Raw genomic sequence first — 72,089 nt, forward strand, 5'->3', positions numbered from 1 at the left:
TTACTCCACCTGCCCGACTGCAACTGAGAGTGTCGATGGAGAAGAAAACAAAAATTGCTTGGGAAGCTTAGCAGCTCTGCCAGCGTCTATGGATAGAGAACAGACTGAGCAGTTCGGCAGTGATCCATCATTTAACCCGAAACATTAGCTCTGATTTTGCTCCATAGGTGCTGCCAGACAAGCTGAAGTTTCCAGCAATTTCTGCTTTTGTTTCTCATTTCTCCGTTTGTCAGTGTTGTTTGAGAAATTACTGCCATGCACCGTTCTTGTCATCGATTCGATCAGCATCGCAGTTGGGCAGTGATCTGCATGTGTGGTTTGACAGAAAATATACTGCTCTGTAGAAGTCCAAAGTGAGAAATCAATATTTGGAGATGACATAAACCGCCCCTCGTCTTTGTACTTATTGTCTGTAAATATTTTCTTCTAAAAAAAAAGACAAACTGACTGTTACAATACAAACGTTATTCTTGCTCGAATAACAGAAATGGTGGCACAGATATTGGCTGTCATTTTTTCAACTGTTTTCCATGTGTTAAAATTGAACCAGCAGGATACAGTGGAACACCTCTTTTCTGATTTAAAAAAATGAGGATATAGAGAATGTCGCATTGACGTACAACTACAAGGAAAGTGGGTCTAATGCTTCTGCACACTGGTACAGTCAAAGCCCCAAGCTGTCCCCGCAGTTCATTTTTCCGATGACTGGGAATGCAATGTTATTACCGATTGATTCAGATGGGCAATGCCATTACTGATTGATTTCCTTCCATAAATGTGAAGGTAAGCGAATAATAACAGGATTGTCTGCAGCAGAATACAAAGTCAAGTCGCAGTAGCCTTGTCTTAAAGTCAATTGTCTGTCCAGCAATTCCCTGATGAAGTGATCTCGGAACCGTCTCCAGATGAAAAGAATTAGCTGCAAAACAGGATGAATTCTTAACAAATTCAGCATACAATTATAATAATACATAAATAAAGTGCCTTTGTGCAAATGTGGAATAAGCAGTATATCTATCTACCTATCTGTCTATCTATCTATCTATCTGTCTATCTATCTATCTGTCTATCTATCTATCTATCTATCTATCTATCTATCTATCTATCTATCTATCTATCTATCTATCTATCTATCTATCTATCTATCTATCTATCTATCTATCTATCTATCTATCTATCTATCTATCTATCTATCTATCTATCTATCTATCTATCTATCTATCTATCTATCTATCTATCTATCTATCTATCTAGCTATCTATCTATCTATCTATCTATCTATCTATCTATCTATCTATCTATCTATCTATCTATCTATTTATCTGTCTATCAAAAAAAGGTGTCCTCCGCTTCTGTCCATGAATATGCTTTTAATATTGCACGTGCCGAATGTCTGATTTAACATAACTGTCTACAATTTATCATCGTCCTAAGATTCTGTCAATTAATGAGGAATGAATTTATGAATTGTGAAATCACTAGTTTTTGTAAATTTCATGTTTTGGGGAATGTTTAACCGAAATCAGACAGAAATCACAATGCAAGAAACTGATGGCCATGTCCACTGTTTCTCTCACTATGTCTGCGTTGCACAGTAATACACTGCAGCGGTCTGCGACCACGTTGTCTCTAAAAGAAAAGGATTTGAACAACATTTATGATCGGTCCCTGAAGCCAGAATGTCACTTAAGAATCAAACACATTGCTGTGGGCCGGGAATCACATTTCATCCTGACGAGGTGAGAACAGCAGTTACCCTAAACACGGAAACATTTTGTATTTGTAGCACAAGAACAAGTGAAAATACTTCAGCCTCCCAATATCCACCTGAATCCGAACAGCAAGCATATGAAAATGCACTGCTGTAACTTGACAACATACGCTGGCAGAAACCTAGAGTGGAACATCAATTATCCCCGGATACATATTTACTGACGATACATGGAGGACGTTTACAAGTCTCCAGAATGGCAGGACAGAATCTATTTTAACTTGAACAAAGGAAATAAACTGTTCACTTGAGGTATCCTGAGGCTGGTCAACCGAAAGCACCATGTATTTTGAGCTCTGAAGCCCTCACACTGATTCAGAGATACAGCAGACCAAGTGCAAACATCGAGCTTGTGAATCACGGAAATGTACACCAGATGGTGTTCTCACAACGATGACCTGAAGCAACAATTCCATATTCATACTGAACAGCAGTTGTGCAAACGTAGAATGAATGGAATAAAACAGACCCTGGTTTGGTCATCATCATGTGGAGAGAAATGTGTTAACAACATTGCAATTGCATTAAGCAGAATATGGTGCAAACTTTTGTGAAACGCCAAACTGAATTTCATTGCACCTTCCATGTTTTGCAGGATTCAGAGTGGTTAGATACACATGTATTTCGAAGTGCAGGGACTGACCAGGAAGAGTCAGCATGCGTGTTGTATGGGAGTCAGGCCTCTGATAATGTTCCGCATGGTAGGCTGTTCTGGAAAGTTAGATCGCATGAATGGGAGAGAGTTGCAAGATTGAGTACACAATTGGCTTCATGGTAGGAAGCAGAGCGTAATATTGGAAGGATTGCGGCCCTGTCACATGTGTCCATCATCGGAAGGTGCTGGACCCATTGCTGTTTGTTATCTATAGCAATGTTTTGCATGAAAATTCAGAAGGGATGATGACTTGGTTTCCATAGGACACTAAAGGATGAGTTAGGTCAGATAGTGAGTAAAGTTATCAGAAATTACAGTACGACTTTCACCAGCTGGACAAGTGTTTAGAGAAATTGGAAGTGGAGTTTATCATAGATAAGTGTGAGGTCCTGCAATTTGGAAAGTCAAATTAGAGTAAACTATTCATGGTGAATAAGGGCCTGGTCGAGTGTAGCGAAACAAAAGCATCTTTTGGTTCAGGTGCACAGTTTTCTGCAAGTGGAGACTGTTTAATTTAAATGTGTTTCTCGTTTAAAATCTAATTAATGTAGTGATAGAGGGACTACAACAAAGTTGTTCACATGTACTTCATTGAGATCTTTGAAAAGGTTCCTGCGTTAAAAGCTTGCCCAAAAGAAGAACCTCAATGCAGCTTTTGACAAAGACCTAACAATACTTTGTAGATAGGAGGAAAAAGGTCATGATGGAACGTTATTTTTGTGATTGGAAGCCTGTGACCAGTGACATGCCACAAGTGTCGATGCTGCAACCCGCAATGTGCTTGAACGACTTATATGTGAACGCAGAAGATTTAATTCGTACGTTTGCAAAATTCATGGAGAGTGATGATGTTCTGGACGATGGTGCACAGCCAAAGTTTGACATGGATCAGCTAGAAAACTGGGGAGAATAATGGTGAGTGGAGTTTATTCTAGTTAGGTGAAACATTATGCTTTTTGAGAACACTAATAAAAGAAGAATGCACAAAATGTTTGCCAGAAAGCAATGAGGAGCAAAGGTCTGTAGGCCTACAAGTCCACAGATCCCTGAAGATGTCAGCAAGTGTCGCCCTTGGGTTGGAGATAACCCAGTACTATTTTCGCTCGACCTTTAATCCAGAGGCATAGGCCAGGCTTTGGGGACTCGTGTTCGAATTCTGCCATGGAAGATGTTGGAACTTGAGCTGATTGTTGGAAAAGCGCAACTGTTTTGGCAATGAGCGTAATAGAATGAATCTGTCACCCACACCTGGTTGAGCCGACATGTGACTACAGTTGAACAGCAATGTGATTGAATCTTAACTCCTTAAATGCTAACCTAGACAGTGGTGTCCTCATTCCTTGAATGAATTGATACCACTCGGGATAAATCCTTCTGCTAAATTGAACCAGATAACCAGAAAAGCTCATCTTCACTCATAATCTGTGAAAGTATGAGTGACAAAAAATTACTATTTAAATAAAAAAAAGTTTTACCACGAGAAAAACAATAAGATTAAAGAACCACTATCTATACTGCACGCCTCCTTTACCTAAAGGAGCTATCTCCCTCCCACTCTGCAACAATATACTGATCTGGTAACACCCACCCCCGAATATGTTTAAAAAAATCAAATTTCGGAGCAAGCCAGCTACCGCTTTTCCCTTGGTAGCTTCTTGTCTTCTTTTCTCCGGTCTTCTTCTTCACAGATATCATGTGAAACGATATCTTCCAAGACACCTTCACTGCGGGCAATTTAACTTTCAGAGAGAGAGAGTCTGCAGACAGTGTTATGTTCTTTGCCGCTCTGTAACTGTTCAATATACCCGAGTTCTATACCCCAAACCATCGGATAAACTCATTGGTTTGATGTCGTTAAAACATTAAAAATCAAATTCGATTAGATATTGGTATCTTGGGGCATAATTTATACTGACTGGTCAAATTCAAAGTAGTTGTGTAACATAGCAACTCTGCTCCTGCTATTTGTTTCATTTCCAAATGTTACATTTTTAAACTTTGCAGCACACTCTGTTTGTTAAGTTCTTGCCAGCTTTCAACCTCTCTTCAAGGAACAGTACACGCCTACAACTTCTTAACAGAATGGAAAAAATGTCGGGAGGGTGATGAACAAGGCGAATGGTCTGTTTGACTTCATTAGCTGGTTCGTTGAATGCAGTAGTAAGAAAAATTTGTTGCAAACTCTTAAGACATTACTTATGCCAGAGATGCAACACCACGTATCATTTTGTTCGTCACTCAATGGGAAAACCTCCGTTGCACTGGAGACAATACAAAGTAGGACGTTGACTGTAACGAAAAGCCTCGGGTTGGATATGTTTCTCTTTGAACAAACACAACTTGGTTTGGGAGAATCTGATTGAGATGTGTCCAACAATCAGCGGAAGAGATAGAAAATCTCGAGAGATTTTATTTTCCACAGGGACACGTGTCGAAGTCCGGAAAGCATGTGTTTAAGATGAGCACGAAGAAGTGCAGAGGCAATCTGAGAAAAATAATATGATGTGGAGGTGGACGAAATATGGAATATACTTTCTAGGATGATTGTGGAGTTGGAAACTCATACAACCTTTACCAACCATCTAGATGAACACGTAAAATACCAGGGCACAGTGGTGTAAGGTACACTTGCAGAGAAGTAGAATTGTCGTAGGTGGTGTCCTCAAGCTATCGATTGGCACTGTGAATAAATGAGTGGTAAATGTAAAAATAATAATAACGATACTGCTTTCTTTGTATTCTCTCACTGCAAATCCAGAATCTGAAGATTGTAGATGATCACATCTATACTGACAGGCACGGAAAAGGGCAGCTCATTGGAGTTAGAACACAAACAGGATATGAAACATAAAGTACAGTCGAGGACAGAGTTATAAACGTTTTTTAATTTAGAATGTTCTTCAGATCTGTTTGCTCAATAATAGCACATTCCATCTTCATATGATGACTGGCATATTGACATTTGTGCAAAGAAAAATACGGAATCTTTCGAATTAAAATGATCTAGATGTCAGAACACGGGCGTTATTACTACCAGTGCTCAGGAACTTGGACACACTGAATTCCAGGGAAATTAGGGATGAACAATAAATGCTAAGAAAACCAGCGATATTCATGTCGCATAAAATAATAATTTTTAACTACCGGCATGCGTTTCAAAGCAGTGCACGGGTGAAAAATGGGAGAAAAGCGTCCTGTGTGATCGCTGGTCTTAAACCATTTCGAAATTCTACCAATCAAGTCCAGCCAACAATGTGCCGATCAGCCTCATTTCATTCTGGGAGCACAAGACAATGAGATGATGCATGAAGGAAGACTATTTAGGGTATAAAGTCGAACCAGTGACTTCAACAGTTCGACACTCCTTGCAACTGCTTGGGGTTTCCGTTATGCAGTGAGCATTTCTGATAGCTAGTTTTGTCTAATCACTTTCTATTATTTTCCTCACCTCCCGGTATGATATGAAACTGGATTTGAAATATAGTTCGGTCTGATCCTTTCCGACTCGAACATGTTTGTTTTCTCAGCTATTACAAGGGGGCATAGCTTTAAATTAAGGGGTGGAGGGTTGATATAGGACTGATGTTAGGGGTAGGTTCTTCACTCAGCGAGTCGTAAGTTCATGGAATGCCCTGCCAGTAGCGGTGGCGGACTCTCCCTCTTTATGGGTATTTAAGCGGGCATTGGATTGGTATATGGAGGATAGTGGGTGAGTGTAGGTTAGGTGGGCTTTGATCGGGGCAACATCGAGGGCCGAAGGGCCTGTACTGCGCTGTATTCTTCTATGTTCTATGTTCTAAATCTGAGTGAAATGAATTCTCACCAGATGTTTCGACAGAAGGAGAAGCGGTGATTTGAAGTTGTTCCTATGACACCGCCCGGACTGAATAATATTTATTCTGGCACCAAAAACATCTATATTCAAAGCCTAGACCTATTCTGTGGAGACATTCCAGTGGCTCGAATATAAAGCGGATTTTGATTGGTACGTGTTAAGAGCTCCAACAGTAAATAATTTCACAAGTTAAACTGTCGCGGGTCTGAAGCTGACTCACTCTACAGTGAGTTACTGAGCTCTCAGACAAAACCATTTGTGTCTTAGATGCTATTGTGCTGCGTTTCTTCTAAAAGTTAAATTAGAATTGATCATGTCTGCATATCGTACATCGGGTCCTCTCTGATTCATCACTGCATTCTCGCGTTTTTCTGCTCATAAAGCATTGCCCTCTGCCTCCACCTATGTCACAATGGGCAACACCTCAATTACTCTTACGATAGACCATCAACATCTCTTAAGTAAATTAAACATTGCTTTAGTCAATTTTAAAAGAAAAAAGTGTTTCAATTTATTTCATACCAATCGCCACCACAGTTTATAATATGCCTGCAATTACGGAGGGCAACGAATGTTCTTTTTGCTGGTGAAATAAAAATAAACAAGTGGATAAAACATACAGGAACCATGATACCACAAGTTCTGCCTGTTTACGTTGCATCTTTAAAGTCTCAGTATTGTTACGTTGTACCTCTGGATAATTGTACATGATTGATCGTGAATATTCATAATTTCCAGTTTCGAATCATTTAAGAAATTGACGCAGCAGGTATTTTAGCCCATTCTTTAATTCGTCTCTGAATTTATTTTGGGTTCCAGCATAAATAAACGGATTGATGCATGAACACAAAAATAAAAACATAAATCCACACTCCTCAAGGATAAATGACGATTTGCTGAAAAATGAACCTGAAAAATAGGTCACTTTCACAATTCGGACATAGAGGATCGTCGTAAAAGATAACGAATACAACAAAAGGAAACTGCCTGTAATGGCAAAGAGTAAAGTGATGGACTTTCTCCGCTTCTCCATCTCTGGGTCACTCTGATCCTCTCTGTGACTGCCTGACCTGAGTCTCCTTCGGGTTCCATTGGCCAGAAGAATATATCTAATCATCAAAGCATTGAGCAGTAAAATCAGAAAGAATGGGAGAAGAGGGTTGAAAATGCTACGAAGTAAATCATATGCAGTCCAAACAGGTGACTCATAAAATATCAATTTTATGTTGCAGAACCAGGATACATTGTTAATTGTGTACACGGGCTCATATATAAAATACAAAAACGCATTTTTTATGCAACACAGCGTAGACACGATTCCTATGACCCATGCTGCGACCATTCTGGTGCAATATTTTAATTTCAGCTTCTGACAAGAAATCAGCACAAATCGATCAAAGGTGAAAGCGACAGTAAACCAAGCAGAGCTGTCTACAGTGGTGGAATTTAAGACAGCACGAAGACTACAAACTGGAGTAATGGACAGAAAACTGTATGGAAAGTAAATCCCAGGAATACGGTTTAATATTACACAGGTTACCAGGACCAGGAGGTCTGCCACCGCCATGTACACTAGGTAAAGTATCATACACCCAGATAAACCACATTGCCTTCGAGGCAAGATCGCAATCACAACCAAATTAGCTGCAACAGAAACAGAAATAGACCATTTGTGTTTCATAAAATGGACAAATGGATAATTTACTTTTCAGTTTCCAGTAAAATTAACCACTTTATTGAATGCTCTTGAATCATATAACTCTATGGCCCTTACAGCTTGCAGGAAATCCAAAAGTAACTGTATTTTAAGTTAACATCCAGCTAAAACATGTTTTTGTTAATGACATAAAATTGCAAAATATCTTGTTGGATTTTCAACGGAGAATCATGTCTACAGTGACATTTCCTGACAAAGTTGATCATTCAGTCAACATTCACTTGATCCCTTAGGTGTACGAGAGAACGATAACAGCAAAATATAGCAGAAAATGTTACAGTGGGGAAATAGTAAAACCATTATTACTGAGTGTGAAAGCTGGCAGGGACGCAGGATACGCTTCGTTCAGGATCAAATACGGTTCCTTCTCACGAGATTCGGTGAAAACACTGTTATGCATGTCAGCAATTGCTTTGTTAAGACATATGCTGAAACAGATGTAGTGAGGCGCCCATTTGTATTTCTCTGACTTTGGGAACGGATCACTGAGTTCTCCAGCTGGTTATCACAAGGACTTTTTGTGTGCAGTCTTGCCAAGCCAGGAATCAATCTGCTAAATGTTTCCTTCTCTGAAATGCTTCCAAATCTTTTCCAACTGTAAAACTCACTGCGTGGGCCACTACGTCAGATGTGGTCTCATTATGGCCCTGCAACTCAAGAATACCTAAACGATACTCGAATTCAATTTATCTTGAAATTAACAGTGATTTGAATCTACGATCCCAGTAACTTGATGTGTCTGCACATTTGCATTCAGTGATGTATTTCTAAGACTAATAGGCTGGTTATTTTCGTGCTTTGTAACTTTCATAACATAGAGTGGGACTGCAATATTGTTAAGGGTTTAGACTGAGGCGAATGTGTAAACTGTTTTCAAGACAATGTTCTGATTCAGTGTATGATTATACCTACTAGAGAGGGTACAAAGCTTGACCTACTCTTGGGAAATAAGGTAGGGCAGATGACTGAGGTGTCAGTGGGGGAAGAAATGAGGGCGAGCGACTATAATTCTATTAGTTTTAAATTAGTGATGCAAAAAGACAGACCGGATCTAAAAGTTGAGTTTCAAGATTGGAGTAAGGCCAATTTTGACGGTATGAGGCAAAAACTTTCGAAAGCTAACTCGGGGCAGATGCTCACTGATATAGGGACGCCTAAAAAATGGAAAACCTTCAAAAATGAGATAACGAGGATCCAGAAGAGGACTATTCCTCTTACGGTGAAAGGAAAGGCTGCTACGTATAGAGAATGCTGGGTGACAAAAGAAGTAAAGGGTTGGTTAAGTAAAAGAAGGAAGTGTATGTCATGTACAGGCAGGACAGATCGAGCGAATCCTGAGATGATACAGGCAGTAGAAGTATACATAAGACAGAAATCAGGAGAGCAACAAGGGGACATGAGATTGCTTTTGCAAATACAGTTCAGGAGAATCCAAAGGGGTTTCACATATACATTAAGGACAAAAGCGTAAGAGGGAGAGAATACTGTCCCTCAAAGATCAGGAAGGTGGCAATTGTGTGGAGCCGCAGGAGATGGAGAGACACTAAACGAGTATTTTGCACCGGCAATTACAGTGGGGAAAGACACGGTGGATATAGAATGCAGTAAAATAGATGGTGACGGCTTCAAGAATGTCCATATTGCAAAGAAGGAAATGCTGGCTGTCTTTAACGCGTAAAAGTGGATAAATCTCCAGGACCTTATCAGGTGGACCCTAGAACTCGGTGGGAAGTTAGGGAAGTGATTGATGGGCCTCTTGCTGAGATATTTGTATCATCAATAGTGACAAATGAGGTGCCAGAAGATTGGAGGTTGTCTTACGTGGTAACACTCCTTAATAAAGGTGGTAAGGCCAAACCAAGGAACAGTGGACCAGTGAGCTTGACATCGGTGCTGGGCAAGTTACTGGAGGGATTCCTGATGCCCATAATGGACATGTATTTGTAAAGACAAGGACTGATCTGCGATAGTTAACATTGCGTTGTGTGTGGAAACTCATGTCAAATAAACTTGATTGAGCTTTTTTTGAAGAAAGAACGAAGTGGATTGATGAGGTCAGAGTGTTAGTTGTGACCTATATGGACTTCGGTAAAGTTTTTGTCAAGGTTCCCCATGGGACACTGGTGAGCAAGATTAGATGTCATCGAATACAACGTAGAATTACCGATTTGATTGCCGTCCAGGCTCAAAGGTCGAAGACAGACGGTTGTGGTGGAGGGTTGTTTTTCACACTGTCGGCCTGTGACCAGTGGAGTGCCACAAGGATCGGTAATGGGTCCACTACCTTTCATTATTTATAAAAATGATTTGAATGTGAAAATGATAGGTATAGTTAGGAAGATTCCAGATCACACCAAAAGTGAAGGTGCAGTGGACGGCGAAAACAGTTACTTCAGATTACAATGGCATCTTGTTGAGATGGGCCAATGGGCTGAGAAGTGGCAGATGGAGTTTTATTTAGGTACGTGTGAAGTGCTGCTTTTTGGGAAATCAAATCTTATCAGGACTTCAACATTTCATAGTAAGGTTCTAGGAAGTTTGCTGAAAAAACATACCTTGGAGTGCAAGTTCAGAGCTCCTTGAAAGTGAGTCGCAGGTAGATGAGATAGTGAAGAAGGCGTTTATTATGCTTTCTTTTATTGGTCAGGAGTATAGGAGTTGGGAAGTCTTGTTGCAGCTATTCGCTATATTGGTTGTGCTACTGATGGGATACTGTGTGTAATTCTGTTCTTCTTATCGGAAAGATGTTGTGAAACTTGCAAGGTTTCAGAAAGATTTACAAGGATGTTGCCAGGTTTGGAGGATTTGAGCCATCGGGAGAAGTGAAATAGGCGAGGTCTGTTTTCCCTGGATCATCGGAGGCTGAGGTGCAACATTATACAGGTTTATAAAATCATGAGGGGCATGGATAGTTTAAATAGACAAAGACTTTTCCCTGGGATGGGAGAGTCCAGACAAGACGGCATAGGTTTAGGGTGACAGGAGAAAGATAAAGAAGAGACCTGAGGGGCAACTTTTTCACGCAGAGTGTGGTATACCTATGGATTGAGCTGCCAGTGGAAGTGGTAATGTCCTGTACAATTGCTATGTTTAAAAGTCATCTAGATGGGTATATGAATAGGAAAGATTTAGAGCGATATAGGGAGGTGCTGGCAGGTGGGACTAGATTCGGTTTGGATATTTGGTGGGCATGGACTCGTTGGACTCAATGGTCTGTCTCCGTACTGTATGTCTCTGTGACTCTACAAGTAAAATAGCTTCCGCAAATGCTTATCATTTGGACATTTTGCTTGGTTTTTACTGTTTCGTCCAAAGTACGCAATTTCACATTTATCTCACATTACACTCTGATTATCAGTTTTCTCTGCTCACTTGACATTTTTTTAAGAACCAGCTTACATACTCTTGAAACATATGTTCAAATCTATTTCTGCGACGTATCATGTTTGATAATGATACCTTCTTATCGTTATCCATGGTATTCATAAACATTGTAAAATTTCAATGAATCAGCACTAAAATTTGGGCTACGCTAAAGTTTGCATTGTACCAATAAAATACCATTTTGCCGACTCTTGGTTTCCTGTTAGCAAGTTTATTTATCTACGCAAATGTGAGAATTCTTAAACTGTGTCAATTATTCTTCACATTAACCATTGATATGATACCTTGCCAAATACATTTTGGAAATCTGCGTATTTAAAATGTTCCACACGTTATGTTACGATTTCTTTTAAAAAGTCCAATAAAGTTTAATGACGATTTGTTTTGACAAAGTACATTTATAATGCTTGGTTACTTTTATGTCAATAGTCCTGTTGCAATGAATTCGTACGAAAACGGTTTGAGAGATTTTAAACTAACTGGCGGGTAGTTTCCTGTTTTGTGAAACATCCAATACCCAACCCTCCACTTCCTGAATAAGGGCCTTAATTTCGCAATTTATGACTATACTGAAACCTGGAAAAAAAGAATAAATCCTGGATACTTAGAACCAACTAAACCATTACTTCTGCTATAAATGCAACAGAATATCTTATATTTCTGCGCCATTAACAAGCATATTTTAAGCTAAAATCTAACGCTTTTACATTGCAGTAACGTTGTGGTAATTGGAGGTTTAAAGCGTTGCTAATAATATAGCAAAACTGCATTCAACCGATATAGTGATAACATTCATCCCTCACAGAGGCAGTGAATGAAAAAAAATAAAACGATGTTTGCATCTTGAGATGATAATGATAAATCGGGAATGTATTAAAGCGGTGAAGTGGAACTTGGCTCATAAAGGCACACAAACATTGAAGAGATCAATTAAGCAGGTCCTTCAAAGAAACGATGTGGATAAAGTCCTAGAGTACAACTTTGAATGAGAGAGAATGAAATATTCAGATAGAGCGAAATAACCTCAGCCATTGACACAAATTATAAAACGTTAAATTACCAGGCAGAAAGATTAATGGAGAGAATGACTGCATTAAAATACTGAACGTTTATCAAATAAGCAGAATAATGTGTACCATTGAAGTGATAGACGTCACGAGTTAAACGCAGTATCAATATCTATCAATGGGATTTGTTAGCGGCAAAATGAAGAACTGATGCAGTTGAATTGTGATACATGAAGACACAGCTGAAGTTCGATACGTTACCTGGCACTCCAATTATTGCAATGATAGGGTAGTAGATGGCAAACACCAGATCTTCTGGTATTCCGTGCATTTCTACCGAAAACTCCAGTGCATTATGCACTTCACCGCAAAAAAGGATCATTGTTGTAGAGGCTGGTAAGTCCCCAGGGAGAAAAACAGATGTTACACTATTTACGTTAATTACCAATTACTGAAACAAAACAGGTCAGTGCAGCTGCTGTTTGACTGAAGTTTCTGATAAAACGGAATCGATTGTTTACCATGGGCTAAGTCTTTAATCCACAAGGAAATTGTCGGAGAATGTAGAGGTGTCCAAATTGCGTTCCACCACATGAAAGAAAGACAGTTACTTGGATTTTGGGTCAAAGTGAACATCTGTATTACTGAACAGTCTGACAAAAATAAATTGTCATGGAGGACATAACCATCTTCTCACTCAGGATATTTTTTTTTTGTTTTATCATTCGCCATGCTCGAAATGATTTTGAAAACCTGTAACGCAACTGGTTACAACAAAATTATCGATAAATCCCTCAAAGTAGTCACATTCGAGATGCACGAACTCAAGTCATCACTGACACATCATGACGTTTGTACTATTATAACCCAACCCTCAGATTTAGGCTGTTACACTCAGTACAAATATGCCTGATTCAGGACAGTCGTACTTGTGCATAAATTTGGTTTAGCGCCTTGATAGATTGCACAAAAACTGACATACTATCTATGTGCAAATTCAGGTCAGTGTAGTTTATCTGCAAAAAATCAGATCAAGTGCCTATGTGATCTGACGCATGTCCCTCCAGTTGGCTCCAATCCAAACTGGCATGTAGTTTTTTTTTATGATGGACCACCATTTTGATAAAAACGACGCAAGAGGGAATTGCACTACAGTTTAACACTTTATAGGAGCTAATAAAAAAAGTATACTCTATTCAAGCAACTATTAATTCTGTGATATTTATTAGAATGTGCATTAAAATTGAGGGGCAGATAATCAGCATGTTTTATTGCAATTTCAGTTTGGAATATTCAGACGGAATGAAAACCAGCTGTTATGCATAAGAACCTCGCTAAGAAGCCAGGTCGTCACGGGATTTTCCGAAAGCTTCATCTTTGAAAACATGATGAGGTTTGTTAATATAGACTTCAAGTCGTTGTGTGCAATACTGCCGCTTATCTATCATATACAGTTCCCTAAAATCACAATAATTGAGTATCTCCATGACTTGTAAGCACTAACGCCGATACCAAATACAGAAAATTGGGAGTGTATCCTGCAATATCTGAAGCAAATATCACCTCGGGTCAAAAACCAAGAAAACCCTGTGAAACACACTTACTTTTTCAAATTTATGTGCTGCTCCCTTCAAACCCTTTAACTCAGAAATTGAATCATCATAATCAGCAGCAGAATGCAGTGCACTTTTCTGTCATGAATGGACAAAAAGATATCTTACTGAGACACAACTGACTGTAAAAGAACTTGGGAAAACGTAACAGAATAATGCAGACAAAAATATGAGAAACAACAGGGACACAGTTCCAATGGCAGCTGAAGTGGCATGGCTCTTAGCCAAGCCTGGGCCTGCGTACTTGACGGTGGTGATGGCGAAATTCTCACTACATCGTGCAGAGACGATTCACTCGTGTGTGTTCACTGCTGAATGGATGAATCCGTGTTTTTAAATTCCAGGCTGTGCGGTCTCAAAGAGAAAGCGGCGAGGTGACCTGGTTGTTCCCTTTACTTTTTGCTGCTTCTTTTATTTCTGCTTGTCTTCTTCATGCTTTCTTCCGCTAAAATGTGTTCTGGACCAAACCAGACCGTTATAAACATTTCAACAAGGCAGACCACACCCTAACTTTTCTCATTGTTTTAACATATAAACGTGGGCATTCCATGACCGACACATCTGGAAGTTAATGTGGGAAGTGGGAAGTTAATGACGCTGTTCCAATTTCTGGAATAACCCCACAAACACACCACGTGGATAAAAAAGGTATATTCAAACACAGGTTCGTACAAGACAGAGCTTGCAGCGAGGATCAGCCAGAGATCATCGACTGAAGCATGGACCCTCTTTCCATGGACCCTCTCGATGTTCCCAGCTAAAATTAAACCAAATGGAAAACTCCCTGAGCTCAGAGAGCTTGTCAGTCCCGTTTATCTGTTCAACTGCTGTAAGAAAAACCGTGGTCAAGTCAAGAGAACGATAAAATATTCAACTAAAAATTTAAATCTAAGTCATAACGAGAAACGACTGTTTGATATACCTACTGAGGTTTCCTGTTGTCGCAAAGGATACATTACTGCACGCATTGAACTCAGTGCATGAGGTTATCCGTTGGCTGAGGCGCTTCTCAACTGTACAATGTATACTCAAGCATCAAATGATTCTGAGTCAGAAACCTTGAGTTCACTCTTGGTCATTTCACGAGAACGTCTGCATCTGAGATTTGGCAGGATGCAGGATGTGGTTTGGCGATTCTACTTGATGCAGATCAGATATGCTTTTATTGAATGCCAGAACAGACATATCTGTAGTCACCACAACCTTACCAATTTACAACATCAAACCAACTAATAACGAACTCCACAGTATGTGCGGTGTTATTATCCACATTATAGCAGTAAGAAAAGATCAGCTGATGAGTGCTGTTTGTTGGTGTTGTACTGATCATCACAGAAGCCGGGCCTCAGCCAATTCCATTTACTTCACATTACATGAAGCACTGGATGAAGGTACTGGGTGCAGCATGACCATTGCGATTGATAGCAATCTAACAATACTGCGATAGATTTGTGCGACAGAATGAATTGCGACCACAGTTCTTGTTTTAAGTTAATTTATAACTTTAAATCTGCCCGTCAATTGTGCCGAACTCATGGGATAAATGAACAACAACTTTACATTGTAGCACATATTAGAAATAAAAGTGTGCGGGCATTCATGTCTCTTAGGACCAGGAGTAGAGTGTTCAGACCTTCAGCCTGCCCCACATGTTCAGATGTTATGCCAAAATACTTGACAATGACCTAGAGCGATTTTGGGAAGGGGGGAGGGGAGGGGGCAATTAAAATGGAGTAATAGAGATTAATTATTAAAACATGGATTAGAAATCATAACACCAAGTGCAGAGAGACATGATCAATAACATATAAAACACGGCACGGTCCAATGAAAAAACACCTGAGGCAGAGCCGTTTCTGATCAGAAATACAAAAGAGTTTTTGCTACAGTAAAGTATTCACTTATATATAGTCGAGTGCAAAATCTAACATCTAGTTTAATGTAAATCAAGATGTGGCATGATGCAGTGTTGTTTTGACAGGTCGACAGTATTGGAAAAATTGCTGTATGTTCATGGAAAATCATTATTTGCGATGCAGCAGCGCATCTGCTTTGATATGGAGACATCAAGATAATGGTATCAGCTCCATTGCCAGAATAACCTATGAAAACCCAATTCAAAAACAAACATTAAATATATTTTTAAAAGGTTAACCAAATATCCATAGCTTTTTAGGATGCTGATTTATTCCCTGTCACTGTAGCAGTGAGCGGTGTATGACAGGAAAGCAAAACTTGTGAGGAAAGTCATTGTTAAATGCAACCATCGTTGGAGAAGGTGGCAAGAAACATTGCCTCGAATCACAGAGAACATTTATTCTGAATGCATTTTGTTTCCATTTTCCTGAAGGTTGACAAATCATTGAGTCGAGTTGGTGTTCGTTGGAATATGATGCACCCAATGAAAGTGTAAGAATTGATATCCTTCCTCATTCATGTGATGGAATTTAAACGACTTCATCAACTCACAAGCTCATCCCAAATGCCATTGATACCATCCCAATTTGGGCACAGCATTCACATCGGTTTCACAGAACACCACGTGATCCCTCTTTAAAACTTGCGTATTCAAATAGCTGACTCAGTGATTTCAGGTAACCATCCCGCCCATCAGTAATCTCAGGAGTTTCCACGAGCAGATCTGTTCGATTCGTTCCAGTGTTCTAGTCCAACCCCGAAGTCGAGTCTCCCTCAATACTTCTTGGCTGCAGACGTCACCTGCACGTAATGCAAACCATCATCTGGAGGTGGCAGAAACATCTTTGTTATTTTCACTTTGTTTATCTGGATACAAGAGTACTGATGAAATAAACAGACCTTATTTTGATTCAAAATAATGATGCCCACAACCACGTCCTTTGCTAGCATTGCCGCGAGGTTAGCACCGTTTGTTGTTTTATTTTGCCACGAGTACCAATTATGTAACCTTTGTGTAATTTGTAGTCGTTTTCAGTCAGTTTGTGACACAGATCCCGTCCATGGTGACGAGAACGCAGAATAGTCTCTCACCATTCCGTTGTGTTTATTATATTCACAATGATAATCATTTCTAATATACTTTCTCAGGCAAAGCCAGACCGGGAAAGACTCGGAGTAGATCTCCAACAGAGGCAGATCCGTTGAAACGGATGACTAAAGGAGCACAGATATTTTCAAAGGAGATTCAATATATGAGAATTGAAGATAGTTTCACTTATTATTGATAACTGACTGGTAAGCTAGAGGAGATACTTGTCAGGAAGGAAGATGTGTTGGGCATTTTGAAAAACTTGAGGATACACAAATCCCCCGGGCCTGACGGGATATATCCTAGGATTATATGTGTAGAAAGAGAGGAAATTGCAGAGCCGTTGGCAATGACTTTTTCGTCTTCACTACGATCAGGGGTGTTACCAGGGGACTGGAGAGTGGCGCATGTTGTGCCCCTGTTCAAAAAAAGGAATAGGGATAACCCCGGGAATTACAGGCCAGTTAGTCTTACTTCGGTGGTCGGCAAAGTAATTGAAAGGGTCCTGAGGGATAGGATTTATGAGTATCTGGAAAGACTTTGCTTGATTAGGGACAGCCAGCACGGATTTGTGAAGCGTAGGTCTTGCCTTTACAAGTCTTATTGAATTCTTTGAGGAGTTGACCAAGCATGTGGATGAGGATAGAGCAGTGGATCTAGTGTACATGGATTTTAGTAAGGCATTTGATAAGGTTCCCCATGGTAGGCTTATGCGGAAAGTTGGGAGGCATGGGTTGGTGGGAAATTTGGCCAGTTGGAGAGAGAACTGGCTAACCGGTCGAAGTCAGAGAGTCGTGGTAGATGGTAAATATTCAGCCTGGAGCCCAGTTACAAGTGGAGTTCCGCAGGGATGAGTTCTGGGTCCTCTGCTGTTTGTCAGTTTTATTAATGATTTGGAAGAGGGAGTCGAAGGGTGTGTCAGTAAATTTGCAGACGATACGAAGATTGGTGGAGTTGTGGATAGTGTGGAGAGCTGTTGTCGGCTGCAAAGGGACTTAGATATGATGCAGAGCTGGGCTGAGGAGTGGCAGATGGAGTTCAACCCTGTCAAGTGTGAGGTTGTCCATTTTGGAAGTACAAATAAGAATGCAGAATACAGGGTTAATCGTAGGGTTCTTAGTAAGGTGGAGGAGGAGAAGGATCTTGGGGTCTATGTTCATAGATCTTTCAAAGTTGCCACTCAGGTGGATAGAGCTTGTAAGAAAGACTACGGTGTATCAGCGTTCATGAGCAGAGGGATTGAATTCAAGAGTCGTGAGGTGATGTTGCAGCTGTACAGGACCCTGGTAAGGCCACATTTGGAGTACCTCGAGGATAGGTTGACAGTGCGAGGCCTTTTCTCATTGGAACGGCGGAGGATGAGTGGTGACTTGATACAGATTTATAAGATGAGCAGGGGAATAGATAGAGAAGACAGTCAGAGACTTTTTCCCCGTGGACAACACAGTGTTACAAGGGGACATAAATTTAAGGTGAAAGGTGGAAGATATGGGGGGATGTCAGGTGTAGGTTCTTTACACAGAGTGTGGTGGGGGCATGGAATGAGCTGCCTGTGGGAATGACAGAATCAGAATCATTGGTGACCTTTAATCAGCAATTGGATAGGTACATGGATAGGTGCTGAAAAAAGGACAAATGTTCAGCACAACATCGTGGGCCGAAGGGCCTGTTCTGTGCTGCATTGTTCTATGTTCTATGTTCAATGTTCTATGTGTAACCACATTCCTACTACAACACACAGAGTGATGGTCAAATACATCATGCAATACAAAACCTCTTCTTCCACATTTTCACGTAAACAAATGAAAAAGTAATTATTCTACTGTAATAAAAGAAAACGTTCTGCCACACATCATCTACTATCGTTAAATTGGCGTTTTATTGGCGTTATGATCTGGAAATGTGAACTTGCTGAGGTTGCACAGATGCTTTTTTTTCTTGTTCTGGAGTGTGTGTGCAATTGTTGCGAATGTTCAACGCGATTTCGAGTCCACAACATAAATTGTAATCAAATTCTAAGAGGTGGAACCTGGAGGTACAGTCAGCACTCTTTATTTCTGTTCTCCACATTTCAACAATCTATGAAGTTCAAAGTTTGTGAGAAGATTTGTCGCTCGGGTTCTCATTGTTATGGTTCTGTTCGCCGAGCTGGGAATTTGTGTTGCAGACGTTTCTTCCTTGGTAGCCTGTTGTAAAGCGCTTCTGTGATGTTTCGTCCGGCATTTATAGTGGTTTGTCTCAACCGCTTCCGGTGTCAGTCCCAGCTGACCCCTGCAGTGGCCGGTATATTGCGTCAGGCCGATGTATTTGTTGATAGAAAGCGTGGATGACTGCCATGCCTCGAGGAATTCCCTTGCCAAATTCTCTGTTTGGCTTGTCCTATAATAGTATTGTTCCAATAGAACTCATATTGCTAGTCATCTGTGCGTGTGGCTACAAAGGATAGCTCGTCGTGTCGTTTCGTGGCTAGTTGTTGTTCATGGATATGGATTATTAGCTGTGTTCCTGTTTGACCTATGTAGTGTTTTGTGCAGTCCTTGCATGGGATTTTAAACACAATGATGGTTTTGCTCATGCTCGGTAACAAGTCCTTTGTCTTGGTGAGTTGTTGTCTGAGAGTGGTTGTTGGTTTATGTGCTGTTAGTAGCGGTCGTAGTCGTCTGGTTGTCAGTTCAGAAATGTTCTTGATATATGGTAACGTGGCTCGTCCATTGGTTTGTGGCATGATCTCATCCACAGATTCGATCAACAAACATATCGACCTGGAACCAATATACCGGCCACTGCAGCAGACAGCTAGTACTGACAACTGGAAGCAGCAGAGACAAACCACGATAAATGTCGTAGGAAATAACACAGAAGCGCCTCACTGGCGCCTCCCAAGCACTGAGGATGTCACCGAGATAGGGAACGAAACCTCTGCAACAGAAATTCCCAGCTCGGCTAACAGAACCACAACAATATATGAAGTATTAATTTTTAATTTGAAACACCATGTAAATTCATGTATCAGACATAAATGAATACCACGAAAGCAAATAAAATGTATTGTTTGCTGTCTTGATTGTCGAATTTACTCATTAAATTCTGTATCCTCGGTACAATTTCAGACAGGATGCCTTTAACTATTAGCTTCTTGTGACTATTTTTTCCAATTCCATTTCTATGAAGTGATCATCTGCGTTCCCTTTTCCTTGGCTATCTTGCCAAGATCCCAGAGTCTGATAAATTGCAGATTAAACAAAGATAACCTGAGAAATATGGAGTAATGTTAAATGATCAAAATCCTTTGAACAGTCAGAGGCACAGCTGAGTCTTTTATAACATATAGCTGGCAGATTAAAATATCAGTGGATGTTACTCTTTAGTGACTGATTGAGGTGACATGTTTTTTGAAATATGATACTATGGATGGACTTCGAAACGTTGTGACAGTCTCAGTACGTTAGTAACTCCAAAGGCCTCGAGATAGAAACTGTCTCAATTAATGTTTACTTTAGGATTATTTCTGTGGCATATGTAACTTCAGTTTGGAAGTCATAGAGAAAATCCAATTTCCAAATTCGTTGTATCCCAGTCTGCTTTGGGAGATAAGGAGTAAATGAAAGGCGTACGTCACCCAACTTTAACATTTTTTCTCGCTGCAGAAAGGTGCCAGAGGGCTGAAAATAGTTAATGTGGTTCAAAAGTTCAGGAAAAATGTTCAGTATTTAGCAGGAAATTGCAGATCACTTGGTGCCACATCAGTGGAGGAAAATGATCGAATAATATAATGAAGGACAGAATTGTTGTCCACTTAGAGAGGTAAGATTTTATCATGGATAATTATCATGGTTTTGACTGAAGTTGTTCATAACAAACAAATAAATGTTTTGAAACTATGATGAGGTATGTAGATGCGGATAATGCAGTTTATGTAGTTTATATTTATTTCATCCAAGCATTTGAAAATGTCCCACAAGCTACACTGAGAGGTTCTCCATCCTTTGAGTTAAGAAACCTCGACTAATATCGGCCCTAATGATGCATGCTGTATTCTGAGAAGGCGATTCAATGTTTGAGCAAAACCACACATCACGAACCACCCCATTCCGCCATATTTCCAGACTGTCAATCCTTTTCAAAATGCTTAGATGGCATCAGGTGTACTTCTCCAAAATTGAAGTGAGTACAGGACCATTCGTCCTCACCTCACATCATATGACAAACGTGCTATCCCAAGACTCAGGTCGTTGAATCTTTGTCTGCATCTCCCTCTTTGTCATTGATTTCTTCTCGACAAAGCATGTCAAAAAGAACTCGCACACAATATTCCAAGACTCACAATATGCTATACATCTGCTCCAAAACAGTCTTACTCAATTGAAATCCAACACAGCATTCACCACCACACCTGCATAATTCTTTGTTTCAATTACCAGTTTATAAGAACCCTCAAATTCCTTTTTGCATCGAAGTTTCCAAATCTACCAACGTTCAAAGAAACATCTTTCTGCTTTGTTTTATATTTTCTCTCCTGATGTGGATGACTTTGCACATGTCCAAAAAATATCACTTCGAAAATGTGCGTGCCTCATCAATATTTTGACTGCATCGCCTTGAAATCAAATGAGTATTCCCACTTCTGCCCATTTTCATTGTAAATATTACAGTTGATGCCGTCGTGCAAATCATTTACATATTTTGTTCCTTTTTGGCGCCCAATGACTGTCCCATGTGGTAATCATCTAGTCGCAGCCTTCCATTCCAGGCACAAGCTTTTTCTTGTCTGATATCAATTCTCAATCTATGCCACTACATTATCACGGACCATATGTTTTCATCTGGAATACGAGCACTTTATGTCTGCTCACATCATAAGCTTTCTAAAATTGCAAATGCACCACATTCACTACCTTGTTATGATGCATTTTATTAGTTATGTCTTCGGAAATCTTACGCTGATTGTCTTTTCTCTCCAAGACTTCTGCTCTTTACACAATAAACTTACGGTTTTCTCGACACATCTCTATTTAATTTGTTTTCAAATTCAGACCGGTCTTGAGTCGTGGCGGCAGCCGCCATTCTGGTTCTCTCCCATTTCGAGAAATATGCAAGGTTGCTACGCTTCCTTTTTTATGTTTTGCCGAGAAGTGATGTTCTGACACATCATGTTAGGTAAGAGAGCTGAGGGAAAGACATTACGTTCTGATAATTTGAGGAACTGAGAGTGAACCTGCATAAGGTTGTTTCACTTGTGAATGGTCGCTAATTTAGACAGGAAGGTGTAGGCGGTAGAATTTCCAAACACCTGCAAACTTTTCCAGTTCTGGCGCGTAGATTCATCCAGATTAGAACACCTGTTGAAGGATCAGTAAAGACTTTCCACTGAGCATCTTGCAGATATGACACACCATCGCAATCACACTTCAGGAGCGAATGGACTGAAATGTTGAAGATTGTGGTTTCAAGGATGACGAATTGGTCTGTTTCGGCTTGGGTTGTGTTTCGCTTTTGAAGTACTCCAGAAGCTAAATATGTGCAGACAAATTGATCCTGTTCCACCACATGTCTGACTGAAGCCTTTTAGCTGTTCGCCGACATAGTTGATGTACTTTATTAACTACCCTCCAAAGAATTTCTAACTTCAGGCACACTCCTGGGCCAAATTACTCATGACGAGTTGTGTCCAGTCAATACTATTTTTCGGAATATGATATGAGGGTTTTGGAGGTGGTAAAACCTTCATTGTCAAAGGTTTCCTTCAGAAATGATCATTTTCTGCACTTGTGCAACATAAATATCAGTGAGAACATTCCAGGCAATTTTTGAATATTGTCCACATCCGTCTAAATGTGGACTCTAATTCTTTCCGCAGCTGAGTAATCATGAATGGTGTTGAACATTGTGCAATCATCAGCGAAGACTCGACATCAATTATTGTCAGGTCTGGAATGTCAATGATGAAGAAGCTAAAGAAAATTGAACATGAGCCAGTACATTAAGAATCATCTTCCGCTTGTTCCTGTGATGCCGAATGTACAAGAGTTACAAGCATGCACATTTGTGCTAGTTCTGTCTCAAATGATCAGAGAGTCTGCCTTGAAATCTACGGACTCCTAATTTGTTCAGGTTCTTGATGCAAACCTCAGTTGAAATCAGCTTTGATGGCTAAGCAGCCTCTCCCACCACAACTACGTTTTAGCTCCTTGGTGCAGGGTTGGAAGTCAGCCATTGTGAAGTTAGGAGTTATGGGCCAGTGGAATCAATCAGTACATCTTCGAAAAAGGCATTCCCTTGCAGGTAATACTTTGCAACATTGTCAACAATCTACTATATTCGATTAGATTATATTCCCTACAGTATGGAAACAGACCCTTCGGCCCAACAAGTCCACACGGACCCTTTGAAGAGTAATGCACCCAGACCCATCCCCGATCCCCACATTTATCCCTGACTGCCGCACCTAACACTATGGGCAATTTAATATGGCCAATCCAGCAAAACTGCACTTTCAGCTGATCCATACCTTTGGATTAATTCGTTGGTGGCATGTGGACAGATGTCGTGTTATTTTGTTGCATGGAGGTTTTGTGTGTGTGTGTGTAAATGTACAGGATTAGACAGAACATTTTACCACATTGTCTGATATGTTGATGCAAGTGTTTTGGCTGCGATGGAACAGCGTACCTCGTGAAGCTGATACTTCAAAGTGATCGTTGCTACGTTCAGAAAATTCCAGGAACCAAAAGACTTGCAAAATCTCGTATCTTCAATTGTTTCTTAGTATCATGCTTCATAACTTCATAGAGTTTCAAATAGGCACTTCAGCCAATGTAATCTCTACATCCTAGAATGTGCTAAATATGCAAAATCTCACTTATTGGCACAAGGTTCATATTCTGTTTGTTGTACAAGTCGACATTCAAACATTTTCGTTTTAACATTGTGAGGTTACCCGCTTCAACTGTTATCCCTGGATTTGAATTCCATACCTCTATCACGCTTTAGACGAAAAAATATTTTCCTCAAGTTGCTTCTGTACCTACTGCCTTTCACCTTATCATAATGTTCCTATGTTCATGACCTTTCAATTCAGGTGAGCAACTGTTTTCAATCCTCTCTACGCATGCCCCTAATAATCCCATACACGTCTAATAAGTCAACCACCAACCTTCTCTGCTTCAAAGAAAACAGCCTGAACTTATCCGAGACCTCATCCAGAACTAAAGTACTACAACCAAGATATTATACTTGTGAATTTATCCGCACCCCTCCAATATATTATTATCCTTTCCAGAGCGTGTTGACCGGAACTGCACAAATTAACCAAAGTCCTGTAATGCTGAAACTAACCTCCCCACTGTTATGTAATGTGTTTTTTTTCTGATAATATAGAACACATAACATAGACCAACACAGTGCAGTACAAGTCATTCTGCGTGGATTTTGCGTCGACATCTGAAACCGATCTGAAGACCATTTAACCTCCATTATCATCTATGTATTTATCCAATGAACATGTAAATGCCCTTAAATTCAGAGAGTCTGCCATTGTCAAATGCAGGGCATTCCATGCACTTAAAACTCTTTGAGCAAGGAACCTACTTCTGATATCTGTCCTAGATATATCTCTACACAGTTTAAATCTATGGTCCCTCGTGCCAGCCATTACCATTCGAGGAAAACGCCTCTCACTGTCCATCCTATCAAATCCTCTGATCATCTTGTATGCCTCTAATATATCGCCTCATAATGTTCATCTCCTGAACGAAACCAGCTTCAAGAGTCTCAGCATTCCTCATAAGACATTCCCAACACACCATGCAAGATCCTGACAAATTTCCTCTGGGTCTTTCCAATGCTTCCACTTCCACAATAAATGACGACACTACTATCCAGCTCTGACTACATAATGAATCTTTGGGAAAATACACGAAGTTAGCTTTATTCCTCGTGTCATCAGTTTGTATGTTTACAGGAATAGACATTGAGTAGAATTTGTCCTTGCCTTTCTCTCCTGAGTTGTATCACAGCATACTTCCAGTTCCACACTCTATCTCTGAAATAAGGATCTTAATTTCCTATCGTTCGTCCTGTAACTGTCCAGACCTGACCTTTGCAATTCCATCTTCAGATGTTCTTTACTCCTTTCTTCTTTACAACGCTCCACACAACATAATTATTTGTTTTAGTCTTTCTTCATTATCCCCACTGTCAACGTTTATCTTCCAGTGTCAAATTTGTTAGTCAACTGTCCAGTGAAGCAGGCCACTGCATTTTATTTCCATATTTGAATAAACAATGTACAAATGCATCCACTAAATTAATAGTTGCTGATGGTCAATAAACGTTGCCCTTGGTGCTAGCCACATTCCGTGAGAGAACGATATTCATCTATCCAACAGAAAAGTCATATGCAGAAAAGCTAGCAGCAGATAATAAAATGCAGAGTAATTAAATATGGTTTCTTTTCCAATTTTATTCCACTCCAACAAGAGTTACCATAGTTACTTCTTAATACAACATAATTTGGAGCTCCATCCTCTTGTAACACGTTATCCTATCACTATTACATCATTCCAGTACTTGCATTTTTGATTAAAGTCATTTATGAATACAGTTTTCACAACGCAATGCATCTAATATAATGTGTCATATTCAGCGCACTGATAGGTGTTATTTATTTATAATTAATTTCTTAGCTGTGCCACCTACAGCAGCGGCAATGTGGTCGTAAATGCAGAAAAGATGACTTTCACTATTCTGTGCATATTTGTTCACCCTTTCGAAGCGAATTGAGTTCTGTTAACATCATGTCATCTTCAAAATGTCCGAGTTTATTCAAACCCTTTCTCCCGAGGAGCAATGAATTGAAATATACAATTTGGTTACTTTTTTTCAAAACAAACATGTTAACTCAATGTTTAATGCATCCCGTTTGTCATTTTGGAAGGAATGGGTGATCCCAATATAGAACATAGAACATAGAAGAATACAGCGCAGTACAGGCCCTTCGGCCCTCGATGTTGCGCCGATCAAAGCCCACCTAACCTACACTAACCCACTATCCTCCATATACCTATCCAATGCCCGCTTAAATACCCATAAAGAGGGAGAGTCCACTACTGCTACTGGCAGGGCATTCCATGAACTTACGACTCGCTGAGTGAAGAACCTACCCCTAACATCAGTCCTATATCTACCCCCCCTTAATTTAAAGCTATGCCCCCTTGTAATAGCTGACTCCATACGTGGAAAAAGGTTCTCACTGTCAACTCTATGTAACCCCCTAATCATCTTGTACACCTCTATCAAATCACCCCTAAACCTTCTTTTCTCCAAAGAAAACAACCGCAAGTGCCTCAGCCTTTCCTCATAGGATCTTCCTACCATACCAGGCAACATCCTGGTAAACTTCCTCTGCACCCGTTCCAGTGCCTCCACATCCTTCCTATAGTATGGCGACCAAAACTGCACACAATATTCCAGATGCGGCCGCACCAGAGTCTTATACAACTGCAGCATGACCTCAGGACTCCGGAACTCAATTCCTCGACCAATAAAAGCCAGTACGCCATATGTCTTCTTCACTGCACTATTTACCTGGGTGGCAACTTTCAGAGATCTGTGTACATGGACACCAAGATCCCTCTGCTCTTCCACACTACCAAGTAGTCTACCATGCGCCCAGTAATCCATCTTTTTATTACTCTTACCAAAGTGAATCACTTCACACTTAGCTACATTGAACTCCATTTGCCACCTTTCTGCCCAGCTCTGCAGCTTCTCTATATCCCGCTGTAACCTGCCATATCCTTCCTCACTGTCTACAACTCCTCCGACTTTCGTATCATCCGCAAACTTGCTCACCCAACCTTCTAACCCTTCCTCCAGGTCATTTATAAAAATGACAAACAGCAATGGTCCCAAAACAGATCCTTGCGGAACACTGCTCGTGACGGCACTCCAAGATGAACCTTTGCCATCAACTACTACCCTCTGTCTTCTTCCAGAGAGCCAATTCCTAATCCAAACCTCCAACTCACCCTCAATGCCATATCTCTGTATTTTCTGCAGTAGCCTACCATGGGGGACCTTATCAAACGCCTTACTAAAATCCATATATACCACATCTTCCGCTTTCCCCTCATCTACCTCCTTCGTCACCTTCTCAAAGAATTCAATAAGGTTTGTGAGGCACGACCTGCCCTTCACAAAACCATGCTGACTATCCTTGATCACATCATTCTTATCCAGATGTGCATAAATCCTATCCCTTACAATTCTCTCTAAGACTTTGCCCACAACAGAAGTGAGACTCACTGGCCTATAGTTACTAGGATTATCCCTACTCCCCTTCTTGAACAAGGGAACCACGTTTGCTAGCCTCCAGTCCTCTGGCACTTCTCCTGTCGACAAAGAGGACACAAAAATCAAGGCCAATGGCTCTGCAATCTCCTCCCTTGCTTCCCAGAGAATCCTAGGATAAATGCCATCAGGCCCAGGGGACTTATCTATTTTCACCCTTGCCAGAATTTCCAACACCTCTTCTCTACATATCTCAAAGCCATACATTCTACTTATTCGTGCCTCAGTATTCAAATCGACAACAATGTCCTGTTCCTGAGTGAATACTGAGGAAAAGTATTCATTCAGCGCCTCCCCAATCTCTTCAGCCTCCACACGCAACTTCCCATTACTATCCTTGATTGGACCTATTCCTTCCCTAGTCATTCTTTTATTCCTAACATACCTATAGAAAGCCTTAGGGTTTTCCCTAATCCTACCAACTAAGGACCTTTCATGTCCCCTCCTTGCTGCTCTTAGCTCTCTCTTCAGGTCCTTCCGGGCTACCTTATAACTCTCAATCGCCCCTATTGAACCTTCACGCCTCATCTTTACAAAGGCCGCCCTCTTTCATTTAACAAGGGATTCCAACTCCTTATTAAACCACGGCTCCCTCACACGACCCTTTCCTCCCTGCCTGATAGGTACGTACTTATCAAGGACACTCAATAGTTGCTCCTTGAACAAGTTCCACATATCAATTACGCTCTTGCCTGGAATCTACTTTTCCAATCCACACATCCTAAGTCATGCCTCAACGCATCATAATTTCCCTGCCCCCAGCTATAACTCTTGCACTGTAGTACACACTTATCCCTCTCCATCACTAGAGTAAAAATCACCGAATTGTGGTCACTGTCCCCAAAGTGCTCACCTACCTCTAGTTCTAATATATTTGTGCGTGAATGGTGGCGAAAACATCCATGTGCCATCGCTCTACTGCCAGGTGAATAGAGGAAAGATAGATGGATGGACAACATTAATGCAGCACTCACTCTCCTCTCTCAGTGAACATCTTGTATCTGATGACGATGGGTTATCCAGTCAATGCTGATAGGCAAAAGGAGGGGAGGTTCCAGGCGATAGAACACAAATAACATATTAATGAAGCATTATGGTCATGCGTGACAATTAATTATGGCTTCATTTATAACAAAACAAACGTATTCTTCATTACGTTTTGCTAAATAATCATAGATGCCATTCTCTTATCATGAAGGACGTTGGGACTGTTTCGAAAAAAATACAGTATCATTTGACTTAAGCTGATTCCAGATCAGATCACGGGAGTCACTCCGACCAAGACACAGGCGATTAGACAATCCGATTTCCAGACATGATATGTGGTCCAAACAAACGAACCCAATGTAAAACTCCGAGTTTCAGCGTTGCACGACCACCTACAAGTTAATCTCGAATTATACACCATCCTGACTTGCAACATTGCGAATGCTCAACAGTTTCACTGGCATGATAGAAATCTCCCACGATGCACCCACCATCCCAAACAATAACATTTTGCACCAACAGCTCATGCCTTTTATGGCTTCAGGAAGGCACACCATCACCATCAGCACGACGTGGACATGAGTGAGGAGAAATAAATGATGAGCAAACCAATGATATTCATGTTTTGAAATAAATGATTAAAACATCTGGAATGGGTTTTTAACAACCTTCACATCTGTGAAACAGAAATCTCCTTCCAAAGTGTCATTGAGAATGTATGACTCAGCTGCTGTTCTAAGGTGGTTAGATCGAATGAGAAGTTGGGATTTCAACTTGTTCGTATAAACCCACCAACAATAAATATTATTTATTCTCCTACCGGCAATACTTCGACTCACAACCTGAGCTCATTGTGTGGAAACACACGAGAGGTTCTGAACACACAGAAAACTTTTTTGAAACCTTTCTAAAGCTTAAAAAATTAAATAAATTCAACGTTTCTTCTATTTCAGAAATGGAGCTTATTCTATCTGCAGTCTGATGACTCACGCCCTATGCTACAAAGCTATTTCAACAGAGTATAGAAGCATTATTGTCTCAGATTCCATGGTACAGCATTTAGTTAAATTCGATCACAATTGTCTATTCATGCTAAATTTATTTTGGATTATTTTTGACTGATCACTGAAATCGCTTGCATTTCTGTTCATAAACGATAGTTTGTCACAACGGATAATAGCTCAGTTATTTGTACAATAGATCATTAAAATCCATTAATTAAACGAAATATAGCCTCAGTCAATTGTACAAGAGATAGCGTTTTGATTTATTTCAGAAAAATCGTCTTTTAAGTTGACAATATGTATGTAATTATGGAAAACAACAAACTTTGGTTTATCTGGTCACATTAAATAACATCAAATGAATGAAACGTGAAAGAATTCCTGATACTCCTCATTATTACCACACATTTCGTTAAAATGGTATATTTCTTGTCTAGTATTGTTACGTTATACTTTTGGAACAGTGCATATCGCTAACGTCGAATATTTCTATTGTTATATTTCGAATTATTTAAGAACTCGACACAACGGATAGTTGAGCTCATTCTTTAACGCAATTCTGAATTTATTTTGTGTTCCAGCATAAATAAACGGGTTGATGCAGGAACACGAAAATAAAAGCATAAATCCATTCTCCTCAAGGACAAATGTTGACTCACTGAAATCTGAACCCGAGAAATACATAACTTTGGCAATTCGGACATAGAAAATCGTGATAAAAGATAACAAATACAGCAAGAGGAAACTACCTGAAATGGAAAAGAGTGAAACAATGGACTTTCTCCGTTTTTCCATCGCTGGGACATTCTGATTCTCAACGTAACTGTGGGCCCGGAGTCTCCTGCAGGCTGAATTCGCCAACACAATGTTTCTGACGGTCAAAGCATGCAATAATAAAATCAAAGTAAATTTGAGAACAGGTCTGAAAATACAACGTATTAAGTCATATGCAGCCCATGCAGGTGACAGAAAAAATATCAATCTTGGTTTGCAGAACCAGGGCACATTGTTGAATGTGTACAAAGGTTCATATATAAAATACAAAAATGCGTTTTTTTATAACACATAATGCAGCCACGGTTTCCATGACTGGTGCTGCTGTATTTTTTGTGCAATATTTTATTTTTAGCTCCTGACTGGAAATCGCCACAAATCGATCAAAGGTGAAAGTTACAGTCAGCCAAGCGGTGCAGTCTCCTGCAGTCGAAGATCGGACAGTACGGACACTGCAAACGGGAGTGATGTACAGGAAACTGAATGGAAAGTAAATCCCAGCAATCCTATTTAATATTACTGCGGTGACCAGGAGCAGGAGATCTGTCACCGCCATGGATACCAGGTAAAGTGTCATAAACCCAGACAGACCACACTTTTCCGAGACAGAATCACAATCACAGTCAAATTTGCTGCAACAGAGAGAAAGAGATAGAGATAGATAGATCGTGAGAGACAGAACAGAGAGTGAGAGAGACAGAGATAAAATCCGTGCTTCATAAAATGGCAGAATACGTAAAGTACTTCTCGACCTGCAGTAAAACTAATGGTTTTGCTGAATACTTATGGAATCCCTACGGTGTGGAAACAAGCCATTTAACACAAGTCCACACCGACTGACCCCTGACTTTATCGCTGCAACCTGCAATTCGGATGGCTAACACACGTAATCAAGACATTCCTGGACAATGTAGGCAATCTTCCAGCATGGAAATGCCAACCAATTTGCACGTTTGTGGACAGTGCCAAAAAAATCACGCGTGGCAGAAACTCACACACAGAGAATTAAAATGTGCAAACACCACACAGACAATCGTGTGGGGCTGGAATTGAACCAGGTCTGTGGTATTGTAAGACAAAAGTGTAAACTAATGAGCCACCATGTCACGTTGAAATTTATTACTCCTTGATATATTTAGCTTGCTGCATTTAAAATAATATCTGGGTAATGTATACGCTTGTTAATGGTGTAGAAATACAGAATATTTTGTTGGATATTTAGTGGAGAATAAGAAAAAAATGAGGCATCTCTAGAAAAGCCTTGAACCAATACGCAAACCTGGGAAAATTCAACAGCAAAACATGAAAGAAAATGTTGTAGGAAGTAAATAGTAAAATCATAATTAACAAGTGTGAAAGCTGGCACGAACACAGTTTACAGTTCATTGAAGGTCAAATACGGCGCCTTCTGTTGAAAAGATGTGAAATTGTTCAGTTTCGATCCACAGCAATAGATTTGCTTCGATCCATGGTGAAACTTAGGAGGGGTTCCTGAAATCACCAGCACAGACTCACATAGGACAGATTGCAAGGAAGGTGTTCGCGATCAAACGTCAAACACGCGGCATAAATGAATGACCATCAGAAGAGGGACGGTTATTACCGGACTGAAGGTGTTACGTCTGAATGTATGCAGTGTAATGAATAAGGCAAGTGAGCTTGGGTCGTGAATCAAAATTGGCACCTCAAATGTGGTGCGGATAATGTGGCTGCAAGATGTTCAGGATTGGCAGCTGAATATTTCAAGAATATTTCTTTCAAGTATACGTCTTTTCACAATATAGACGTGTGCAGAGGGGTAGGATCGCCTTATGAGAAAGAAAAATAACTAAATGAATAGTAAGGAATGAAGGATGGCGTCGTCTTGAGGAACTGCAGAAGCAAAGAAAAATATAGGTCTCCAAATAGTCGTCAGGAGATGGATGCAAAATAGACAAGGAGAATGAAAAGATGCGTGGAAATGAAAGAATGCAGAGATTATGGGGATTTCAATATGCAGAAAGACAAGGGAAATAAGGTTCGGAGTGGATTGCAAGAAAAATAAGTCTTGAAATGTTGACAAGACGGCGGTTTGGAGCAGCTTGTGGTGGAACACTCTGGCAAACAGGCAAAACTGGATTTACTTTCGTACAACGATGCAGACTTGATAAGGAAGCTGAAGGGAAAGGAACACTTAGGGACCGTGATCTTTGTATGATTGGATTTATTCCAAAATTTGTGAGATGGAAGGTAGAATCAAAGGTAGCGCTGTTGCAGTTGGACAAACACAACGACAGAGTCATGAGGAGGAGCAGGTTAGAATTAACTGGGAGAGAAGGACAGCAGGAAAGGCAGTGGGACAGCAATGTCAGGGGTCTCTTGAAGTAAGTCAGGAGTCACAGCAGAGATTTATCTGAAGAAAAGAAGCATGGTACGGGGAGGAAGAGACAACAAAGGCTGATTGGGAAAGTCAGGGTTATCATAAAAACAAAAGAGAAAACATAATGTGGTGAAAGGCCGTAGGAAACTACAGAATTGGGAAACTTACAAAGATCAACAGAGAATAACTATGGATGATGTAAGAACGGAGAAGAGTTAATATGATAGTAATCTAGTCATTGATATGAAGGAAGTCTGTAAGGGTTTCTTTATATCTAAGGAGGGCAAAAGAGAGTCTGCTGGAAAATGACGCTGCACAGAGAGTATTGAGGAGCAAAGAAATGACTGAGGAACTTAATATTACTTTGTATCAGTCTTCATGGTGGAAGTGACAAGTAGAATCCACAAACCTTTCAGAGCGCAAGGGGGCTGAGCTGAATATGGTGATCATCATAAAGAAGAAGGTGCAAGAAAGTTGGGTAAATTACCTGAACGAAATAGATAGCACCACAGAGTTCTAAGGGAGATATGTGACGAAATAGTAGTGATGATCTTTCCGGAATTATTTGAATCAGCGACGGTCTCAAAGGAATTCTTTGCCACAAAAGGCTGAAGAGGATAGTTCATTGATCATACTTCAGACAAAGATAGAGAGGTTCTTGGGTATCAAACAGGTCAATGGCTTATGGCGGGAAAATAGGAGAATGTGTTTGAGAAACTTAACAGCCAACGTTCAATGTCAGAATAGGCTCGATGGGCGGAATGGCTAATTTTTGCTCCAATATCTTGTCGTCTGAAATGGAAGGTGATAGGTGGCCAATTTACATTTCTCTTGTTTCTGAAGTAAAAGTGGACAGGATGAAATAGTAGTACCGAGTTCTTCAGCTGATCATCACAAGCACTTGCTGGGCAGTCCTTTCTTTCCAGGAATCAGTCTGCTAAATAATCCCTCATCTGAATTCCAAATCATTGTCAACATGACTTAAAGAAGGACAACAGTGTTGCAGTCATTAGCTTGCATGTGGACTCACTATGCCCCTGAAAATGAAGCACAACTGCACTGCCGCCTGGCAATGATTATGCAAAAGAACCAGTTGGCAGTAAGACCGAATATGACAGAACATCAGCTATAAAAACCCTTCAGTTTCAGTTTGCAGTGTTCAATCTCACCACCATCTCTGAACAAAGACAATCTCGTTTCATTTCCCCTTACTCAAACTCACCCTCTGCTTGCCAAGCATGCTGCTTTTTACATTTTACGCATTGATGACTGCTGCAGACTTCTTAACTGGTAAGTTCAACAGGTGGCAAATGTTGCTGATAATTGACATAGGTATGGTGACCTTCCCTGTAACTAATTTTTCCTCGCTATTTGTGACGTAGTTTCTCACATTCTTGACATTATTTGATTAAAACGATAATATGACAAGTAATTGTCGATTATGTCCAAATTTGTTCAGGTGCTAATTGTGCAGATTCGATTTTACAAGAGCCGACTGTGATCAAACTGTTCGAAGGAGTCTCAATGACCATTAAATTTAGATACTCTGCCCAATATAAATCATATTCTTTACAGTTGTACAGTCAGTACCGCGGAAAAACTCTGACGTTCTTGATATACATACATAGCTACGGAGATCCCTTCAGAGCTGAAGGAGTGGCGACTCGATTTTTGTCGTCTCTGGACACGTCGAACAGTGTAGGCAATTTCACAATTGGTGAGCTGCAGCTGTCTGACAGCGCGGTGTATTACTGTGGACTGAGAGAAACAGTGACAGGAACGAGAGCCAGCTGCGTGCAAAAACTCTGCCGCAATGAAACAAAACTCATTAAATGGTGCATGTGTGGAGAGGAGGATGGAGGGCGTCGGGGAACGATTGCAGAGAAACATATACTTTCAAAATATTATCTGAACCAAACCACAAAATTGAAATATATCCAAATATTGAATAATCTAAAAGTTAACAGCGCATCACTCGGGCTGGTTTAGTCTGTGTCTTATATCGAATACATTCTGACAACAATCAATGCAAGTGATTGGGGAATTTCTTCTCTACTGTTATAAAGATTCAAACAAGAAATCTTCCCAAAATATCCGACCTGACCATCTTTTCCAATCAGCAACGAATATTTCAAAGCAGCAAGATCGCAATGTAGGATGGAGAAGAAAATAATAATCAGATATTTTTTACTCATAAAATGCCTGAACTAATGAGTTCAAGTTCATAAAAGCTCGATTAATATTCGTTAACATGAGCACTTTTTTTGCTATCCGATGTTTTGATTCCAAATGTTGCAAGAACAAAGAGCGTCTGTTTTCACAGATTAGAGTCATGGAGTAATGCAGCAGAGATAGAATTCATTCGGTCCAACTCGTTGAGACCGAACAGGCTTCTGAAACTAAAGTATTCACGTTCATCGGAGTTTGGTCCATCTCATTCGAAATTCTTCCTATTCACGTGCCAGCCCAAATCTCTCTGAGATGCTTTAATTGCTCCTGAATCTTCCCCTTTCTCGGGCTATTAATTACACGTCCACATCAACCCCGACATGACAATGTTACCGACGAAGTTCACTCAAATCTCTCCCCTCTCAGCTTAAAAATTTGTACCCCAGGTTTGAATTCGCCTACCCAGGCGAAGAGACCTTTACTATTCACCTTACACACACCCCTGATAATTTTATGACCGCTATATGTTCGTCTTTCCACCTCCTACCCTTTCTTTCTCTCAGGGGAAGAGTGTCTCAGCTTCTCATTGTACCTCACATTCTTTAGTCCTGTTAAGATGTTTGTAAGTCGTTTTCTGATAATGTCATAGCGAGTTCACTTCTCATCATATCCCGAAAATATTGCCTCGATATTTTGCATCATTATGGGTTTTCAATCTTTAATATATGTACTTCAATATTGAGATATGCTCAATCAAGTTAGTGTGATGATTCTGATTTTCATCAATGACCGACTGCTGTTCATTCAGTATGTCTTATCGAATATGATGAGATACCAGCCTTTTTCCATCAGGAGATCAGTGGATACAGTTAATGACACGCCAGTTTCACAATCTGTATTCTCAATGAAAGTGAGCGGGGCTTTCCACACATCACCATATAGAAGAGTGCCAATGAGATATGTCTCATAATCAGTTCAATAATCAATACCACTATTCCATGTGAATGTCTTTAGAATTTCTTCTGAAAGATAGTCATTGGGCATTTCCTCACAGGAATGTACCGAAGTGTCAGTGTGTAACCAGTTATAAACAGCCCTCCAGGCAGCAGCTGATAAACAGATACTGCAGCAGATATTGTACAAGGCTTTCCCTCTTTCCCATCACTCTGAGTCGTTGCACATTAATAGCCTGCGGTGTCTGATAGCACCAGCTCTGAGATGGTCAATCAGCAAAACTTCACTGTCTTCTGGACGGTATCACAAAAGCGGTTCTGAGCGAAATCCGCCTTAATTTCAGAAACAGTACTCTTTTACCTCTGGATTGCGAACTCGAACTGTCCGCCTGGCTACAAACAGTACCAGAATAAGTAATGATCATTTCCCCTGTAGGTGCAGTTTAAAGAGATATCTTCTCCCTCTGTGAGCGAGGTCTCCTGCGGAGTGCCAGAATCTGCATCGTTCAGATCTGATACACAATGTAAGGGAAAGCCGAAATCGGTGATAAAATGTATGAGTGAACTCAACCAAATTCGCAACACTTCCCTCCCGAGAGCAGAAAAAAAAAATCTTTCTTACTGTCAGGCTCATGCCCATGTGTAAACATTGGCGTCTTACCTATTTCCTCCTTTCGTGCTAGCAGCAAACACTCCATCCGTTTCACCTGCACCCGTTCGTCTGGTTTCCTGTTAAATACATCATTCTCGTTTTCTCCAAATGCTTCTTGTCATAATGACAAACATATTTCTGCCTGGTCTGGGGCTAAATATATTTCTCCTCAAATCCTCATTGAAGAGTCTGTGCCACTATCATTTTCTCATTTAAACTTACAGATCTGTAATTCTTCTCAAGTGCTGTATTCCTCTCCATTTCCGAAGCCAAATATATTTGCTTCATTCGAACAGTTCGCCGTTATTCTTCTCATTATTGGACAAAGGAACTGAACCTTATGCACGGTTTTGTGACAGCTCTAAACTCTCAATTCAGCATCATCCCCAAAAATTGCTTCTACCTTGTGTTTTGTGTACTTTTGTTCCTCATGCAAGATAGATCGCAAAAGTATATGTAAAACAAAAACTGTTCCAATCCAGCTCCGATACTTGCCAAAAGCAAGTATTGTATTTGTCAAATTTATTCCTCGAGAAAATAAACGCGATTTAAAAATTTAGTTATTCCCAACAATGGAGATAACCAAGACCAGAAAATGGAGAGCCACATTACTGCTGCGCCGGAATGTGAGAAATGTTTCTGTGCCTCAGAAACCACAACAACATCAGACAACACAAAGCTGATAGCACTGGCTGCCTTTTATTTGATTTCACTTCCTGCGTACAATGTGATAGGATGAACGAGTTCTGACAACGTCAACGTTTATGTGAAAGAAGAGAGACATCAAAGGTCCGCTCGGATGTTTAGAAGATGATACGCCAAGGCAGTCAGGTCACCACTAACTAACAAAAGGTACAATTTGCAAGCTCACTAAATGTTGAACCAATTTGATTTTTAACTGGTCTGAGATTCACCTTGAAGTCAAACTGACCGGGCCAGTCGCCTTACCGTTTAATGATCAGAATAAAGTAGGTTCCGTGCAAGAATGCAGTTGTTGAAATTAGATTTGAGTCACTCATCTTTCACGCACCATCACAAGACAGACTGAGTTTGTGAAGTGGTGATTTGGAAATTTCTACGTGGGATGCAGCAGACAAAGATTTTATGGTGTCACTTCATGTTAGGCAGCTTACAAATACACATGGGAATAGTTAACAATGAACAGGAGAAACCGGACATGTCACGTGCATTTTAAGGGGGAATTGGTGACTGCACCCAATTCGCTCTGCCAATGCCTCACTATGAAGTTAATTTGCATCTGAAATCACTCTTATTTATTCTGAGTCGATAGGAGCAGTCAGGTATAGGCATTGCCCTCTTACAGTTACTTTCTTAGTGCTAGTAATCAATGTATTTCTTTTCACAGTCGTTTAACTTTTCAGATTATTCGATTCCTGCCCCTGCGTCTCTCATCAACGTATCATGGTGTCAGACAGCAACAGCGAACGGACAGTGAAAATCCCCTCATTTCACTCATGGACAAACTTAGCGGAATCCCCGCCCCCCGCCCCTGCCCCCTCATGTCTGATAACAGAGCAGATCAACAATGTCTATGCTTTATATCAAATCTGATGACATTTTTGCAAAGTTTAAACAGCAGCAGCAGTGGTCGAATGACTTTAACTAACGGTCTTTGCAAAGCCTTCAAATGTCATTGCTAAACCGGACTATTGAGAGACACAATATGCAGGCCACGACTTGCAGAAGTTTAGAGATGTCATCATCTAGCTATGGCACCAAATACCACCTGATAATGCAAGAGTGTAGAAAGCGAGAGCATGAATAATTAAAACAACGTTAGCAATGCCTTTATGTGAAACATTGTGTACATTTTAACATTAGTTTCAATTATGATAGATGCCTTTGTAAATAATGCATTGAAAGCAAAAGTCGTGATTCTACGCTGTGAATACGGATTTATACAAAATAAACTGACAATGAAATTGTTGAATTCAAGAATTCAGTTAATGTTGAATAATATCCAGTCTCTCTGCTGGCTCATTGTTGACAGATTAAGCAGGTGCGATCCAAGAGCTCACAGCTCATTTATTCATCGGTTCCTCACATCAGACTGGCAGCAGTGAATGGTATGGTGACCAGCGCAGGAATTAGACTGAATTCTGGACCTTGAATTATTTCAGTATGGAACACCCGCAGCGTGATAAAAAACGTAACTCATTTCATGTTGATTTCAGATTGGAAAGTTCACATTAATTTATTTGCACTGTTACAACTGAGCTCCCCACAGCTACACGTAAGGGAGAGATGAGGAAGAATTTCTTTTTTCAGAAAGTTATCAGTCTTTCAACATTTGCCGCAGATATATGTGTGATCATAGTTCCAATAAAGAGTGATAATTTAATTAAAAATACAACCTGTAGGACAACGGCACGTTTAAAATTCTGATAGTTAAAATTGAAATGCTTCTTTGATCACTAATAATCAGGATAATATGTACTCCATCACTATGTTTTTCATTTGCGATATGACAGTCATCAAACTCATTTTGTCAGATGTATACTTAAATAACAGGAATGTCTTTACAGTTTCTCAAATTAGGAGAAAGTGAGGACTGCAGAGCACCGCAGGTCAGGCAATATCCGAGGAGAAGGCGAATCGAAGTTTTGGGCATAAGCCCTATAAGTCTTTCAACATTTGTCAACATATCTGGGTGATTATGACACCTGATGAAGGGACATACATTTCCAGTAAAGGGCTTATGCCCAAAACGTCGATTCTCTGCTCCTCAGATGCTGCCTGATCGGCTGTGCTTTCACAGCAACACACATTTGACTGAGTTCCTCGAATGAGAAGAGTAAATACTGATAATACACATGTGTGAAGCAGCAGATCGACAGAATATTTCTTAATTCTGCTTCTCTGTCCCGGCTGGAACATTAACCATTCTCTAAGCCAGGATGGCAGAAGTGGACGTGATATTTGGAAATCTTATTTCCCCACTTAGACTTGAAACTAGATAACTTTAATCCACGCTGGGCTATTAATGAATTTGTAGAGAATTGAAACATGACAAGTAATGTCTTCCATGTTTGAACAGCGGGTCACATTTCGGAGATGACACTGTTGCTATTTTACTCCATCTGTTCCGACTGCAACTGAGAGTGTCCTTGGAGAAGTAAACATAAATTGCTTGGAAAGCTTAGCAGCTCTGCCAGCGTCTATGGATAGAAAACAGACTTAGCAGTTCGGCAGTGATCCATCATTTAACCCGAAACATTAGCTCTGATTTTGGTCCATAGGTGCTGCCAGACAAGCTGAAGTTTTCCAGCAATTTCTGCTTTTGTTTCTCATTTCTCAGTTTGTCACTGTTGTTTGAGAAATTACTGCCATGCGCCGTTCTTGTCATCGATTCGATCAGCAACGCAGTTGGGCAGTGATCTGCATGTATGGTTTGACAGAAAATATACTGCACGGTCGAAGTCCAAGGTGAGAAATCAATATTTGGAGATGACTCAAACCGCCCCTCGACTTTGTACCTATTCTCATTAAATATTTTCTTCTCAGTTAAAGACAAACTGACTGTTACAAAACAAACGTTATTCTTGGTCGAATAACAGAAATGGTGGCAAAGTTATTGGCTGTCATTTTTTCAACTGTTCTCCATGTGTTAAAATTGAACCAGCATGATACAGTGGAACACCTCTTTTCCGATTAAAAAAATGAGGAAATAGAGAATGTCGCATTGACCTACAACTACAAGGAAAGTGGGTCTAATGCTTCTGCATACTGGTACAGTCAGACCCCCAAGCTGTCTCCGCAGTTCATTTTTCCGATTATTGGGAGGGTAATGCTATTACATATTCATTCAGATGGGCAATGCTATTACTGATTGATTTCCTTCCATAAATGTGGAGGTCAGCGAATAATACCGGGATTGTCTGCAGCAGAATACAAAGTCAAGTAGCAGTAGCCTTGTCTTAATGTTCATTGTCTGTCCAGCAATTCACTGATGAAGTGATCTTGGAAACGTCTCCAGATGAAAAGAATTACCTGCAAAACAGGATAAATTCTAAACAAATTCAGCATACAATTATGATAATACATAAATAAATTGCCTCTGCGGAAAGGTGGAATAAGCACTATACCTATTTATCTGTCTGTCTATCTATCTATCTATCTATCTATCTATCTATCTATCTATCTATCTATCTATCTATCTATCTATCTATCTATCTATCTATCTATCTATCTATCTATCTATCTATCTATCTATCTATCTATCTATCTATCTATCTATCCATCTATCTTTCTATTTCTCCATCCACCTATCTATCCATCTATCTAACTATCTATCTCTTTATCTGTCTATCAAAATAAGGCAGTCCTCCGCTTCTGTCCATTAATATGCTTTTAATATTGCACGTGCACAATGTCTAATTTAACATAATTGTCTACAAGTTACCTTCTTCCTAAGATTTTGTCAATTAATGAGGATTGAATTTATGAATTGTGAAATCACTCGTTTTTGTAAATTTCTTGTTTTGGGGAATGTTTTGCAGAAATCAGACAGAAATCACAATGCAAGAAACTGATGGCCATATCCACTGCTTCTCTCACTATGTCTGTGTCACGCAGTAATACACTGCAGCGTCTGCGACCACGTTGTCACTAAAAGAAAAGGATTTGAACAACATTTATTATCGGTCCCTGAAGCCAGAATGGCACATAAGAATCAAACACATTGCTGTGGGCCGGGAATCACATTTCATCCTGACGAGTTGAGAATACCAGTTTCCCTAAACACGGAAACATTTTGTTATTGTAGCACAAGAACGAGTGAAAATACTTCAGCGCCCCAATATCCACCTGAATCCGAACAGCAAGCATATTAAACTGCACTGCCGAAACTTGACAACATACGCTGGCAGAAACCTAGACTGGGACATCAAATATCCCCGGATACATTTTTACTGACGATACATGGAGGACGTTTACAAGTCTCCAGAATTTCAGGACAGAATCTATTTTAACTTGCACAAAGGAAATAAACAGTTTACTTTAGGTATCTTGAGGCAGGTGAATCGAAAGCACCATGTATTTCAAGCTCTGAAGACCTCACACTGATTCAGAGATACAGCAGACCAAGTGCAAACATCTCGCTTGTGAATCACTGAGATGTACACCAGATGGTGTTCTCACACCGATGACCCGAAGCAACAACTCCATATTCATAGTGAACAGCAGTTCTGCAAACGTGGAATGAAAGGAATGAAAGAGAGCCTGGTTTCATCATCATCATGTGGAGAGAAATGTGTTGACAACATTGCAATTGCATCAAGCAGAATATGGTGCAAAATTTTGTGAGCCGACAAACTGAATTTCATAACACCTTCTATGTTTTGCAAGATTCTGAGTGGTTAGATATACATGTATTTAGAAGTGCAGGACTGACTAGGAAGAGTCAGCGTGAGTGTTTGTATGGGAGTAAGGCCTCTGATAATTTTCCGCATGGTAGGCTGTTCTGGAAAGTTCGATCACATGAATGGGAGAGAGTTGCAAGATTGAGTACACAATTGGCTTCATGGTAGGAAGCAGAGCGTAATATTGGAAGCATTGGGGCCCTCTGACTAGTGTCCCTCAGCGGAAGGCGCTGGACCCATTGCTGTTTATTATCTACAGCAATGTTTTGCATGAAAATTCAGAAGGGATGATTACTCGGTTTCTATAGGACACGAAAGGATGTGCTAACGCAGATAGTGAGCATTGTTATCAGAAATTGCTGCACCACATTCACCAGCTGGACAAGTGGTTAGAGAAATGAGAAGTGGAGTTTATTATCGATAAGTGTTAGGTCCTGCAATTTGGAAAGTCAAATCAGGGTAAACTATTCATGGTGAATGAGGGCCTGATCGAGTGTAGCTAAACAAAAGCATCTTTTGTTTCAGGTGCACAGTTGTTTGCAAGTGGAATCTGTTTAATTTAAATGTATTTCTTGTTGAAATGCTAATGAATGTATTGGTAGAGGGACTACATCAAAGTTGTTCTCATGTACTTCATTGAGATCTATGACAAGGTTCCTGCGTGAAAAGCTTGCCCAAAAGAAAAACCTCAATACATCTTTTGACAAAGACCTAACAATACTTTGCAGATTGGAGGAAAATGGTCATGATGAAACGTTATTTTTGTGATTGGAAGCCTGTGACCAGTGGCATGCCACAAGTGTCGATGCTGCAACCCGCAAGTGCATGAACGACTTGTATGTGAATGCAGATGATTTAATTAGTACGTTTGCAAAATTCACGGAAAGTGATAATGTTATGGACGATGGGGTACATCCAAAGTTTGACATGGATCAGCTAGTAAATTGGGGAGAATAATGGTGAGTGGAGTTTATTCCTGGAAGGTGAAATATTATGCATTTTGAGAACACTGATGAAAGAAGGATACACACAATGTTTGTCAGAGAGCAATCAGGAACAAAGATCTGTAGGCCTACAAGTCCACAGATCCCTGAAGATGACAGCAAGTGTCGCCCTTGGGTGGGGGGGGGGTGTGGGGAATAACCTAGCACCATTTTCGCTAGACTGTTAATCCAGAGGCCCATGTCAGGTTCTGGGTACCTGTGTTCGAATCCTACCATGGCAGATGGTGGAATTTGAGCTGATTGTTAGAAAAGCTCAATTGTTTCAGTAATGTGCATCAGACAATGTCATGCATAACTGGTTTGCATGTGACTTCAGATGCACCGCAATGTGGTTGAGTCTCAACTGCTTACAAGCTGGCCCAGGTAGTCATGTCATCATCCAATGAAGGAATTGTTATCACTCGGGATAAATCTTTATGATAAATTAAACCAGACACCCAGAAAAGCTCATCTCAACTCGTAATCTGTTAAAGCATGAGTGACAAAGAATTACTATTTAAATTTTTAAAAAGTTTTACTTCTAGAAAAAGTATCTACAGTGTATGCTTCCTTTGTCTGGTGGAGTTATCTACCTCCCACTCTACAACAATGTACTGATCTGGTAACATCGGCCTCCGAATATGTAAAAAGTAATCAAATTTCGAAACAAGCCAGTTGCCGCTTTCCCCTTGGTATCTTCTTGTCTCCTAATTTTCGGTCTTCTTCACAGATTTCATGTGAAACGAGATCTTTCAAGACAGTTTCACTGCGGGCAATTTAACTTTCAGAGAGAGAGTCTGCAGATCGTATGATGTTCCTTTGCCACTCTCGTAAATGTTCAAAATGTCCGAGTTTTACACCCCAAAACATTGGATCAACTTATTGGTTTGATGTCGTGAAAATATTAAAATTCAAATTCGATTATGTTTGGGTATCTTGGGGCATAATTTTAACTGATTGGTCAAATTCGAATTTGTTAAATAACATAACAACTCTGCTCCACCTACTTGTTTCACAACCAAATGTAACATTTTTTTTAAATTTCCAGTACATTCTGTTTGTTAAGTCCTTGCCAGCTGTCACACTCTCTTAAATGAACAGTATACGCCGACAACTTCATAACAGAATAGAAAAAAATTCGAGAGGGTGGTGGAGAAGGCAATTGGCCTGCTTGCCATCAGTAGTTGGGTCGTTGAATGCAGTAGCAAGAAAGCTGTGTTGCAAATTCATAAAACATTGCTTAAGCCAGGGATGCAATGCCACGTATATTTCTGTTCGTCACTCAACAGGGAATGTTTGTTTGCACTGGAGACAATACAAAGGCGATTCAGCAGGATATCGCCTGTAATGAGTAGCCTCGGGGTGGATATGTTTCTCTTTGAACAAGCACAACTGATTGAAGTGTGTTTAATAATGAGAGGACGAGGTAGAGAAGCACGAGAGAGTTTATTTTCCACAGGCACGCATGTCGAATACCAGAAAGCACATGTTTAAGATGTGGACAAAGAAGTCCAGAGGCCTCCTGAGAAAAAAGAAAATCATTCGGAGGTGGACGAAATATGGAATGTGCTGCTTGGGATGATTGTGGAGTTGGAAAACTCAAACAACATTAAATAACCATCTTGATGAAGATTTAAAATACCAGGGCATAGTGGTTTACCGTCCAGTTGTAGACAAGTGGAATTGTTGCAGGTTGGTGTCCTCAAGCTGTCGATTGACACTGAATAAATGAGCAGTAAATGTACAGATAATAATAAAGGTGTTTTCTTAGTATTTTCTCACTGCAAATACAGAATCTGAAGATTGTAGATTATCACATCAATACTAACAGGCACGAAGAAGGGCAGCACCTTGAAGTTAGAACACAAACAGCATATTAAACTTTGGCTACAGTCGAGGTCCGCGTTTGAAACAGGTTTTAAGTGTAAGAATTTATTCCGTTCTTCGAAACTGCTTGCTCAATAAAGCACATTCCATCCTTATATTATGACGAGTGAGTTAATTTTTATGAAGATAGAAAAGAAATCTTTCGAATTAAAATGATCTAGAGGTCAGATCATGGGAGTCACTACTATCAGTACTCAGGCAGTTAGACACGCAGACCTTCAGAGAAATTAGGGATAAGCAATAAATGGTAACCAAAGCAACGATATTCATGTCGCATAAAATAATAAATTAAAACAACAGGTGTCTGTTTCAATGCAGCTGCACGTCTATTAAGTGGAAGAAAATCCTCCTGTCTGATCGATGGTCTTAGCACATTTTGAAGTGTTTCCAATCAAATCAAGCTAAACAGTTCCAGTCAGTCTCATTGCTTTCCGGGAGCACAAGCCATTTTGAGGATAAATGAATGAAGACTATCCAGGGTATAGATTGCAACCAGTGACTTCAAATGTTAAACACTCCTTGAGTAGAGTGTTTAGGACAATGCAGCTGTTTGGGTTTCGCGTTACACAGCGAGCATTTCTGACAGGTAAGTTTGTCTAATCACATTCTATTGTTTCTGTAATTTTCAGGGGAAAATTTGAAACGGATTCTCACTCAGCTGATGTCATCAGATGTTTTGACAGACGTAGAAGCGATTATTTGAAGCTGTTCCTATGACCGCACCTGGACTGACTGTTACTTATTCTTGTACCAACAACACCGAGACTCAAAGCCCGAATTTAATCTGAGTCGATATTCGAGTGATTCTAATATAAACAAATTTTGGTTGAAAAGTGTTTTGAACTCCAGAATTCACCAGTTAAACTGTCGTGGGTCTGAAGATGACTCACTCTACACTGAGCTACTGAGGTCTTAGACAAAACTATTCATGTCTCACTTGCTATCGTGCTGCGTTTCTTCTTTAATTTAAATCAAAATTGACCAGGCCTGCAGATCGTACACCGGATCATCTCTGATTTATCACTAAATTCGATCGTATTTCTACTCATAAAACATTACCGTCTGCCTCAACCTACGTCAATGTGGGCAATAACTCAGTTACTTGTACGATAGACAGTCAAAATCACTTAATTAAATTAAGCATTGCTTCAGACAATTTTACAAGAAAAAGTGTTTCGATTTATTTCATGCCAGTCTCCATCTTAGTTTACAATATGCCTGCAATTAAAGCACACAAATAATGTTCTTTATGCTGGCAAAATGAAAACAAAAAGTGAAGAAAACGTACAGGAATCATGATACTACCGATTGCTATGAGAAGTTATGCTTTTTAAATTGCACATTTCCAGTCTCAGTGTTGTTACGTTATTACTTCTGGAAAATTGTACATGATTGATAGTGAATATTCTCATTTTCCAATTTCTAATCATTTAAGAAATTGACGCAATGGATGTTTCAGCACATTTTTTAATTCGACTCTGAATTTATTTTGTGTCCCAGCATAAATAAACGGATTGATGCATGAACACAAAAATAAAAGCATAAATCCACTCTCCTCAAGGATAAATGCCAAGTTACTGAAAACTGAACCTGAAAAATAGGTCAATTTCGCAATTCGAACATAAAGGATCGTTGTAAAAAATAACAAATACAACAAAAGGAAGCTGCCTGAAATGGCAAAAAGTAAAACGATGGACTTTCTCCGCTTCTCCATCTCTGGGTCACTCTGATTCTCTCTGTGACGGTCCGCCCTGAGTCTCCTTCGGGCTCCACTGGCCAGAAGAATATATCTAATCGTCAAAGCATTGAGCAGCAAGATCAGAACGAATGGGAGAAGAGGGTTGAAAATGCTCCGAAATAAGTCATATGCGGCCCAAGCAGATGACTCATAAAATATTAATTTTAGGTTGCAGAACCAGGGTACATTGTTAATTGTGTATGCAGGTTCATATATAAAATACAAAAAGACATTTTTTATGCAACACAATGTAGACACGATTCCTATGACTCATGCTGCAGTCATTCTGGTGCAATATTGGATTTTCAACTTCTGACAAGAAATCACCACAAATCGATCAAAGGTGAAAGCGACAGTTAACCAAGCAGAGCTGTCTACAGTGGTAGAATATAAGACAACACGAAGACTGCAAACTGGAGTAATGGACAGAAAACTGTATGGAAAGTAAATCCCAGGTATACGGTTTAATATTACGCAGGTTGCAAGGACCAGGAGATCTGTCACCGCCATGGACACAAGGTAAAGTATCATACACCCAGACAAACCGCATTGCCTTCGAGGCAGGATTGCAATCACAGCCAAATTAGCTGCAACCCCAAAAGAGAGAGAGAGAGAGAGAAAGTGTATTTGTGTTTCATAAAATGGACGAATTGATAATTTACTTTTCAGCTTCCAGTAAAAATTAACTGCTTTATTGAATACTCTTGAAATATATAACACTATGGTAGCTATAGCTTGCAGCAGATGCGATAATAACTGTATTTAAAATAAACATCCAGCTGAAACATGCCTTTATTCGTGACTTAGGATACAAAATACTCTATTGGATTTTTAACAGAGAGCAAGAACACAGATAAATCATGTCTACAGTGACATAAAGTGAGTAAGCTGATCATTCAGTCAACTTTCACTTAATCCTTAGATGTACGAGCGAATAATAATGGAAATATATAACAGAAAATGTCACAGTGGGGAAATAGTAAAGCGATTATTACTGAGTGTGGAAGCTAGCAGGGACGCAGGATACGCTTCCTTCAGGATCAAATACGGTTCCTTCGCACGAGATTCGATGAAAAAACACTCACTGTTGCACATGTCAGCAATTGCTTTGTAAAGATATGTACTGAAACAGATGTAGATGAGGTGCCAATTTGTATTTAAGCAAATTACTGTGGACGCTGGAACCTGAAATTAAAAGAGAAAATGCTGGCAACTCTCAGCAGGTCTGGCAGCATCTGTAAGGAAAGAAAAGAGCGGACGTTTGGAGTCTAGCTGACCCTTTGTCAAAGCTTTGACAAAGGGTCAGTTAGACTCGAAGAGTCAGCTCTTTTCTCTCCTTACAAATGCTGCCAGATGTGCTGAGATTTTCCAGCATTTTATCGATTGGCCAATTTGTATTTCGCTGACTTTGGGAATGTAATACTGAGTTCTTCAGCTGATAATCACAAGTACCCATTGTGTGCAGATTTCGCAAGCCAGGAATCAACCTGGTAAAGGTTTCCTTATCTGAAAGGCTTCCAAATCTTTTCCAACTTTTGTTCAATAAAAAAAAACACTGTGGTTGGCATACGTCAGATGTGGTCTCATTATGTCCCTGCTACTAATGAATACCTACACTATACTAGAATTCAATTTCTCTTGAAATTAACAGTGATTTGAATCGATGATCCCAAAAGATTGATGAGACTGCACATTTACATTCAGTGATCCATTTGTTAGAATAATAGGCTGGTTATGCTCGGGGATTGTAACTTTCTAAACATAGAGTGGGACTGACATAGTGTTAAGGGTTTAGACTGAGATGAATGTGTTAATTGTGTGCAAGAAAATTCTCTGATTCAGTATGTGAATATACCTACCAGAGAAGGTGCAAAACTTGACCTACTCTTGGGAAATAAGGTTGGGCAGGTGACTGAGGTGTCAGTGGGGGATCACTTGAGGGCTAGCGACTATAATTCTGTTAGTTTTAAATTAATGATGGAAAAGGCTAGATCGGATCTGAAAGTTGAGTTTCTACATCGGAGAAAGGCCAATTTTGATGGTATGAGGCAAGAACTTTCAAAAGCTAACTGGAGGCAGATGTTCACTGTTAAAGGGACGGCTGAAAAATGGAAGGCCTTCAGAAATGAGATAACGAGAGTCCAGAAAAGGTAAATTCCTGTTAAGGTGAAAGAAAAGGCTGTTAGGTATAGGAATGCTGGGTGACTAAAGAAGTAAAGGGTTGGTTGAGAAAAAGAAGGAGGCACGTCATGTTCAGGCACGATACTTCGAGTGAATCCTTAGAGTATAAAGGCATTAGAAGTATACTTAAGACAGAAATCAGGAGAGCAAAAAGGGGACATGAAATAGCTTTTGCAAATACAGTTAAGGAGAATCCAAAGGGTTTTTACAGATACATTAAGGACAAAAGAGTAACAAGCGAGAGAATAGTCTCCCTCAAAGGTCAGGAATGTGGCAATTGTGTGGAGCCGCAGCAGATGGGGGAGACACTAAACGAGTGTTTTGCACCGGTATTGACTGTGGGAAATTACATGGAAGATATAGAATGTAGTGAAATAGGTGGTGATATCTTGGAAAATGTCCATATTGCAAAGAAGGAAATGCTGGCTGTCTTGAAATGCAAGAAAATGGATAAATCTCCAAGACTTTATCAGGTGTAAACTCGAACTCGGTGGGAAGTTAAGGAAGTGATTGATGGAGCACTTACTGAGATATTTGTATCATTGATCGTCACGGGTGAGGTGCCAGCAGATTGGAGGTTGGCTAACGTGGTGCCACTGTTTAATAAAGGTGGTAAGGACAAACCAAGGAACAATGGACCAGTGATCTTGACATCAGTGCTGGGCAAGTTACTGGAGGGATTCCTGATGCCCATAATGGACATGTATTTGTAAAGGCAAGGACTGATTTGGGATAGTCAACATTGCTTTGTGCATGGGAAATCATGTCTCATAAACTTGATTGAGTTTTCTTTTTGAAAAGAAACGAAGAGGATTGATGAGGACAGAGCGGTAGAGGTGTTCTATATGGACTTCGGTGAGGCGTTCGTCAAGGTTCCCCATGGGAGTCTTGTTAGCAAGGTTAGATCGACTCGAATACAATGTAGAACTACTCATTTGGATACAGTACTGGCTCAAAAGTAGAAGACAGATGGTGATGGTGGAGGGTTGTTTTTCACACTGGAAGCCTATGACCAGTGGAGTGCCACAACGATCGGTATTTATATATATGATTGGACTGTGAACATGACAGGTATAGTTAGGAAGATTGCAGATCACACCAAAATTGGAGGTGCATTGGACAGCGAAAACGGTTACTTCAGATTACAATGGCATCTTGTTCAGAAGGGCCAATGGGCTGAGAAGTGGCAGATCGAGTTTTATTTAGGTAAATGTGAGGTGCTGCTTTTTTCAGGAAAGCAAATCTAAACGGACTTCAACACTTGATGGTGAGGTTCAGGGGAGTATTGCTGAAAAAATAATCCTTGGAGTGCAGGTTCAAAGTTCCTTGAAAGTGAGACGCAGGTAGAAAGGAGAGTGAAGAAGGCGTTTAGTGGGCTTTCTTTTGTTGGTCATAGGATTGAGTGTAGGAATTGGGAAGTCTTATTGCGGCCATACGCTACATTGGTTAGGCAACTGATGGGATATTGCATGCAATTCTGGTCTCCGTCTTATGAGAAAGATGTTGTGAAGCCTAAAAGCGCACAGAAAGACTTAGAAGGATGTTACCAGGGTTGGAGGATTTGATCCATTGGGAGAGGTTGAATAGGCTAGGACTGCTTTCCCTGGATCATCGGAGGCTGAGGGGTAACCCTATACAGGTTTATAAAATCATGAGGGGCATGGATAGGATAAATAGATAAAGACTTTTCCCTGGGCTAGGGGAGTCATAACAAGACGGCATACGTTTAGGGTGAGAGGGGAAAGATAAAGAATAGACCTAAGGAGCAACGTTTTCATGCAGAATGTGGAACAGGTATGAATTGAGCTGCCAAAGGAAGTGGTAAACACCAGTACAGTTTCAATGTTTAAAAGACATCTGGATGGGTATATGAATAGGAAAGGTTTAAAGCAATATAGGCAGGTGCTGGCAGGTGGAACTAGATTCGGTTGGGATATACGGTGGGCATGAACGAGTTGGACTGAGAGGTCTGTTTCCATGCTGTATGTCTCTGTGACTCTTCATGTACAAAACTTCTCAGCCTAGAAAAATGCAAATGCTTATCAATTGGATATTTTTCTTGTTTTTTACTGTTTCATCTAAAATGCGCAATTTCACCTTTATCTTACATTACTCTCAGGTTTTCAGTTTTCTCTGCTGACTTGACAGTTTTTTTTAACCAGCTTACGTACTCTTCAAACATATGTTCAAATCTATGTCTAAGGCGTATCATGTTTGATAATGATACTTTCTTACCGTTATCCATGGTATTCATAAACATTCTAAAAGTTCAAAGAATCAGGACTGACATTTGGGCTCCGCCAAAGTTTGCATTGTACCAATAAGATACCATTTTGCCGACATTTGGTTTCCTGTTAGCAAGTTCATCTACCTACTCAAATGGAACAATTCTTATACCGTGTCAATTATTCTTCACATTAACCATTGCTATGATACCTTGCCAAATAGATTTTGGAAATCTGCATTTTGCAAATGTTCCACACATTATGTTACGATTTTTTGAATACGTCCAATAAAGTTTAATGAGGATTTGCTTTGACAAAGTACATTTATAACGCCTGGTTACTTTTATCTCAATAGTCCTGTTGCAATGAATTTTACAATGAATTTGAACGTAAACGGTAAGCGAGATGTTAAACTAACAGGCGGTTAGTTTCCTGTTTTATGAAACATCCAATACCCAACCCTCCACTTCCTGTTTAAGGGCCTTAATTTCATAATTTATGACGATACTGAAACCTGGAAAAAAAGAATAAATCCTGGGTAATTAGAACCAACTGAGCCATTACCTCTACTAAAAATGCAACAGAATATCTTATATTTCTGCGCCTTTAACATGCATACTTTAAGCTAAAATCCAACACGTTAACATTGCAGTAATTTTGTGGCAATTGGAGGTTTAAAGCGTTGCTAATAATACAGCATAACTGCATTCAACCGAGATGATGATAGTATTCATCCCTCACAGAGACAGTGAATGAAAAAAAAAGAATGATGTTTGCATATTGAGATGATAATGATAAATCTGGAAAGTATTAAATTGGTGAAGTGGAACTTGGTGCATAAAGGCACACAAACATTGAAGAGATAAATTAAGCAGGTCCTTCAAAGAAACTATTTAGATAAAGTCCGAGACTACAACTTTGAATGAGAGGGAATAAAATATTCAGATAGAGAGAAAAAACACCAGCCAACGACTCAAATTACAACGTTAAGTGACCAGGCAAAGAGGTTAATGGAGAGAATGATTGCATGAATGTACAGAAATTTTTATCAAATAAGCAGAATAATTTGTACCATTGAAATGATAGACGTTACTAGTTAAACGCAGTATCAGTATCTATCATGGGGATTTGTTAGCGGCAAAATAAAGAACTGATGCAGTTGAATTATGATACATGAAGATACAGCTGAAGTTCTATACGTCACCTGGCACAACAATTATTGCAATGATGGGGTAGTAGATGGCAAACACCAGACCTTCTGGTATTCCGTGCAATTCTAACGAAAACTCCAGTGCATTGTGCACTTCACTGCAAAAAAACGATCATTGTTGTCGAGGCTGCTTAGTCCCCAGGGAGAAAAACAGATATGACATCATTTACGTTAATTACCAATTACTGAAACAAAACAGGTCAGTGCAGCTGCTGTTTGACTGAAGCTTCTGATAAAACGGAATCGATTGTTTACCATGGGCTAAGTCTTTACTCCAACAGGAAATTGTCGGAGTTTGCAGAAGTGTCCAAATTGCGTTCCATCACATAAAAGAAAGACAGTCACTAGGATTTTGGGTCAAACTGAACATCTGCATTACTGAACAGTTTGACAAAAATAAATTGTCTTGGAGGACATAACCATCTTCTCACTCAGGATAATATTTTGTTTTGTTTGATCATTCTCCAAAGTCAAAATGATTTTGAAAACCTGTAACGCAACTGGTTGCAACAAAATTATCGATAAATCCCTCAAAGTAGTTACAGTCGAGATTCATGAACTCAAGTCTTCACTGATACATCACCACGTCTGTGCTGTTGTGCCCAAACCCTCAGATTTAGGTTGTTGCACTCATTACAAATATGTCTGATTCAGAACAAGCGTGCTTGTGCGTAAATCTGGTTTAGCGCCTTGATACGTTGCACAAAAACTGGCACAACATGTATGCGCAATTTCAGGTCAGTGTAGTTTGTCCACCAAAAATCAGATCAAGTGCCCATGTGATCTGACGCAAGTTCCCTCCAGTTGGCTCCAATCCAAACTGGCTTTTGGTTTTTTCTATGATGGACCACAATTTTGATAAAAACGACCCACGAGGGAATTGCACGACAGTTTAACACTTTACAGGAGCTAATAAAAAAAGTATACTCTATTAACACGGAGCTATTAATTCGGTGATATTCATTAGAATGTGCATTCAAGTTGAGGTGCAGATAATTAGCATTTTTTTTTGCAATTTTAATTTGGAATATTCAGACGGAAGTGAAACCAGCTTTTAAGAATAAAACCCTCGCTAAGAAGCCAGGTCGTCAGGGGATTTTGCTAAAGCTTCATCTTTGAACACATGATTAGGGTTGTTAATAAAGGATTCAAGTCATTGTGTGGAATACTGCCGCATATGTTTCAAATATAGTTCCTCTAAAATCACAATGATTGAGTATCTACATGACTTGTAAGTACTAAAGCACGATACCAAATACAGAAAATTGGAAGTGTATCCTGCAATATCTGAAGGAAATATCACCTCGGGTCAAAAACCAAGAAAACCCTGTGAAACACACTTACTTTATCAAAGTTATGTGCTGCTCCCTTCAAACTCTTGAACTCAGAAATCGATCCATCATAATCGGCAGCAGAATGCAGTGCACGTTTCTGTCATGAATGGACAAAAAGACATCTTACTGAGACACAACTGACTGTAAAAGAACTTGAGAAAACGTAACAGAATAATGCAGACAAAAATATGAGAAACAACAGAGACACCGTTCCAATGGCAGCGGAAGTGGCATGGCTCTAAGGCAAGCATGGGCCTGGGTACTTGACGGAAGTGATGGCGAAATTCTCACGGCATCTTGCGGCGATGATTCACTCGTGTGTGTTCGCTGATGAATGGATGAATCTGTGTTTTTGAATTCCAGGCTGTGCGGTCTCAAGGAGGAAGCGGCGAGGTGACCTGGTTGTTCCCTTTTCTTTCTGCTGCTTCTTTTATTTCTGCTAGTCTTTTTCATGCTTTATTGCGCTAAAATATGTTCTGGACCAAACCAGACCCCTTTAAACATTTCAACAAGGTAGACTAGACCGTATTTTTTCTCATTGTTTTAACAAATAAACGTGGACATTCCATAACCGACACATCTGGTCAAACCACTCAGTTTTAAACAAAACACAATTTATGGACAGACTACATTTTGAAACAAGAACAAAATAGAATGGAATATACAGTGACTGAAATTATCTGAGAAACCAACCGACTCTGTGGGAAGTTAATGACGCTGTTCCAATTTCTGAATTAACCCCACAAACACACCACTTGGAAAAAAAAGGTAAATTCAAACACAGGTTGGTACAAAACAGAGATTGCAGCGAGGATCAGCCAGAGATCATTTGACTGAAGCATTTCCACTGCAGCTGCTTCTATATGTTCCCAGCTAAAATTAAACCAAATGAAAAAATCCCTGAGCTCAGTGAACTTGTCAGTCCCGTTTATTTCTTCAACTGCTGTCAGAAAAACCGTGGTTAAGTCAATAGAACGATAAAATGTTCAGCTAAAAATTTAATCTAAGTCATAACGGGAAACGACCGTTTGATATACCTACTGAGATTTCCTGTTGTCGCAAAGGATACATTACTGCATGCTTTGAACTCAGCGCATGTGATTATCGTTGGCTGAGGCGCTTCTCAACTATACAATGAATACTAAAGCATCAAATGTTTCTTAGTCAGAAACCTTGAGTTCAATCTTGGGTCATTTGACCAGAACGTCCACATGTGTCATTTGGCAGGATGCACAATGTGGTTTGGCGATTCTACTTGATACAGATCAGACATGCTTTTATTGAATGCCAGAACAGACATATCTGTAGTCACCACAACAATACCAAATTACACCATCAAACCAACTAATACCGAACTCCACAGTATGTGTGGTGTTATTATCCCACATAATAGCAGGAAGAACAGATCAGCTGATGAGTGCTGTTTGTTGGTGTTGTACTGATCATCACAGAAGCCGGGCCTCAGCCAATTCCATTACATTCACATTACATGAAGCACTGGATTAAGTTACTGGTGCAGCAACACCATTGCGATTGACAGCAATCTAACAATACTGCGATAGATTTGTGTGCTAGAATGAATAGCGAGCACAGTTCTTGTTTTAAGTTAATTTATAACTTTAAATCTGCTCGTCAACTGTGCTGAACTCATGGGATAAATGAACAACAACTTTACATTGTAGCAGATATTTGAAATAAAAGTGATCATTCATTCATGCCTCTTAGGACCAGGAGTAGAGTGTTCAGACCTTAAGCCTGTCCCACATGTTCAGATGTTATGCCAAAATACTTGACAATGACCGAGAGCTTTTTTGGAAAGGGGGTGAGGGGAAGGGGGAATTAAAATGGAGGAATAGAGATTAATTATTAAAACATGGATCAGAAATCATAACAGCAAGTGCAGAGAGACATGATCAATAACATAGAAAACAATGCACGGTCCAATACAAAAGCACCTGAGGCAGAGCCCTTTCTAATCAGAAAAACAAAATAGTTTGTGCTACAGTAAAGTATTCACTCGATACAGTAAAGTAGTCGAGTGCAAAATTTGACATCTAGTTTATGTAAACAAAGATGTGGCATGATGCAGTGTTGTTTTGACAGGTCGACAGTATTGGAAAAATTGTTGTATGTTCATGGAAAATCATTATTTGTGATACAGCAACGGATCTGCTTTGATATGGAGACATCAAGATAGTAGTATCAGCTCCATTGCTAGAGTTAGCTAGCAAAACCCAATTCAAAAACAAACAATAAGTATATTTTTCAAAAGTTAACCAAATATCCATTGCTTTTTCGGATGCCACTTTATCCCCTGTCACTGTAGCAGTGAGTGGTGTATGACAGGGAAGCAAAACTTGTGTGGAAAGTCATTGTTAAATGCAACCTTCGTTGGAGAAGGAGACAAGAAGCATTGGCTAAAATGACAGAGAACATTAATTCTTAATGCATTTTGTTTCCATTTCCTGTAGGTTGACTAATCATTGAGTCGAGTTGCTGTTCTTTGGAACATGACGCACCCAATGAAAGTGTAAGAACTGATTTTCTTCCTCATTCATGTGATGGAAGTTAAACGACTTCATCAACTCACAAGCTGATCCCAAATGCCATTCATACCATCCCAATTTGGGCACAGCATGCACATCGGTTTCACAGAATACCACGTGATCCCTCTATAAAACTTCCGTTGTCAAATCGCTCACTAAGTGATTTCAGGTAACCATCCCGCCCATCAGTAATCTCAGGAGTTTTCACGAGCAGATCTCTTCGATTCTTTCCAGTATTCTAGTCCAACGCCGAAGTCGAGTCTCCCTGAATAATTTTTGGCTGCAGGCGGCACCTGCACGTCATGCAAACCATCATCTGGAGGTGGCAGAAACATCTTTGTTATTTTCACTCTGTTTATCTGGATACAAGAGTACTGATGAAATGAACAGACCTTATTTTGATTCAAAATAATGATGCCCACAAACCCGTCGTTTGCTCGCAATGCTGTGAGGTAAGCACCGTTTGTTGTTTTATTTTGCTCCGATTATCAATGATGTAACGTTGGTGTAATTTCCAGTCGCTTTCAGTCAGTTTGTGACACAGATCCCGTCCACGGTGACGAGAAAGCAGAATAGTCTCTCACCATCCGCTGTGTTTATTCTATTCACAACTTGGATACTTATTTCTAATATGCTTCCTCAGGCAAAGCCAGACCGTGAAAGACAAGGAGATAGATTTGTTTAAGTGGATGACTAAAGGAGCACAGTAATTTTCAAAGGAGATTCAATATATGAGAATTGAAGACAGTTTCACTTTTTACTGATAACCACATTCCTACTCCAACACACAGAGTGCTGGTCAAATACATCATGCAATACAAAAACTCTTCTTCCATATTTTCACAGAAACAAATGAAAAAGTAAGTATTCGACTGTTATAAAACAAATAGTTCTGCCACACATCATCTAATATCGTTTCAATTGCCGTTTCATTGGCGTTATGATCTCTAAATGTCAACTTGCTGTGATTGCTCAGTTTTTTTTTTCTTGTTCTGGTGTCTGTGTGAAAGGGTTGCAAATGATCAACGAGATTTGGAGTCCACAACATAAATTGTTATCAAATTCTAAGAGCTGGAACCTGGAGAATCAGTCACCACTTTTTATTTCTGTTGTCCACGTTTCAATAATCTATGAAGTTCAAAGTTTGTGAGAAGATTTGTAGTTCGGGTGCTTGTTGTAGTAGTTCTGTTCGCAGAGCTGGGAATTTGTGTTGCAGACGTTTCTTCCCCTGTCTAGGTGACATCCTCAGTGCCTGGGAGCCTCCTCTGAAGCGCTTCTGCGTTGTTTCCTCCGGCATTTACACTGGTTTGTCTATGCTGCTTCCGGTTGTCAGTTCCAACTGTCCCCTGCAGGGGACGGTATATTGGGTTCAAGCCGGTGTGTTTGTTGATAGAATCTGTGGTTGAGTGCCATGCCTCTAGAAATTCCATTGCCAAATTCTCTGTTTGGCTTGTCCTACAATGGTAGTGTTGTCCCAGTCGAACTCATATTGCTTGTCATCTGTGCGTGTGCTACTAACGATAGCTCGTCGTGTCGTTTCGTGGCTCGTTGGTGTTCATGGATATGGATCATTAGCTGTCTTCCTGTTTGCCCAATGTAGTGTTTTGTGCAGCCCTTGCATGGGATTTTATACACTACGTTGGTTTTGCTCATGCTCGGTAACAAGTCCTTTGTCCTGGTGAGTTGTTTTCTGAGAGTGGTTGTTGGTTTATGTGCTGTTATAGTGGTCGTAGTAGTCTGGTTGTCAGTTCAGAAATCTTCTTGATGTATGGTAACGTGGCTAATCCAATGGGTTGTGGCATGCCCTCATCCACAGATTCGATCAACAAACGCATTGACCTGGAACCAATATACCGGCCACTGCAGTGGACAGCTAGAACTGACAACCGGAAGCGGCAGAGACAAACCACAATAAATGTCGGAGCACACAACACAGAAGCGCCTCACAGGAGGCTCCCAAGCACTGAGGATGCCACCTAGATATGGGACAAAACGTCTGCAACACAAATTCCCAGCTCGGCGAACAGAACCACAACAATACATGAAGTATTAATTTTTAATTTGAAATACCATGTAAATTCATGTATCAGACATGAATGAATACTACAAAAGCAAATAAAATGTATTGTTTGCTGTCTTGATTGTCGAATTTACTCATTGAATTCTGTATCCTCGGTACAATTTCTGACAAGGAGCCTTTTACTATTATTTTCCTGTGACTATTTTTTTCCATTCCATTTCTGTGAAGTGATCATCTGCGTTCCCTTTTCCTTCGCTATCTTGCTAAGTTTCCAGAGTCTAATAAATTGCAGTTTGAACAAAGATAACCTGAGAAATATGGAGTAATGTTAAATGATCAAAATCCTTTGAACAGTCAGAGGCACAGCTGAGTCTTTTGTAACATCCAGCTGGCAGATTAAAATATCAGTGGGTGTTACTCTTTAGTGACTGATTGAGGTGACATGTTTTTGGAAATATGATACTGTGGATGGACTTGGAAACGTTGTGACAGTCTCAGTACGTTAGTGACTCCAAATGCCTCCAGTTACAGACTGTCTCAATTAATGTTCACTCTAGGTTTATTTCTGTGGCATATGTAACTTCAGTTTGGACGTCATAGAGAAAATCACATTTCAAATTCTTTGTATCCCAGTCTGCTTTGGGAGATCAGGAGTAAATGAAAGGTGTACCTCACCCAACTTTAACATTTACTCTGGCTGCAGAAAGATGCCAGAGGGCTGAAAACAGTTAATGTGGTTCAAATTTTCAGGAAAAATGTTCCGTATTGAGCAGGAAATTGCCGATCACTGGGTGCCACATCAGTGGAGGAAACTGATCGAATAATATAGTGAAGGACAGAATTGTTGTCCACAAAAAGAGGTAAGATTTTATCATGGACAATTACCATGACTTTGTCTGAGGCTGTTCATAACAAACAAATAAATGTTTTGAAACGACGATGAGGTGTGTAGATGCGATTAATGCAGTTTATGTTGTTTATATTTATTTCATCCAAGCATTTGAAAATGTCCCTCAAGCGACAATGAGAGGTTCTCCATCCTTTGAGTGAAGAACCCTCGACTAATATCGGCCCGAATGATGCATGTTGTATTCTGAGAAGGCGATTCAATGTTTGAGCAAAATCACACTTCCCGAACCAGCCCATCCCGCCATATTTCCAGACTGTCCATCCATTTCAAAATGCTTCGCTGGCATCAGGTGTAATTCTCCAAAACTGAAGTGAATACAGGACCATTTGTCCTAATCTCACGTAATATGACAAACGTGCTATCCTAAGACTCAGGTAGTTGAATCTTTGACTGCAACTACCTCTTTGTCACTGATTTCTTCTCTACAAAGCATGTCAAAGGAACTTGCACACAGTATTCCAAATCTCACAAAATGCTTTTCATCTGCTCCAAAACAGTCTTACTCAATTGACATTCAACACAGCATTCTCCACCGTACCTGCATAATTCTTTGATTCAATAACCAGTCTATAAGAATCCCTCAAATCCCTTTTTTACATCAACGTTTCCAAATCTACCAACGTTCAATGAAAAATCTGTTTTGTTTTTCATTTTCTCTCCTGAGGTGGATGACTTTGCCCGTATCCGAAATATATCACCTCAAACATGTGCATGCCTCATCAATTAACTTGTCTGCATCGCCTTGAAATCTCATCACTATTACCAGTTCTGCCCATTTTCATTGTAAATATTACAGTTGATGCCATCGTGCAAATCATTTACATATTTTGTTCGTTTAGTCACAGCCTTCCATTCCAGGCGCAAGCTTTTTCTTGTCTGCTATCAATTCTCAATCTATGCCACTACATTATCACGGATCATATGTTTTCAGCTGAAACACGAGCACTTTATGTGTGCTCACATGATAAGCTTTTTAAAACTGCCAATGCACCACATTCACTACCTTGCTGTGATGCATTCTATTAGTTATGTCTTCGGAAATCTTACGCTGATTGTCTTTTCTCTCCGAGACCTCTGCTCTTAACACAATAAACGTGCGGTTTTCTCTACACATCCCTCTTTAATTTGTTTTCAAATTCAGACCGCTCTTGAGTAGTGACAGCAGCCACCATTCTGGTTCTCTCCCATTTCTCGAAATATGCAAGGTTGCTGCGACTCCTTTTTTATGTTTTGCCGAGAAGTGATGTTCCGACACATCCTGTTAGGTAAGAGCGCTGAGGGAAGGACAGTAGCTTCTGATTTTTGAGAAACTGACAGTGAACCTGCATAATGCAGTTTCACGTGTGAATGGTCTCTAACTTGGACAGAAAGTTGTAGGCGGTAGAATTTCCAAACACCTGCAAACTTTTCCAGTTCTAGCTAGTAGATTTATCCAGCTGAGAACACCTGTTGAAGGATCTGTAAAGACTTTCCACAGAGCTTCTTGTAGATATGACACACCATCGCAATCACACTTCAGTAGCGAAGGGTCTGAAATGTTGAAGATTGTGGTTTCAAGGATGACGAATTGGTCTGTTTCGGCCTGGGTTGTGTTTCGCTTTTGAAGTACTCCAGAAGCTAAATATGTGAAGACAAATTGATCCTGTTCCATCACACGTGTGACTGAAGCCTTTTAGCTGTTCGGCGGACACATTTGATATACTTTATTAACTACCCTCCAAAGAATTTCTAACTTCAGGCACATTCCTTGGCCATATTATTCATGACTAGTTGTGTCCAGTCAATACTATTTTTCAGAATATGATATGGAGGTTTTGGAGGTTGTAAAACCTTCATTGTCAAAGGTTACATTTTGATTCTTTCCTTTCGGAAATGATCATTTTCTGCACTTGTGCAACATAAATATCAGTGAGCACTTTCCAGGCCATGTTTGAATATTGTCCACGTCTTGCTAAATTTGGAGTCTAATTCTTTCTGCAGCTGAGTAATCATGAATGGTGTTGAACATTGTGCAAACATCAGCGAACACTCGACATCAAATATTGTCAGGTCTAGAATGACAATGATGAAGAAGCTAAAGACAATTGAATATGAGCCAGTACTTTCAGAATCAACTTCAGCTGGTTCCTGTGATGCCTAAGGTGCAAGAGTTACAAGCATGCACATTTATGCCAGTTCTGTCTCAAACCATCTGAGAATCTGCCTTGAAACCTATTGACACTTAATTTGTTCAGGTTATTGATGCAAACCTCAGTTGAAATCTGCTTTGATGGCTCAGCAGCCTATCTCACCACAACTACGTTTTCGCTCCTTGGTGAATGCTTTTAAGTGAGGAGTTCTGGTCCAGTAGAATCAATCAGTACATCTTCGAAAAGGGCATTCCCTTGCAGGTAATACTTTACAACATTGACAACAACATATTCCATTAGATTAGATTATATTCCCTACAGTAAGGAAACAGACCGTTCGGCCCAACAAGACCACACGGACCATTTGAAGAGTAATGCACCCAGAATCATTCCCCGATCCCCACATTTATCCCTGACTGATGCACCTAACTCTATGGGCAATTTAATATGGCCAATCCAGCTAACCTGCACTTTCAACTAATCCATACCTTTGGATTAGCTCGTTGGTGGCATGTGGACAGATGTCGTGTTAATTTGTTGCATTGTGTATTTTGTTTGTGTGTGTACAGGATTAGACAGAACATTTTACTAAATTGTCTGATATGTTGATGGAAGTGTTGTGGCTGCGATGGAAAAGCGTACCTCATGAAGCTGATAGTTCAAAGTGATCGTTGCTACCTTCATAAAATTCCAGGAACCAAAAGACTTGCAAAATCCCGCATCTTCAATTGTTTCTTCATATCATGCTTCATAACGTCATAGAGTTTCGAACTGGCACTTCAGCCAATCTAATCTCTACTGCCTAGAATGTGCTAAATATGCACAAATCTCACTTAATGGCACAAGGTTCATATTTTGTATGTTGTACAAGTCGACATTCAAACATTTTCGTTTTAACATTGTGAGGTTACCCGCTTCAACTGTCATCCCTGGATTTGAATTCTATAACTCTATCACGCTTTGGCCGAAAAAATATTTGCATCAAGTTGCCTTTGTACCTACTTCCTTTCACCTTAATGTAATGTTCCTATGTTCATGACCTTTCAATTAGGGTGAACAGCTGTTTTCAATCCTCTGTACTCATGCCCCTCATATGACCATACACTTCTAATAAGTCAACCACCAACCTTTTCTGCTTCAAAGAAAACAGCCTGAACTTATCCGACACATCATCCATAACTAAAGTACTCCAACCAAGCTGTTATACTTGTGAATTTATCCGCACCTCTCCAATATATTATTATCCTCTCCAGAGCGCGTTGACCCGAACTGCACAAATTAACCAAAGTCCAGTAATGCTGCAAACTAACCTCCCCACTGTTTTGTCATGTGTTTTTTTTTCTGATAATATAGAACACATAACATAGACCAATATCGTGCAGTACAAGTCCTTCAGCGTGGATTTTGCGTTGACATCTGAAACCGATCTGAAGATCATATAACCTCCATTATCATCTATATATTTATCCAATAAACATGTAAATGTCCTTAAATTCAGGGAGTCTGCCATTGTTCCATGCAGGGCATTCCATGCACTTCCTACTCTTGGAGTAAGGAACCGAATTCTGACATCTGTCATATATATATATATATATATATATATATATATATAATATATCCACACAGTTTAAATTATGGTCCCTCGTGACAGCCATTACCATCCGAAAAAACGGCTCTCACTGTCCATCCTATCAAATCCTCTGATCATCTTTTTGCCGCAGTTACATCACCTCCTAATGTTCATCTCTCGAACGAAAACAGCTTCAAGAGTCTCAGGAATTCCTCATAAGACGTTCCAACCACACCAGGCAAGGTCCTGGCGAATCTCCTCTCAATCTTTCCAATGCTTCCACTTCCACAATAAATGACCACCCTACTATCCAGCCCTGACGACTTTATGGATCTTTGGGAAAACAGACGAAGTGAGCTTTATTCCTTTTAGGGTCCTCATGCCATCAGTTGGATTGAATAAATTTGTCCTTGCCTTTCTCTCCTGAGTTGTATCACTTCCAGTTCCACACTCTATCTCTGAAATAAGGATCTTAATTTCCTTATCGTTCTTCCTGTAACTGTCCAGACCTGGCGTTTGCAATTCCATCTTCAGATGCACTTTACTTCGTCCTTCTTTACAACGCTCCAAACAACACAATTATTTGTTTTAGTCTTTCTTCATTATCCCCATTGTCAACATTTATCTTCCAGTGTCCAATTTGCTAGTCAACTGTCCAGTGAAGCAGACCACTGCATTTAATTTCCATATTTGAATAAACAATGTCCAAATGCATCCACTAAATTAATATTGGCTGATGGTCAAGAAATGTTGCCCTTGGTGCTAGCGACATTCCATGAGTGAACAATATTCATCTATCCAACAGAAAAGTCATATGCAGAAAAGCTAGCAGCAGATAATAAAATGCAGAGTAATTAAATATGGTTTCTTTTTCAATTGCATTCCACTCCAACAAGAGTTACCATAGTTACTTCTTAATACAAAATAATTGGAGCTCCATCCTCTTGTAACACGCTATCCTATCACTATTACATCATTCCAGTACTTGCATTGATGATTAAAGTAATTTGTGAATACAGTTTTAACAACACAATGCATCTAATATAATGTGCCATATTCTGCACCTACAGCAGTGACAGTGTGGTCGTAAATGCAGAGAAGATGTCTTTCACTGTTCTGTGCATAATTTTTCACCCTTTAGAAGCGAATTGAATTCTCTTAACATCATGCCACCTTCAAAATGTCCGAGTTTATTTAAACCCTTTCTCCCGAGGTGCAATGAATTGAAATATACAATTTCGTTGCTTTTTTTTTAAAAAAACAAACATGTTAACTCAATGTTTAATGCATCCCGTTTGTCATTTTGCAAAAAAAATGGGCGATCCCATTACCTTTGTGCGTGAACGGTGGCGAAAACTTCTGAGGCCACCCACCACAAATATGTATAACTGGAGCCTGTGGTGGTCGTTGCTGACCTGACACCCCTTCTCTAATGAAAAGTGTTAACACGCCAGGTTCTCAAACGTTTTGACCTTTTAAGTTTCAGATCACGCATGCGGTAAATTGATGACATTCAATCAAACTTTATTGTGTATATTTTGAGCTGAAGGAGCTACAATAACAATTACCCAAGATGGAATGACAGCTGAAGTGAAGCCTACGCAATTTATTTTGGCAGCATGTGGAAACTCACAAAGATTTCATGTTTTCTGACAATAACATTTGAAGAAAGGACACAAGATGTCAACTAAAGAGTCTGAGTTCGAGCAGAGGAACAATTGACACACGCCTTTGTGTGAGGAACTATGACAGACGCATGAGTAATTGATACTACGACATGCTTAGAAAGAATAACTGGAGTAGTGGTGCTGGAAGAGCACAGCAGTTCAGGCAGCATCCAACGAGCAGCGAAATCTGATTTCGCTGCTCGTTGGATGCTGTTTGAACTGCTGTGTTCATCCAGCACCACTAATCCAGTATTTGGTTTTCAGCATCTGCAGTCATTGTTTTTACCTTAGAAAGAATAACGCCAACTACAGTGGAAATGGGCACCCTGAAAATGCATGCAAAACGACAGTGCTCTAATAACTGAGACAAGGTTCTGCGTGATTTGAACTGTGACAGAGAGTTATCTAATTAAAATAATATATCCATTATCTGCAATATTCAATGCTGCACTTGCCTATAGATTAACAGGAGTAAAGAAAGTACCTTGTGCAATGTCAACAGAGGCAGAGCTTCCTGTGCTATGCAAGCAGAGATACTGTCACGCCAAAAAAAAACGCCGGACATGACTGAATAGTAAATGCATCGATAACAGAAATATGTTGGATCACTAAAGTATGTAAAGTAGTCCAACCACAGAATACATGAAAAAGACCAGTTCAAAGTTTGCGCGAAGATTTGTAGCTCGAGTGCTCGTTGTTGTGGTTCCGTTCACCGAGCTGGGAATTTGTGTTGCAGACGTTTCGTCACTTGTCGAGGTAACATCCTCAGTGCTTGTGAGCCTCCTGTGAAGCGCTTCACAGGAGGCTCCCAAGCACTGAGGATGTCACCTATACAGGGGACGAAACGTCTGCAACACAATTTCCCAGCTCTACGAACAGAACCACAACAAAGGACCAGATTTACAGAAATGGCACGCGGCTCCAAGGAGTGTCACAGACAACTGTGCTGACGTCTGAACTACGTAAAATAAATAATTATGAAGACATCGAAGAGTCGAGACAGGAAATCTTGAAATTTTGTTTTTCTTAATGGAAAAGTTCGAGCTGGAGACCACAGTTGAAGAACAAGTTGTCTAACGTAACTCCTGCTTACGATAGAATTTAGCTGTTTTTTCTTTCCCTCAGAGAATTGCATGTCTGTGAACCTGTCCTCCCAAGAAAGTTGTAAATACAAGATTGCTGAATGTTTTAAGGCACAGCTGGTTAAATTCTAAGTAAGCAAACAAGCTAAAGAATTGTTCGGGTAAGCAACAGTATTTAAGGCCACAACTAGCTTCCTCACAAACTTTTTGTATGCAAAGTACGACAGGGTGAAGCGATTGGCCTACCACTGTTCCGAATTCAAATTTTCGAATGTTTATCTGTACATGTATCTATAGTAATGGGGAGATAATTTGACTCAATGGTAATCTCAACAAGGTATCTTCGCATGCAACAGAAAAAAAAGAAACATGGTGCATGCTGTCATCAACAACCACTTTTCAGGAAAACCAACAATGGAAACATCAGTTGGAGTGTAAGTCGTGCAGGCAGCCCAGACGGTAGCTCTGTTATTTATTTTGGCAAATGCACAATGAGAAATACCTGGTGTAAGTAGATAGGCTGACTACCAGGCTTTAAAATGTACAAAACAAATCACAAGATTACGGAATGAAACACAATGAATAGAATATAGACTATCCACAAAACTCAGTTTGTCCAAACTAGACTTAATTATGCTGTTCCGAAAGTACGTGCAACAGTCCCAATGAACAAACTCCTGAAACACAGAGTAATAAAAAAGGAAAGAGGCTGACAGATCGAAATTAGAATGGCGAAGCAGAGAGAAGGGTTGCAGTCTCAACTGTGACGGACTCCTGCAGCCTTTGTTCACACAGCACTGCTGAACTGACTACAATAAAATATCCACCTTCCAGGGCTGATCAATACCCCTTCGTATTACAGGTTACTTTAAAAACATAAAACCGTAGGCCTGAAGGATCATTTGTATAAGTGCAAAGAAAAAGTCTTCCGAATAATCTTTTCATGACTCTACCACTTCAGCAGTTTCGGAGCCTGGGATGTTTTTCACAACACCCCTGAAAAAAAACTCAAGGACACAGTATACTTGAGAAAACAAACGACTACTTTAAAAAAGGACCTACTTTGTGACAATAGGCAGCTCATCTTATACACACACCACTATCTGCGTGAAAATATTGCCCCCTACATTTCTGTTATGTCTTTCCTTCTCACCTTTTGCATACTGATTTCGAGTGGACATGATATAAATCTATTGATATACCTGTGTGACGTTTATGCTGAAATGCTAAAATATTTCGCAATAATCAAAAGTTCCAACTAATCCACCACCTACATATTCAGAAAAATTTAGAACTTTGATGAGATTGCTTTCGGTTGGTGATTAGACCTCGTGTCAGTATCTAGACGGAACATTTTCACTACATAGAGGCTGAAAAACATGTTGCGTTGTGATATCCACGCGGTTCGCAATTCGCATACAAGTATAACACTATAATCATCCTTGATTTAATCTGTATGCTCAATAGATTCTAAGTGAAATTCAGGTTGTAACTTTGTTGTCTGTCTGGACACTCTTTCTATGAATAACTGACGGTAATTTGTGGCAGTGATGAGTTTCACAACTTTGGAAAATAATTTCGTTTCTGAAATACCTTGAATGCATACGTCATCATTATTTGCGATCCGATTGCTGTGGTTTTAGTATTCCTGGGAAGAAATAGATTTGATGATACACTTTTCAATTCATTTCAAAAGAAAATCTGGAAAAAATCAGTCTTGCCTGTTGGGATCAGGATTTGTTTTCCCAAAACTGAACGTTGTCTGGATGTAAGGAAATTTAATTGTGATGATATTGTGCCGTGCATGATATTGTGCTTTGTTATGGTCAACTGTGGATAATCACTTGTGATTATTATGTTGCAGCTTGATTTAAGCTGCATTCCTAATGGATTCCAAGTGAAGTTCAGATTGTAATTTCGTTATCTCTCTAGGCAGACATTCTATAAGTAACTGACAGCAACTTGATATAAGACAGGGCTGAGCTTCACAACTTTTGGAAATAATTTCGTCTCTGAAATACCTTGAATGCGTAAGACGTCATCATTTGCTATCTGATTCCAGTAGTTTTGGTATTCTTAAGAAGAAATAGTTTTGATAATAAGCTTTACATATCTGTTAAAAAGAAACTTTGGAAAAATTCTCTCTGCACTTTCGGGATCACGATGAATTCTTCCAAATCTTGAACGCTGTCTGGACGTCAAGGAATTTAATGGTCACGACATTGTGCTTTGTTATGGTGAAGTATGGTAAATAACTTATGATTCTATTATGTAGCATATTATTAGGCCGAAGTTTGAATTTTTTTTGTGCATGGTCTCGTCAGAATACTCTGTTATACTGATGGACATTACATTGACTCGAAATTCACAAACAGCGTTTCTTTCCGTTTTGGGATGTAAGATCTTTCCTTATCCAGCAGCTTGCACATTGTACTAAAATCTTATTACGGTATAGGATATGAGTTATGATAACTCAAGCAATACATTAAGTTCGTTATAACATAAAAATTGTTTTGTCAATTGCAAGAATCTCCAGAAGTTAGGATTAGTTGCAGTATACTGAAGCTGAATGAAGTTGTCGTCATTCATAATGCACATTATTTTTTGGAATTAAGAAGGAAATGTTTAAAAGTGGAAAGTCCAGGTGCAACATGCTTAGTATATAGTGCACATCGCCTTACACTGATGAAGTAATCATTTCCTATATCTCTATCGATAAGTATTAGTGTGATAAGAAACTCCCTGGCAATTACGAACAATATTCCTAATATCTAATTTCCACTTTAGAAGATAGAATTGCGGTTTCTGTCGTGCGTACACTGTATTTCTCACAGACTTTTAAATAAACGCACGTTTTGCCAAAAGACATATGCAAGATGGAACATATGCCTGATGAAGAAGTTGGAGTATCAGACACGTGCTGAACAATGAATGAAAGTCATAGAGTCACAGAGTCATAGAGATGTAGAGCATGGAAACAGACCCTTCGGTCCAACCCGTCCATGCCGACCAGATATCCCAACTCAATCTAGTCCCACCTGCCAGCACCTGGCTCACATCCCTCCAAACCCTTCCTATTCATATACCCATCCAAATCCCTCTTAAATGTTGTAATTGCACCAGCCTCAACCACTTCCTCTGGCAGCTCATTCAATACACGTACAATCCTCTGCTGAAAAGGTTGCCCCTTAGGTGTCTTTTATATCTTTCCCCTCTCACCCTAAACCTATGCCCTCAAGTTCTGGATTCCCCGACGCCAGGGAAAAGATTTTGTCTATTTATCCTATCCATGCCCCTCATAATTTTGTAAACCTCTATAAAGTAACCCCTCAGCCTCCGACGCTCCAGGGAAAACTGCCCCAGCCTGTTCAGCCTCCCCATGTAGCTCAGATCCCCACACCCTGGCAACATCCTTGTAAATCTTTTCTGATTCATTTCAAGTTTCACAACATCTTTCCAAAAGGAAGGATACCAGAATTGCACGCAATATTCCAACTGCGGCCACACCAATGTCCCGTACAGCCGCAACATGACCTCCCAACTCCTGTACTCAATACTCTGACCAATAAAGGAAAGTATACCAAACGCCTTCTTCACGATCCTCTCTAACTGCGACTCCACTTTCAAGGAGCTATAAACCTGCACTCCAAGGTCTCTTTGTTCAGCAACACTCCCAAGGACCTTACCATTAAGTGTATCAGTCCTGCTAAGATTTGCTTTCCCAAATTCAGCTCCTCGCATTTATCTGAATTAAACTCCATCTGCCACCTCTACGCCCATTGGCCCATCTGGTCCAGATCTTGTTGTAATCTGAGGTAACCCTCTTTGCTGTCCACTACACCTCAAATTTTGGTGTCATCTACAAACTTACTAACTGCACCTCTTATGCTCGCATCCAAATAATTTCTGTAAATGACAAAATGCAGCGGCTACAGCACCGATCCTTGTGGCACTCCACTGGTCACAGGCTCCAGTCTGAAAAAAACAACCCTCCACCACGACGCTCTGTCTTCTACCTTTGAGCCAGTTCTGTGTCCAAATGGCTAGTTCTCCATGTATTCCATGATATCTGACCAGACTGAGGTTTTCAGCTGTTTAAAACACAAATTCACAGGTGGGGGTTTGAAAATCAGGAATACAGAAGAGAGCAGAATTGGATTGACTCTGAGACTTGGGATTTTGTAGAAAGTCAATGGAGCAGGAGACGCGAGAAAATTAGGACATTTGAAATGCGAAAAATTGGGGTCATGATATCCGTGCTATTTCAAATCTTTGAAAAAGAGTTTAAAGTATAAAATTCGGAAAGGGAAACTGCATTATGAAAGGAAGCTTGCGGAAAACAAAAAAACTGATTGCAAAAGCTTCTGTAGATATGTGAAGACAAACGGACTGGTTAATACAAATGTATGTCTCGAGTAGTTAATATCAGTTGGTTTCATAATGAACAACAGGAGACCTCAGAGCAGTTGCACAAATACTTCGTGTCTGTCTTCAAGAAAGAGGACGCAAATAACCTTCAGAAATTCTCCTGGACAGATGGTCAAGAGTAAAGGAAGAAATGAAAGAAATCCGCATTTATCAAGAAATGGGTTGGGGAAAGCTGTTGGGAATAAAACACAAAACGTCTCCGGTCGTTTGGTGTTCTGCATCCCAGGGGACTGAGAAAAGTCGCCGCAGACGTAATTTCCAGCAGTATGTAGAATCTGAAGAATTCCAAGCGAATTTGGGTAGCGAATGTAACTCCTCTATTTTTAGAAATGAAGGAGAGAGAAAATTGTAGGAAAGTTGCTCTTACATCGGTGGAGAGGAAAATGTTGATGTCAATTATAAAGGATGCAATAAATGAGCATTTGTAAAGTGGTGAAAGAATCCGTGTATGTCAGCATGAGAAATCACTCCTGACAAATCTTCTGGAATCTTTCAAGGATATGGGCAATAGTGTGGGCAAGGGTGGATCAGTAGATATAATGTATCTCGATTCAAAGGGTTTTTGGCAAAGTTAAACACAGTAGGTTAGTAAGGAAAATTAAAGCTCATGCATTGGAGGTAATACATTGGCATGGATAGAGAACTGATTGGCATGTTGGAAGCAGATATTTGAAATAAATAGGCACTTTTCACAATGGCCAGCAGTGACAAAGTGGGGTGTCATCGTGTTCAATGCTGTGACCCTAGTTTTTCACAGTATTCATTCACGATTTGGATGCACGAGTCTATTCTTTAAATGTGCGTATGACATGACGCTGGGTGACAGTGGGTGTTGTGTCGACGATGTCAAGGATGCTGCAGAGTGACTTAGACAGACTGGAGGAGTGGGAAAACATTTGGCAAATGCATAATCATGAGGATAAATGAAAGGTTATCCATTCTATTCGCAAGAACAGGAAGGCAGATTATTATCTGCATGGTGGAGGTACAGGAAGAGATAAGGTTTAACAAGACCTTGAAGTCATGGTAGAACCGTCGCCGAAGGATGGCATGCAGGTGCAGCAGGCACCAGTAAAAGCAAATGGCATACTGGTCTTCGTTTTGAGATGATTTATGTGTCGGGGTAAGAATGTCTTTCTGCAGATATGCAAGGCCTGAGTGATTCCACACCTCATGTATTGATGAAGTTTTATTCTCCTCGTCTGAATCAGGACATTTTAGACTCGAAACGTTAGATTTTTCTCTCTTCATGGATGCTGCCTGACAAACTGGGATTTGCAGCATGTTTTTTTTTTGCTGTTTTCAATAGATTTCAGTATCGGCAGTAATTTGCTCCTGCTCTCAATTACATAAATTGTGTCACATCCCAAGTCACGTTTTCTCTCACTTTCACTCTCACACTACCAACAATGTGAGGAAAACTCTCTAACAGATGAATGTTAATGCGTTAGATATTTAAAAATAATAAATCCAATATTGTGTAATGAAGAAATACCATTGTTTTGGAACAGCTGGTGCTTGCAGATGGCAAAGGGTGACAGGTTCTTTCATTCATACGCAAACCAGTTCACACTTACTCCCACTCTCATGCACTCTGTTACCCCTGCACACACAATGAAACATGTCGTATGCCTCTATGATTCCATTGAGCACTGAGATCAAAGAACATAGAGCATCACAGCGCAGGACATGTGCTTCAGCACACGATGTTACAACGAACCTGTTGGCGGGAACCTGACCAAACTCAAACTGGGGGTTGAGGATGGTCTTTGGTTTGATCCACGCGCCGTCGCTCTACTGCTACGTCAGCTGACTAGATGAAAGATAGATGGATGGACAACATTAATGCAGCACTCACTCTCCTCTCTCAGTGAACATCTTAAAACTGATGACGATGGGCTTTCCAATCAATGCTGATAGGCAAAAAGTAGGGGAGGTTCCAGGAGATAGAACACAAATAACATATAAATGATGAATAATAGCCACGCCCGACAATTAATTATGGCTTCATTTACAAAAAAAACAAACGTATCCTTCATTACGTTTTGCGAAATAATTGTAGATGCCATTCTCGTATCATGAAAGAAGTTGGGATTCTTTCGATAAAAAAATACAGTATCATTTGATTTAATCTGATTCCAGATCAGATCACAAGAGTCACTCCGACCAATACACAGGCGATTAGACTAGCGGAATTCCAGGCATGATATGTGGTCCAAACAAACGAACTCAATGTAAACCTCTGAGTTTCAGCGTTGCATGACCACCTACAAGTTAATCTCGAATTATACACCATCCTGACTTGCAACATTGTGAATGCTCATCAGTTTCACTGGCATGATAGAAATCTCCCACGATGCACCCACCATCCCAAACAATCATATTTTGCCCCAACAGCGTATGCCTTTTATGGCTTCAGGAAGGCACACCATCACCATTAGCACGACGTGGAAATTAGTGATGAGAAATAAATGATGAGCAAACCAACGATATTCATGTTTGAAATAAAAGATTAAAACATCTGGAATGGGTTTTAAACCACCTTCAATCTGTGAAACATA

The sequence above is a fragment of the Chiloscyllium punctatum genome, chromosome 36 (genome assembly GCF_047496795.1).
Source record: "Chiloscyllium punctatum isolate Juve2018m chromosome 36, sChiPun1.3, whole genome shotgun sequence".
NCBI classification, from domain to species: Eukaryota; Metazoa; Chordata; class Chondrichthyes; order Orectolobiformes; family Hemiscylliidae; genus Chiloscyllium; species Chiloscyllium punctatum.